The 72,089-nt window shown below is 41.5% G+C and overlaps 1 protein-coding gene across 1 annotated transcript; it reads right to left on the reverse strand.

Annotated features, from left to right (window-relative positions):
* Positions 1-6,553: 6,553 nt before the first annotated feature.
* Positions 6,554-56,842, reverse strand: znf462 (zinc finger protein 462). Its single transcript, XM_019361028.2, is given in 13 exon segments — positions 6,554-6,699; positions 7,227-7,584; positions 11,026-11,249; positions 12,406-12,545; positions 12,916-13,171; positions 16,341-16,538; positions 18,366-18,484; positions 20,538-20,688; positions 20,691-20,940; positions 22,693-22,827; positions 23,470-28,664; positions 28,921-29,171; positions 56,206-56,842. Coding segments are annotated over 12 exon segments (7,383 nt in total). The 5' UTR covers positions 29,132-29,171; positions 56,206-56,842.
* Between the last annotated feature and the right edge of the window lie 15,247 nt (positions 56,843-72,089).

Raw genomic sequence — 72,089 nt, forward strand, 5'->3', positions numbered from 1 at the left:
TCAACCCAACAGAGCAGCTTTTTAGTTTCTGGAGACAAAACCGATTGCAGGATGTCCCACATACAAGCAGCAACTTCAGGGATTTTGGTGTCCATAGGTTCTAGAATTCAGGCAGTCACTGACTGCAAAGGATTCTCAACCAAGTAATAAATATTCAGATTGTTTTTAGAGCTTTTAGTTTTTCCAATTACTTTTGAGCATCTGAAAATGGGGGACTGTATAAATGACAATAACAGTTAATGCAAAACCTTCGTAAAACTTTCCCATGAATTAAAGCTGAAGGTCTGCACTTCAGTCACTTTAACACCTTTAAATCAAAATAGTTGAAGGAGATTGAATTAGGGAAACAACATTTTCTATCTAGTTTCTTTGGATTCACTTAACCCTTATTGTCTATTTGCATACTTACTTAAAACTTTAATAAAGAAAGCACAATTCTCAGATTTAAATGGCTCCAAAAAACATTATCAAACATATTAAGTCAAATGTTCAAAACTAACAAAGTTGTTTTTGGTTCTTCAAGTTCCACAACTCTGTATTTTAACTAAACCTTTGTGCTAAGCAAGGAAACATTGGAAAAAAGAGAAAAAATCCCAACAATTAACTGTTATCTGATAACTTTATTATCAAGTTAAAAAAAGACAATGAATTACAATATTTACAGAATATCCAGAGATAAATGGAATAAAATTGTAAACAATCATTCTAGGCAACATCACAACCCACCATCAGGTAATCAGATTTATATGGGGAAAGGCAAGAAGGAGAGATTCTAGTGTCAAACTATGGAGACAACAGTCTGAAAGGAGAAATGCATTGGAAACAAACTAAACATATATACAAGTATCCAGTGTGTTGTCAGCAGGGGCGTAACTTTGGGTAAACTGGGAACATTACAGTCTAGAGACTGCACACAGTGAGGGATTCATAGTCCTTCTCTATTAAAATGATCACAGAACAACAAACAATTTTGGGTCGACAGCTTCATCACCCACATTGTCCCAGATTATCATCTGGTTTAACCCTGGGATTTCAAGCTGGGTAACAAGCTGCCTTACAAAGCTTATTTCTACAACAACTATTTTCAAAGAGTTTTGCTTTCAAGGAAAAAAAAAGATACAAGCTGGTTCAGTAAAACAGGAAAAAAAGGGCTTTGAGATTCAGCACCAACTCAACTGGTTTAAGGGGAATTAGAGGGACCGATGAGTCCGACTCTCAGAGTGCCACCTACTGTTGAGTGGGTAGACGATGGACAGGTACACTTGCGGAACATGAGCTGATGCCCCTACTTTCCATGGACAGAAGATAACGGTGTGTCAGATTTGGGCTTGGACAAGAATAAGCTAAATCTTAGAGCAGGTCAAGAGGCTCACTAGGAACTGGAATCCAGATGTTGATGATGGTCAAGCCCAGAAATAGACAGAACAGTTTAGTTAAATGCTCCCAAAATAAACTATTCTTTACTTGTCTCTTCTTCAACCATGGTTTTTTTTCTTCCTCAACAATAAAAGCCCTGGCCATTAATCAGTAGAGAACTGCATGAATTTCCTTTCTGTTTAATATTGTACAACCACACTGTGCTTCCCATCTGCTCATTCCCATTACGATACAAAAAAGGGATGCATTTCCATTGGAACCAGACATTGCACAACAGCATAATAATGTTGGATTGGGGACTCAAAGCCCCCCGAGGGTTAGCTATGATCTTTAGATTTATTTTTTTCCCTTTTTAAAAAAAAAAGTCAACACTTAAAGAAAAAAAAGGGTTAAGTTATCCTTTCTGAAACACCACAGTTCAAAACACTTAACGAGTAGTTTTGTTGTCTATACATGGCTGCAAACATGTACTTCGTCCAAGTTCAACCCACAGAACAAGTCTATGGTCCAAACCCAGATTTGCCATTTCCATCAACAGTTCAATGCTTATGAAAGACGATTCCAGCAGCAAACACATCAGGCGTGGTAAATATTTTGGTACCAAGAACACAATTGCTTTATTATGTGTTCCTCTTAATATTGGAGTTATTAGCCATTCTTTTTTTTCCTCTCCAGACTGTTTAATTGTTCTTGCTGGTCTTATTGGAGTTGGATGCGAATTTGACTTCATTGCTATTCACTTCTCATAAGGCTTAAGGGCATTCAAGCAGCAGCTTCCAACAAATACAATCTCTGCCTTTTGTCAATATTAACAATAATATAACAACTTTGTCTAACAAGAAGCACACAAATGCAGACTATGACAGGTGCGTCAAAACAGAAAAAAAAATCCAGAGGTCTTTAAGATCAGGGAATTTGAGACCTTTAAAAACAGTTGATCTTTAACATTGTCTCATATCTTTCCTATAGATTTTTCCTATACACGTGGAAACAAATGTTTTTAGAGCTTCCTGCTCAGGTTACACTTGTCTTTTCATTGTATTTTTTTAAAACTGGGCCGGAGACTATAGCGAAACAGGGCCATTCCCTTAGCCTCAGCCACGTGTTTCTGAAGAGACATTTCAAAGCCTATGTTTGAATGCTCAACGCAAGCACATACAAATACAGACACTGTAGAGCAACCTTTCCATAATGTAATCAACAGAAGTGACAGTGAAAGGTCCAGACATTTTTCAAAGAAACAAAGAAGGCTACAAACATACTCAGTTTAGCCCGAGATATCATTTGTGGTGCGAGAACATGAAACAAACACTCAAAAATAATCAAAAGCAGCTTTTCCTTCTATATACACACCATCCTCCTTATCAAACTCTCAATAATGTGAGCATAACTAATTAAATCCCATGTGCTTACAGTGGATCGGGGGGTCAAAAGAAATAAACTACACTATATAGTTGAGTGACTAAAACTATATCCGGCGGATTCGATTAGAATAGTTTTTTTTTTTGGTAATCTGGTTACGCTAAAAGTCTCAATATCTTTGCACTAGATGATAAATCACATTTTACTTTTCTGGTACTTGCTCTGTGCAATTACAATAAAGATAAATTTAACTCGATCTGATCTGATCTTAATTATTGCCAATAAGGCACACATTGGAATAGATTCATATAGAGCAAATTCTTGCGGAAAAACACACAACTTTAACTTGAATTTTTAGAGGGACGTTTGGTGTATTCCTTATTACTGTTAAAGCAATTAAAGCCATATAGCGGCCGTAAGGGGAGCTGCATTTTAAGGCACTTGTGCACTGGTTTTGAAACACAGCTGTGGTGGGTTGACACTTGGCGTGAACGTAGCGTGGTCCGATCCCCCGTGCACAGTGTAATCCAATGAACCAGACCACTCCAATACGGTTAGAACCTCCTGATCTCGGCGGAGGCGCGGACTCTTACACCTCCGCAGAGGACGAGGACAGAGCAGGATTTCAGGCACACCTGATTACACATTTTGCATTGAAAAGACAAGTGTAATCTTTGTCTCTCAGAAAAGTTGCCATTGGTCGTAAAACTGGTAGTTGCAATCCAGGCTAATCCTTAACGGACACAGGTAAGGTCATGACACATTAAACAAATCACTAGGTCAATCCATGACAAATTTAAAGTCACTTCCACCTCACAATCAGCCTTTTTTGGTTTAATAACTTTAGTATATTCAGCGAAGCAATGCAAAAACGTGGTAAATGACAAATTGAGTGGTACTTGTACACTGCTTTTCTTTTTTTACCTTCATGCTATGGAAATCAATTTAAGTAATAATGATAACTTTGTTCTTCTATAAAGATCCCCATAACCAGGCTAGAATATGAAATAGAAAGCGGCAATAGGAACCATCATGTACTTGGAGAGGCTGTAACTCAGAAGAATTTCATAGTATGAAGGTAAAATGTTGCATGGTTTCATTTAACATTCTAAAATTATTGGACCAAAAAACAATAAATCAGCTGGCTGTGAAGAGGCGATCTGCTGAGGGCAAAGGAAAACCCGGAGTACACTCAACATAATTTTCTTACGGGAGATTTAAGCCGATCCCATTATTTCTACGATTTTCACAGTGAAATTCTGGACAATAAAAAAAAACAAAAAAAAAAACACACACACACAAAAAAGAGTAGAAGTAAAATGCAAAGGGTGCCAGAGGCCAAAGATTTATACATAGTATAATACTAAAGGGACCAAAAATTATAGCAATTCCGATCAAACGTTGGGGCAATTTGCAGAGAGAGAGAACAAGATTTGTGATTTTACTCAAATACATAAGGTGCCACTCTTTCTCCAAAAATACTTCCACACACTTAACTAAGATGAAAAAAACCCCTCAAATTTTGATAAAATATAAGAAAAGCTTGGTCTACAGTGGGTCACGGCTGTAACTGTTTTCACGCCTTGTTTTTTTGTTTTAGGTAAAATTTCAGTACCACTGTGTTGAATGAGCAGGGGAGGAGTGTGAAAGGTGCTTCAAATAATAAAATGCTAAAATTTAGTTTCTCGTTTTGGGCAACATTCTTTATAAATAGTGGAGTTTATCTAGGTGGGAACTTTTACTGTGGATTTGACCAGAATGTCAGCAATAAAGAGTTCTGTTCACTATTGGTTACCAATATATTAAAATCTGTCCTAGGGGACTGCCCATTTAAAGAGCTTAGCCGTTTTATGCAGCACAACCTAATACTTATATATGTAACATCTAAAATCTAATAATGCACCAACTCATAAAAACTCTTTTTTTTTTTATGTTTCGACCTTTTGTTTCCTTTGACATCTTATTTTCTGATCCCACTACTCGGCGCTGATCCTACCCAATCTTATCACTTTCTAGCACAGCATCCCAAGAGGCCACAATCGCTTCAGCCGAACTGTTGATCCTTTTTGGTGTCAAGCTTTTCTTTGTCTTCCACATACTGGCTTTGACTTGCCAAAGATAGATCAGTGGGGTTCCCGTCCTCTTTTCTGTTGCTGGACAGGTCCAGTCTTGTGTCTGCAAACACAGAGGAGCCGGTGGAAGATGAAGCTGAGGCCTCTATTGCTGAAGTGGTGCTGGTGTCCAGTTGACTGTTGTTAACCATCCTAAACAATGCACAGAGGAACAATGCACAGAAAGACATCAATGAGTGTGTGAGATTGCAAAAAATAAAGCAATTAAACAAAGTGGCGTGCACCGACAATGAGACTAGCAGCAAAAGTGGTAACATATCTCAGTTACACTACAGTCATATTATGGAAAACAGTAGTTTGTGACTGTGGCACAACCAAAATTATTGCAATTGTTGTGTTTCCAAGGAACTTTAAAATGACTAATTCAAAAGACAAGGACCACGTTTGTGACCACTTGCAATCAGTTGTTGTCTTTATAACAATTTTAGTGCATCTAGGTGGTGGCAAACATTCAGACTCCAGCCAGAACATCGTAGATTTGACAGATTTGATAATAGAAAATTCAGAAATTCCTCTGCAAATGAGTCTTGATTCCAGTAAGGAAATCTTAGGAAGTTGATTTTGTTCATCTGGAGCCAGAGATTGGTTTTTGATCGGTTATTATGCAAATTGTCATGACCATTGAACAATGACCATGTGTCTGATTCACAGAGAGTTGGGGAAGGATCATGAAACTGATCTTGTGGCTCAGTGTTAAGCAGTGGTGCTAGTTTCAGTCGTTATGCAAAAGTACTGTTTGTAAGGTTGGAGAAACTTGCAGTCAACTGAGACTGAAGATGTCACTTGGATAAATAATGAAAATTTTCTCCCACTGAAAACACTCCATATGAACAGAATTGACTTCTTGCATTTAGTTACATTCAGACTTTAGCCAGATCCTCAGATTTAATTCAGAAATTGCTTCACAAATAGTGACATAGTTGCTGCAAGAAAGCAATTTAACTGCAAAATAGGTACTAAGCAACTTTTGTCATACAGTATATGAATATTGGCAAACAGTTCATAATCCCATATTCCAAAAAAAGTACTGTACATGAGTTGGATTGTGTGCAGACGAACTCAGATTGATTGCAATTTGTAGGCAATATTTCTGCATTTATAAGTTAGATGGCAATTATTTGCAAACAAGACAGTTTGCCTCCCATCCCATCAGTGCAACTGCCTTGAAATCGAAAGTCAGTCTCCACAAACGCATGCAACTGCTCTCCAAGAACAAAAACAATTCAATGCAATTGCTGGGCAGCTACAGATGTAAGATGAAGACCTCCAGCAGAACATAGGGAGGGGCAGCCATTTGCTGCGGCAGGTTTGGGTTGACCTTAAGTAACATTAACGCTTGAATGCAAACATCTTTGAAAAGGATGCACCTGGTGCTTTACCAAAGTCATGTTTCTCCACAGCTGCACATCAAAGAGAAAATCTGGAAAAACCTCATTTTCATCAATTCATGTCAACCATGTCAACAAACATCTGATTTATCAACTTTTTCCTTAGGTTTTTTATCAGCACAACCTTTCATCAGAATTTTTTTTGTACCTAAATGACAGCAGAGAAATGGCTAAAAAGGGCCACAGAGGGCATTTAAGAGTAGGCTGGAAGAGCTGACTGGGTAGGGAAAGTATGCAGGCTCACACACAAAGAGACAGTTACGAAGAAGAGAGAGAGGAAAAAAAAAAATAGACTTACATGCCATGTCGAAGGACATGTCGTTCCCATTCGAGGCTGTTTGTGAAGCAGCGGCCGCAGAACTCACAGGGAATACGCTTCTCTGCACTGCTTGGCCCAGAGCTGTTGCTGCTGCTGTTGCTAATGGGAGATGCAAGGACTTCTGGGAAATAGAGTTTCAGAATACAGCAAATTCACACATGTTGAAAAACAAGCCTCCACCTCCGCACAACTACATGATCAGATTGGATTATTTTCCATATTTGATGTACTTTTTGCAGACATACCAATATAGTTAGGTGCAGTGAAAGAGAAGCTAAAATGATAGAAAATCAGCTCAGAATGACAATCTGGTTTCTGAAAGCTGGACTACAAATAAAGAACATAAACATGAATAATTAACAAAGAGATAAATGTTATGGAATTGAGATAAATCTTACTTCCAGAATATTGTTGCATGTCCTACTTATGGGCATATTTACTGAGATCAAAGAGAGACACAGGGGATAATGTATAGCAGAAACATAGGTCAGCTTTACTTCACATAATGCTTTGCACTGTGGTCCCCAGTAATCTTTGTCAAAGAGTCTATTCTGCTTTTATAGTGCAGTTTAAAAAAAAAGAAGTAATAATATAGTTTTGGATTTGAGTCGTAGTCATAAAGTAACAGTTTTTTGGATATGATGTTACCTTGAGGGGCAGGCTTCCCTTCCCCCACTTCCTGGACTTCCTCTTCGTCCTCCTCGTCCTCCACTTCTTCTACTTCTTCCACCTCATCGTCTTCGTCTTTGACGTTTTCCTCCACCTCTTCATCGTCCATCTCTGTCTGGCCCCCCACCATGTTCTCAATGATTTCCATTCCCACATCATTATCGTCATCCTCCTCCGCTTCCTCCTCTTCCTCCTCCAGAGCCACTTTTCCATCTGACACCATCTCCATAGTTTCTCTCTCCTCCTCCTCCTCCTCCTCAGCACTGCTGCCTTGATCCTTTATCATGTCCAGCTGGTCCAGGTTGACCCGGCCCATCAGTTCAAAGTTGCGGATTACCTAATCGGAGACAGGAGATGTGTGTTTTCAGGTTAGTATGGTGTTCGTCAACCAGGGTTTATTTCAAGGAGCTCCTCGCTTGCTCCCCGAAATCAGAGTTGAAACTTTCCAGGCTTCAACAACATCAGAATGTGCATGTTTGGCCTTTTTTGTTTGAGTTTAAGCAGGAAAATAAAAACACAATGAAAACCTGTTAGAAATTCCAGATCTGGGTTGAGACCACAAAGCTAACTGTTTTTGCTTGGATTTGGTTTTTGTTGTAACTTTTCCTCCAGCAGCTATGTTTCTCTGACCTATATTCATTTACTGTAACACAAGTCCACATCCTGCCTGTATGGGATACAACAGTCATGGTGAAAGCGGTATATTTTTAGCACAAGCACAGAAATTCCTGGTATCAGTCAAAGTGAGTTTTGGTGGTTATTTATAGACCAAAGTGCTCAAACAACTGAAATGTCTGGTTTTTGTAAGACCTTAGCAGGTGAACGCCTGTCTTTTTTTAAACAGTCGCAGCTTTTGCTGAACGCTCTACTTCTCAGTCAAAGTTCCGTCTGATTCGCAAGAATTATGCAAGGAGATATTTGTATCCCTAGTTGATGAACTCAGATAATCTAAAATAGAACATTTAACAAAGGAAGGAAACTTGTTCCAATATCTCATGCATCTTGTCACCTATTATCTCACTCTTTCTGAGTAATTTCCTCCTCCCATACTCCCTGAAGACACGAAACTGCAACCCTCCAAACCTCAACTCACATCATCCTTTAGCATGAATAAGCTTTAGCCTGCTGCCTCACCCAGGAAGAAACCTGATCTGTCATGCTTCCTGACTGCCATGAAAGTTTTTCAGAACTACCATTAATCTGAAACAGGAAAAAACAAAACAAAGATGATCTGAAATAGCTCTGAATTCATATAAATTCATATAAAAACTAAAAACTGACTTTTTATATATAGGTTAAATACACAACAACCAGTGAAGAAACAGGAAAAAAAGGCTGTACTGACCTCTTCCATTGTAAAAAAGTATTTATAGACGTCTCATAAAAAGAGGACTGCACGGCTGAATCAAACAGATATGATTATAAATTATGTGTGAAAATGTGTGAAAATTATGGCTCTGAAGCAAGCAAATCTTTTTCCAACTAAAAGCTGGGTTTGACTTTATCCCAACAAGCATTGGGTGAAATCTCAGGTAAAGGTTGAAAAAGAACTTAAGAGGGTGCCCTTTTTAAGTTCTTTCCACCTACCATCGCACATCATCTCATCCTCTTATCCCTATTAAGAGAGAGTAATAGATAAACTCTTTCTCCTCTCCTGGATTGATTTGTAAGAATATACTGAAACTGTAACAATATGACACCTACTCATCTCACCCCAATGTATCAATGCACTGATCTCCCCCTTCTTTATCTATCAAGGTGTAACAAAACTAAAGGGAGACTTTGAACTGGAGCCTATTGATAATATGAGAGCATCTGCATATTTTTATTCTAATTGCAGACACTCCAACCCTCTAGTTTATGACTGACTAAGGTTTCATGTAAAAATAAATGAATAAAATCGCAGGCGTAACAAATGTCAGCAGAATCACTGATGCAGTTTTTTCTATCTTAAAATGAGCAGATTTTAATGTCAAACCCAGAGCAGCCTCTTTACAGATTTTACCCCATGCTGAGCTACTATTTGGAAAAATGTGGCTCTTTTTTTTTTGGTCATTTGATTAGTTATGTAAAAAAATGCTTAGCAGTGAGTTGCCTGCTCTTAATAAGGTTAACTTACAACACCCAAGTAAACAGTAAAGACTTTCCCATTTATTCCCGGTGCAACTTTTCAAATACCACAAATATATGCTAATGGGGACTGATTACTGTTGTTTCAGTTTTAATATGACTTATCATTACATAGTCAGAGGGGAAGAAAAAAAAGAGGTATACATCTAGTCTGACTGCCGCGCTCACTGACAGCCTTGAGGTTGTTACTTCTTACCTCGACAAGGAGGTTATATTTTGTTATTCGTTTGCATGCCTTCCTGACATTCTGCCTGTAAACATGATACAGTAGCTCCAACAGTTTTGAATGAATTCTGGTAAAACTGAATGTTAAATATCCATTAAAATCTGGGTTACACACACCAAGGTCAACCTCATTATTTATTGGTTGAAAACTCAGAAAAAACTTTACGACTCAAAAACTCTGATTCTTACAAATGTGCTGAGCTTTGTCAACATATAGAAAGTACTGTATAAAGATTTAAAACATTGTGTTACATTTGACCTCTGACCTCTCCTTCACGGTCAAAGGCTTGATCTGAAGGTCAACTTGCTAACAACGTGTCAACAATGCTATATAGAGCTATTTAAACCTGTGTGCAAATATTGGCATAAAGGTAAAGATCTATGGGGATTCTAAATATGACGTAACCCTGGACCTCTGACCTCTTCTCGAGGTCAAATAAGGTCAAACTTTCATAAAATGCATTTTTTGTATTGGCAATGATACTGGCATTTCATTTTTCATTTCCGCCTTTCTTTCAATATGACCCTAAAATATGGTACATCTTTAAATACCAGTTTAGAAAGAGAAAGATCTGCCTAGTTGGTTAGAAATATACTGTAGCATAATATTATGTAATAAGCTCAATTTATTCATGCCCAGTTATTTACAAATCAATACTTATTACCATTACCTACTCCTACACATGTGTGTGTAATCGAAGCAAACGTCTGTCAAGCTACCCTTTTCTGATTTTTACTGCACTACAAATGTCTTAACGTACATCACAACAGAAAGAGTATATAAAAAATACAACAGTAATACCTTAAAAGTAAATACTGCCTTGAGCAAGCTGCCTTGGTGGTAGTTTGTGCTCTCGAGAGTGCTTCTTGTTACTTAAAAGGAATGTTTTACAAATTACTTGTGCTTTGAAAAAAGAAAAAAAGACAAAGCAATGCATTATTTTGCTTATTTCCTCCCTTTAGTAGGTATAGTACTTTTGTGCAACACTGCCTGGGGTCCAGAACACTGCCAACTGTACAGTGTTCCCCTGATCTGTTGCTTTATTGTACTGTAAGTATCATTTCCACTGGACTTTGGTGACTTGCCAAATAACAATCTGTTTTTTAAATGCTTAAATTTTTAAAAACTTAATGCTAATATTTTAAAAAAATGAATGTGTGTTTGTGTGTAATGTTTTTAAAATACTAGATTTTCTGTCTTTACACATTGAATAGTCTTACTCACTCCCAGAGTTTAAGCAATGAACATCTCACGTTACACCAAGTGAGAAGACCAATAATTAAATACTGTCCAAAAATGTTTATTAAGACACTCTTACAGTGAAAAGCAAGACTCTCTCGTCTGCCAAACGACACCACGATTCAGAACTACTAGTTTGAATTTACTTGGACACCACACCATTATACGTGAACTCCAACCGACCTTGTGCTCAAGGCGTAGATGGTCCTCTAGCTGGATCCGTCTATTGGTGTCATAATAGCAGAGCTGGCACTGGTAGGGCTTGATCTCAGCGTGCTTTTGCAGGTGCAGCTGCAGGGCCTGGTCACTGGAGCATGTGAAGGTGCATTTGTGACAACGGAAAACCAGGCCCTGAAGGTGACGCGACAGCTTGGAGCGGCTGACCTCCAATGGAGCCACGCGCTCCTCTGGTGGAGTGAGAGGAGAGAGTGAAGGGGAGAAAGTAAGGCGATTTTGCCATTTTCTTTAGTTTCCCTACAGACACAGAAAGCGATGCTTTAACTATTGAAAAAACAAAAAAAGCTCCACACAACATGTAAAGACTGTTGGTATTGCTTGTGTTACCGTTACTTTTACTGGTGTGTTTTTATTCCTCGTGATAAAAATACATGAAAAACATTCTTGTCAGGAGAAATGTAAACATTTAACATATCCATCACTCAGAAACATCGAGCACAGCAGACCAGGCAAGGCGAGAAGCCGAGCTCAGCTGCGGTTCCGGCAGATCAGCTGATCACAGTGCTAGCCCACATCAGCTGACGGCTCAGATGAGAAACCTCTATGTATCAGATTGGCAAATCTCACATGGGGCGTGTTTATTTAAGCCGCTTTAGCCTGCCTACAATTCACTGTGGCTGCAACCCACCTCCACACCAGCTCCTTTCATGTTAGGTCTCTCATCAGTGTCATATCTACTGACGCTGACGCCTGCTCTCCCCTGCACGGGGGATCTGTGCTGTCCTACTCCACAGCCGAGGCATACCGCCAAGTATAAATTACAGCAGATGGAAATAACAATCTTCCTTTGACTGTAGTAGTCCTGACTCAAATATCATTTAACCGTCTCCTTCATGTTGAACACTGCAAATGCCAGCACAGGCAGTATGACGCCGACTTTGACTCTAATGGCGTTTGCTGTAAAAGGAATGTTTTGACATTTTAGAAAATGCACTGTTTTTCGGTCTTGCTGGCAGTTATATAAGATGATTGATATCACTGATGGCTCATGTCTGTTTACTACACAAAAAGAACAAGAGTTAAAGAACAACTCAAGAGCTGGCAAACATTCGCCAAACTGGCCACAGCGCTGACACCAAAGGTCTTCAGATCTCACCACAACATACGCCCTTCCTTTTGTAGCTGGTTTCACTCCTAAATTGTAAGTGCTAGAAAAAAAAAAACAATATTCACGCGGACCGACCCTTTGACCCTGAGATTAATTCAATCACCTGAGCCACAGCATTAAAAAGCAGTCTCCCACAGCATGACCCATCGATAAAGTTGACTTGTAAAAGAAACAGAAAAGCATACTATGTGGCCGGTTCCATTTTGAAGGCAGCGTACCTCTGTGCAGAACAATGTGGTCGATCATGTTGCTCTTGCGTTTGGTGTGGTAGAGGCAGAGAGGGCAGCGCAGGTCTTTAGCGAGGTCCTCTGGCATGTTGTTGTAGTGACCCGCCTCTACGTGCATGGTGAAGGTATTCCTGAGGCAGATTAAAAGACAGAAAGCCTCATCACCCTGTAAGTGTTTCATGTTTGATCCAAGAGTTTTTGTGAGTTTTAAAGATGTAAGTGAGATTTTTCTTTTACTGAAAAAGCTGAGTACATAAACTGCACAAAAATGCCAACCGCGGCAAAAATGATGGAAATTAAAACTCATATATGCAAATATTTAATTTCCTTTTTTTTAAAAAAAATTCCAGAAACTTCAGAAAACACTCCAGTTTCAAAAAAATTTAAATCTTCTGGCCATTATTTCACGGTCCAGACTTTATGAGGTTAAATGAGCGCCTGCAAATGTGCAATGTGTGGACATCTTTCTACATTTTTCTGTAAATTTTGTTTTTCACTTACTTGTAGCAGGTGAAAAAGGAACAATCTTTGCATTTGAAGAGCTTCTTGCCACCGTGACGGTCCCTGTAGTGACGCCGTAGACTCTGCATGTATCCGGAGCTGAACTCACAGAACTCGCACGTGAGGATATTCTCGGGGCGATTGTCGGCCACCGTTGAGCCACCAGGTGTTGAGCTGGAAGACATTTGACTGCGGGAGGCCAGCTGGTAATGACTGAGCTGCTGACGAACATCCACTGGCTCCAGGTATGACGGATCTGAGAGAGAGGCGGAGGCATTTAGACAACCTCGGGGTTTAATAAAAGGTGACACAGTGTATGCGGATATGGGGAAAATGTAATGTCTGGCAAGTAAGATCAGTTTTTACATTGATGCTTTATCTTTAGATGTTCTATGTTTTACCATAGGACAGGATTTGTATACAAGGTGGCAGGACTTGATTATTTTCTTCCCTCACCAAGCAACCACTCCAACCACAACTCATCGTCATCATCATCAGTTACTGACTGACTCCAGCGCACGGTGAAGTTGTCGAGCTGATGAATTTTTTTGCACAGCAGGGTGGAGTTTAACCTACTTTATCTACTTGGATCAATTGATCTCCCCGTTTTGTTCAGTTTATGTAAGAGGTCTGATTACATTTCATTAACATGTAATTTTTTTAAAGGAGTAAACATTTCACCAGGGAATTTATTATGAGCGCCATAACTAACACTGGGAAAAGCTTCGATTTGCTCTCAACAGACCCTCAGTTATTTGCAGCACAGATTCTACAAATGCTGGAAACTTTCCTTTGAGGTTCTCCTCCACGCCGACATGATTGTGTCGCATAATTTCCACAGATTTGTCAGCTGCATGCCATGAACCACACTTTACGCCACATCCCAAAGGTGTTAGACTCGGATCTGGTGACTGGGAGGGTGTCACCGAGGAGCACGGTTGTGTCATTTTAATGAAACCAGTCTGCAATATTTTTTACTTACTATGCTTAAATGTAGCTATTAGAGGGTTAACTGTATCATAAAGGGATGTGTGAGGTCAGCAACAGTCCTAAGATAGGCTGTAGCATTCAAACAATATCCGACTGCCATCGAGGTGCTCAGTAGTGAACTCTAGAGACTGTGTGAAAATCTCATGAGATCAGCAGCTTCGAAAACACTCAAACCACCAAATCAGCCCGTCTGGAACCGACAATTATGCCACAGAGGAACACTAACACAAGCTCCTAACATGTATCAGCAAGATTGTGCTATTACAATCCTGGCAAATAAGTGGCTGTTTAGATACACATACGAAAAGGCACGTGGTGCTAATAAAGTCTTCAGTAAGTCGATAGAAAGAATACATAACGTTAATTAAAAGGGCCATATATGATTCATGCCTCTGTAAAGAAGAGGTGTTCAGATGTGCTTACACCAAATGTCCCTCACACCCCCGCCGAAGTGTAACTGTGACTGTTGTCATTTTGTACCCTGCCTCTTTCCCTCCTCATTCCCTTTCTCGAGAGTCTATAATATCATCGAGCCGGCTCATATTCTCGTCCTAGTTTGAGCCTCCAACACATCAATAAATAAAGTACAGTGACACTAACAGAGTATCTCTCCGTGCGAAAAATACCTCATTCAGCACTAAGAGTAGGCGAAAGCAAGCAGGGAATGGGGAAAAAAACCCAACAACTTTTCTCTGAAACTTTGCTGTTACAAAATTCTTGAGCTCCATTTTTTGACTTGGACAGAGGAGCTCTATTAAATTAAACAGCGCCACGCTTGATTAATTCCCGTAATATCTTCTCCGCGATGTGGAGGAGGTATGGAGATGAGACGGAAGATGAAGAGCAGATTTTGCAGTTAGGTGGGGATGTGGCTTCTTAAATTGTTCATTAAGGGCTAAAACTATTTATTGTACTGCATTAGAGATGGAATACCTGTGTGGGAAAGTTAAAGGAAAGGAGGAGAACGCCTTACGACAGCGGCTGCCTACACTAAGTGCCAAGCTGTCGGCCTCAAATTGGAAAAGCTAACACGGAAGACATAAAGGAGTTACCTGCAAGCTAACACACATTGTAAGTACAGCTGAAACCTTTAGAAACTCACTCGCTTTGCAGGTATTTGGTCATAAACTAAAGCACTGGAAAAAAAATTAACCTAATCCTTTGCTTTATAGAGTTCCTAAAGCTATTAATTATTCATCCTGCAGGGATGATGAGCGTGTATAGCAGTCTAGTAGTCACCGAGATATGGTGTGGATCAAACTAATACGCCTGCACTGCCATTTTGCTAAAAGCGATGATGAGGCTGGATTTCAAAGACCTTTCGGTTTTATTTTCTTAATTCTGCCAGGTACAACTGTTAGGAGGAATTTTCCAAGAAATCCAAGTAAACATTGCTGCTAATAACGGGCAATCAAATGGAAATCTTTTTCAAGACACCGTGCCAACAACACAAACTCCCTCTGTTTGAATTTCAGACATTCAGCTGAAGGTAGCTAGTTTGGCTCAGTAAAGAGACATTCAATATGTCAGCCCCGCTCTTTCTCAATGCTTCATTTGTCTTGGTGGGGCACAGCTGACAGTGGTGGATGGTGCATTGAGGAATGCTGCCCCGCTTCAGCTCCAGGGAAGATTCCACAGCTCCAGCAGCAAGGTGACAGCTGCTGCCAAGAACAGTCTGCAAGCTAAAGCAGCCGCTGCAAAGCAACTATAACACCTCAAACATGGCATTACATCAAGGGGTTTACTTCTACACCAGCCTAGAGTCACGGCGCGTCCCCGTCTGAACATATTCTGTGGAAAAACAGTGTCTTACGTAGTCAAATCTAAACAGCCACAGTACTACATTAAAGCATTTCTCCAACATGAACGCATGACTCACGAATACCAGACTCACTTCTACAGATGGCTATGCTTGTTAGGCATCCCCGCTTAATTTTATTAACGCTCTCCACCCTCAATGTGACGGCACTTTCCTGCCTGCATATCCAAGCGTACATTGAGAATGTCTCATGTTTCGGGGAGGGGAAGATCCTGACATTCAAGTGACTGAAATGTGTGTTTCGACAGAAGTGATTGGTCATGAGAGGTTGTTTCCCAGTGATACCCCATATAGACACCTGAGATTACCCTGGCAACCAATTATACAGTTAAATGCATACACCCTCAGTGACAGCTACTTCATGCTGGCTCCTATTTCATTATAATAAACATTACACATGAGCTCTTGCAGTTTTCTATATAGCTTATATGCAGTAAATTTCATCAGATGTAAGATTCAAAGCTGGAAAATGCTATAGTCGACTGTGGTGAGCCAGGAGCCTGCTGCTTACCAGCACCTATAAAGCTCACTAGATAAAATATTATAATTTGTTCCTTTCACCCAGATACAAAGCGAAGAAAACAATACTTAATGAAGATTACGCATGATCTCATACCATCAGGTGCTATGGGAGTCTGTTCTGGATTACTGGCCGGTCGGGGGGGCCTGAGGGTGGCATGCGCAGCCTGGTTGGCTGCTCGGAGTTTGGGAAGGGTCAAGACTTCACCGTGGTCTCTCAGAGAGTGCTCCTTCAGCTGGCTGATGGTCATAGAAGTGAAGGGGCAGGACAAGCACTTGTATGTGTGCTGCTCACCTGGAAGAATATTGAGGATCATGAGGCGTTGGACTTGATTTTTACATCAACACAGAAGTATTATACATACCAGGCTTGCAAAGACCTGCACATGGTTCTAGATAGCTAATTAGGGAGCATTTGTTAAGGAAAGCAGTGATGATAAACACATCCCGACCACAAACAAAGCCCTTTGAGGAAATCTGGAGCAAATGTAATACCCTATTGGCAACAGGGCTCCCCCTGAGTTACAGCGTGTATTAAAGCTCCTTAAACTTCAAGCAAAAATTCTGAAGCTGGTCCCATATTTTAGACTTAGAAGAAATTTGATTTGATTGAAAGTTTGAATTTGCACCTGAAGGAAGATCTCATAAAAAAAGTAATCCTTGGTTCATTAAAAAGCTTTCAGCGCAGGTTAGCGAGCCAGACAAAAAGAAGAGTACTACATAAAATACAAAAGGTTACAATGAGGTTATCACAGCTTATCTCTCATTTACAAATTGAAGCCCAATACAGTGACCCATTTTATTACTTTATGCTCTATTATAGCATATAACTGCACACTGGTGCAAGCTTTACTTTATAATTTTTGGTTTTGATGTTCTGAATGTTCCCATGGGGATTTCCAGCCTTGTACTTCCTGCTTCTGTTAAATGTATTTGCTTAACATCTTAAAAGGAAGCAGCATCCTGATCCAAATCTAACTCTTAGATTGGCTTGCCACACACAGCACTGAACTATTTCTAGTAAGAATATCTTCAATATAAATTCCTGGCAGTGGTAACAGCTTCAATACAAAAGCACTGTGAAAGGAAAGATTCAATGCTGATTGTTTTCACAATTCCAATTATTGAATGTAACTAAACACTAGTTTGCCTCAAAGATCTAGAGCGGGGAAGTCAAACTTACATTGTGGGCCACATACATCCAACTTTGACCTTAACCAGTGAAACTGCTCTTTCTGTCAGTGTAAAGAGGCTTAACTACACTTGCAGCCATAACAAATTAAAGGAATCTTTATTTCTTACAGTTTAAGCCCAAATTGTAAACTATGGACCCACTGTACAATTTCTGACCTTTACAGATTGACTTCTTACAAACTGAAAAAATGTTGAAAGTTAAATCAGTATACATTTTTTGATTATTTTGGTGTGAATGGACGTGGTGGAGGTCTTTATTATTAGGAAAACCTATAAAAGTCATGAAAATACATTTCACATTTCCCAGAGCCTTACAGTGGGCCGGATTGGAGTCTTTGCTGGATTGATTCTGGCCCCCAAGCCTTATATTTGACATCCCGGATCTAGCGCGTCTTACCGATCTTTCTTCATAGTATTATTCAAATCCTCCTTAGGACTAGCTTATCTGCCTCACCAGTTTCAAGGTTGCTTCATTTTGCTTGTGTTTTGATAGCTCAGGTGGAGATTTTCCGCATTTGCATTAACATGAATTCAAATCGCTGTCTGCTGTCTGGCTCCTTCGACAACAAAAACAATCTCATTATGCCACAACGGCCAGTAAACCTTCACTTTTGTAGCATGCTAGGTTCCCAAATAAAGAAAATGTTAATAATAGAATTAAATTAATACATAATATTAAAAATACAAACGCTCACTTGGGCCTTAAGTGTTAAAATAGGAATTCAAACTAAATCCCTGGATTTAGTGAATGGTTAAAATGCTTCTAAGGCTAACCCACTAGTTGAGCTGTGCTCGATAATCACACAGAACATCTTTTTGCAGAAGATAAACAGGAAGTTGGTAGGTATATGGGTCTAGGAATAGCTTGTTAGTCAGAGATACAGCTGTATGTGACAATGTTCTGTGTCTGCTTGTGTTTTTTATTTACCTGTGTGTGCCTTATGCAGGTGGCTCTTCAAGCGGCTCACGTAGGCAGATTTAAAGGGGCAGAGCTTACACCTGAAGGGCTTGTGGTGCCCGTGGTGAGACTGCACATGTCGGTCCAGACTGGCAATGAAACAAAATAAAAAAGAAGTTAAAAACAACAACAACAACAACGGCAAAACACAGAAGGGAGGATATGAGATAAGAGGATAAAATGAGAAAAATGGATGAAATGAGGACAAAAGAGAGACAGTGACAAGACGGGAGTATGAGAAAGAAAGAGAGAGCGCTCTGCTCTACAGCATCCACTTTGATGATTTCAGCAGCGGGGGTTTTTTCCCCTTCTTCTTTTCAGCGGCGTCTAAAGCGCTCGATTCTGTTTACCTCGCAAACAACAGCCGCACATTTCCAATGACTACAGAACAAGGAGCCGTGGGGTGAACTCATCTACCCACAATCCCCTGGTGGGAATGAGTGTGTGAGTGCCTGTGGGGACGGTAGCTGTGTTTTTAATGCCAGCCTCCTAGGTGGCATGGGAATGCGGCTTCTTTCTGGGTCAGGGCACATACAGTACAGAGGGATTACACCTGGGAGCTCAGAGGAGATGAGGACTCTCTCTTTCCCCTCTCGCTCTGTGTCTCTGTGATGGATAAAACAAATCACGCTACCAAAATAAAAAGAAATATCTGCCTCGCTTGTAATGCTTGTCTTTCTCTCCTAGGAGGCAGGAAATCTTGGAGAAGATTGAAGATTCAAAGGGATTGTGATAGGGTAAACAGAATAAGGTGTAAAACTGTGCACTGTACAAAATGACTTTAACATCTAGTTGATCTAAAGAGCAGCTGGTGTAAAGGCTGGTGAGGTGTTTAGCTTAAATATACCGCTTACTGGGGCTGCAAAGGGTTCAAACCACTCATCCGTTTTTAACTGTAATTTTTAATAGATTAATGTCTGACTCACTGCCTCCTGCCAAGTGACTGCTAACGCAAACTAAACATTTCCAAGTAATGCTGCTTCACAGTCGGAGCATTCAAATACCACAGGGTGCACAATGTGTATCGCTGAGGTTAACACTGATCGCACTTCCTCAAGGCTGCATCTGCTAATCCAGCCACTTAGCCAAACAGCACTAGCAATAGCCAAATAACAGGAAGAAGCTTCTCAGCAAGAAGTGCTGCATGTAAGAGCTCCCCATAAAGTAGGACTGACATCTTAAAGAAGATGGTCTTTGCATTCATCCTGCTTGCATGGCGATCGCTATGAAACTTCCCCGGCTTAAGGGCTAACATTAAGACAATTTTTCTAACGACAAGTGGCCATTATCTGTCTAAATATGTGACAATTTGCTTTTCCAGAACCTAATTCTGAACATTGGACGAATACAACACAGCCTTCTTTTTGGTGGCATGCAAGAGACTGTATTTCTTCTTTTACAGAGGGATTGTGGTTTTTAAAATCGCTTCACAAATGTGAAAAACTGATCAAAAGCCAGAAAATTTAAATTTTACACATATTTTGAGATTTAAAATGTTTGATAGTCACAAACCCCTCTACGAAAAAAAAGAAAACACTAAAATTGGAAAGTTTGGTGTATCTAAGTCATACTGAAGTACTGATTCCTGGAGGGGGGAAAAAAAGCCTTTAAATACATATATTGTAAGATACATATATTAGGCTTTATGGACACATATGCAATTTTAAGTATTTTACTGTATATAGAAGCCTTTTGTACACAGTAGTGTATTTTGACTCATTATTTTTATTTATCTAATATCACTCTAATTCACTTTTTCTTCCTGTCCCTTGTGTTGCTGTAACAAGTAAATTTCCCCTCTTAAATAAAGTCTATGTCTTAAAAAATCTACACCTATGTGTATATAAATGTGCATTTGGATTATTTTCTTTGCACTATTCTAAAAGGAGACGGAAGCAAAACGGCCACTAAATCTTAAAACTTCATCTTAATGAAAAGCAAAAAATCAAAAGAACTGGACAGTGAGGAAAGGAGAGTCAACAGATAACACAGTAATATGGTGAATATGTGCTTACCTCGGCCAAAGTGTCTTAATTTACTGTGCTCTACTCTTTAAAAACAGTACCACAGTACACATGAGGGACAGCACTGTGGAAGCGGTGTTAAAGGTGTCAGTCATAAACCCCGACCCTCCCCACTTACTTGTGTCTGAAGGGCGAGACAAACTGGCAGTACTGGCAGCTGTATTTGTCTTCTTTGCTGAACAGTGCCATGGCTGAGTGGCTCCTCTCGTGGGACCTCAGGCCCTGCATGGACATGAAGACTCGGTCGCACTGGGCACACGGGTGACCCCTGCTGCCAGCCGCTGCTTCAGCTGGCCCTCTGACACTGCGGCCCTGGCTGCGGCCACCAAGGCCGCCGCCCTTCCTTCACCAGCGTCCGTCTCAGGATCCAGGTTCTCCACGGTAACAGCGACATCATCAGAATCTTTGGGCGTGGCTCCGGGTCTCTCCAGGCCGTCGACTTCGGCGCCTTCATCCCCCTCCATGTTCCCATTAGTTAGGCTCTCTGAAGGCAGGATCAGGGGGACCTCGCTGACTTCCTGCTGCAAAGAAAAAAGAGGAAAGGTCTCAGATGTTCAGCAACCTCTCAGATCATGCTGATTTTTATCTGCCAACACCTTTTTTCATGTGGTTGCAGAATGCTGAAATGAAGAGATCACTTTAATATAAATATCGCTTCAAGTCTAGCACCTACAGTTATTTTTTACTACATTAGCTGCATACAGGCGACAGTTAAGCAGCTGCCTAACACTTCTGCTTCCATCCATGCAGTCATTGTCAGTTAGGCCTCAGTTATAGTTTCTCACACTCTGCCTTTGACCCCCCCTGTTTTTCTTTCCATCTCTCTGTGTTATCTGAAGATCAGCACTTTGGTTAACTTTAACTCTGACCTAAAACTCTTCAGTGTGTTGGTTGAGAGGAACCACACTTGGCTTATATTTAGCAGAATATGACAGAAAAATTCCAGCCTATCCCCTCGTCTCATGCATCAAGTGTGATAATTGTAACCAACCATAAGCATTTATTCGGGATGACTAATCGAGACGATTTTTTCTAAAAACAGAAGATCTTGCAACCGTGCAGTTCTACCAACAATTACTGAAAGGAACTGGAAAAACATCTCCATCTCTTTCCCCCCCCCTCCCTTCATCTGCCAGAGTGCAGGCTGCTTGCAGCAGTCATCGCGAGCAGAGAGACGATCACCATGACTTTTTTATTGCCTCAAGGAAACTCATTCTTTCTGTGGAAGGACCTGACCCTGCACTTTGTGAATCCATAAATAAGATGTGGCATCCACAGCCCCAGCCTTACCATCCAGTCCCTGAATGCACCGTCAGTCTGCTCTTCACGCTCCCCTCTGAGAAACCAGCGCTGTTCTTGAATTTAATTCCCATCTTTGAACACTATGACCTCGTTACCAAAGTGAATACAGTGCTTTTTCACATGATCACTCTCGTTGGTGGAAAACATGGCGTCTTAGACACATAAAGAGAGACTGAGTGTCTGATGGAAGATCCAGGCCTCCATTTGGGTGAGGCATTGGGTCCTTAGGCCTGTTCCCCTCACTGGCAGCCTCACTGGAATACTAATGTTCAAATGGTTACCCGCCACTGCCCTAAAAGTTATGGCTCACCACTCCAACCCCCCTGCTCCTCTACAGCAATGGGACAGCACTGCTTGTTTTCTCTCGGGGTAGCTGACAGACTGTCTACCCAGAAGCCTCTGTCAGTAATAAACAAAATGGGAAACAGAACCCCAGTCCAGTAAAACAGATCACTGCAGTGCTAGGAGGATGAGAGATGGAAAATAATCCAGAAGCACAGGGGACAGGAAAAAAAATGTGCCTTTGAAATATAGTTAGGAGGGTATTACACTGATATCACATTAGCACAGTGGAATAAATAACATGTACTATATATGTGGTCACGATTTATAAAAGGAAAGGTTTAAAAGAGTCATAACACCACAATAAATATGATGCTACAGATATTTGATGTTTGGCTCATCATCTCTAACCCCTAAAGCACACTAATGCCCCGCTGCATAAACTAAGCCTAAGGCCAATATGAGAACAATAAGAAGGATGCAAGATAAATGTATATTCTTAATAGTAAAATAACTCGTTTAATACATTTGACAAACGACTTACTTCTATTGTTGCCACACATTTTTAATAATGACTTATTTTATATAGGATATGGATAGTGAATATACACTATATTATTTATTTGACACAAGAAATATAACTATATATTATAAGCACTTTAAGAAGCTTTAAAAGCAGCTTCTCTTACCTTGACATGCCCCTCTTTGACCTCACCATACTGGACATGCTTCCTAAGGTGGTTGCAGATGGCTCGGAGGGTTGGGTGTATCTCTACACAGAAGTTACACCTGAATCCGATGGGAGTTTTATTTACAGGACTCTCCTGTGCACAGAAAAGGAAAGATTTTCTTTTTTAAATGTCCTATTTTAAAATATATGACAAAAAACACACACCATTAAAGCACCATAGCTACCTAATTTAACATGAGTGAATGGTGTGCACAAGCCAACATATCTGCCACAGTCAGAAGACGGCATTATTTTAGTCTTGGTTTACAGTTTTCACAAGAAAAACTACAGAATATTACCGTTCTATAATTTAACATGAAGTTAATATGAAACTAATTCGCAGATCATGAAACCACCCCATCATGCTCAGTTAGCGGTTTGCAAATTGGCTCAATGAGCAAAAGATCTCTGGTTCAATCCTGGAAGGAGACACAAAATAGCATCTTCTAAAGGTAGCTTCTTCTACCATTACTTTTACCGTTTACTGCCAATGAAGTGCAGGGGCAAAGCCACCCTTTAGCTTTAGCACAATGCCACAAATGGTTGTTTTAAAAAAAAGAAAAAAAAAGAAGGAAGCTTCCATCTTACAGGAAGATGAAGAACACATGTAGAGCATTGGTATGTGACTCTCAGGTAAATCACAGTATGCCATCACACACATTAATGGTAGGTAGAGAATTCTATTATGCCTTAATTCTTTCTTTAATGAGATTTCGGGACGACTATGTTTGCTCACCTTCTCCTGTTTGCTCTCAGGCAGCTCTGTGGCTTTCTGCTTGCTGAGGAGCTGCCTCCTTCTCTCGTGCCTCATCGCCTTTTTCTGAAACTCCTCATTGTGCTTCAGGAGATGTTTAGCAAGAGCGGGGAGATCTAGGAACTTCAGCTCACAGTGAGAACACAGATATAAATCGGGATCCTCGTCCCAGAGACCAGGAGATACCACAAAGTCCCGCTTCAAGTCGTTGCAGTGGTGGTTGTTGTAGTGCATAGAGAGCAGCTCGCCGGTGCTAAAAGACAACCTGAAGCACTTCAGACACTTGAATGGCAGCCAGTCCACATCTCCATCCTGCTCAGGTTCGAGCGGGACCTCTATCACTTCCTTATCGTCCTCTGCTGATGCACTCGCGGCAGTCTTTTCGGGTTCTTTGGCATAAATGACAGTGAAGTAGCGGCCGAGTTTGCTCGAATGCTGCTTCTTGGGGAAGACACCCGGGTGGCGTTTAATGTAGTGTGAGACAATGCTCTTCCTGCTGAAGGCCTGGAAGGGGCAAAGAGAGCACCTCCGTCTCTCCACAGCTAATCGCAAATCTTCGCTCATTTCTGAATTGTCCCCTTCTGTCGGCGGGGGTGCCATCACTTTGTTCACCTTTTCGTTCATAGTCTTCGAAGCAGCCAGACAGTGGGTGTAATAGGCATCGATATCATGCCGCTTCTGGTAGTGTGCTGCCAGGCCTTTGCGTATGGGGTTTGTGTATGAGCACAGAGCACATTTGAAGACGTTATTTTTACCCTCTGGCTGAGCACGGACGTTGTTGTGCTTGATACGGTAGTGGCGAGCGATGCCCTTCCTGGTCGAGCAGAAGTATTTGCAGAGCTGACACTTGAACACAGCGTGTTTTTCTGTCTTATTGATGGGTAACTGAGAGAGGGCAAGGTCCAACTCACTGACCTCCTGGACTTTTGCTGCACTTGATATATGACTAGCGCTGCACTCACCTGCTGGCTCTGTTTCTTTGCCAGAAGAAAAATTAGTCAGAGAAGGAGAGAACATGTCGGAAGCAGACTGATTGTGATATTTCTCATAATGGATTTTGAGTTTCTCCAGAGTCCCATGCGTGTACGGGCACATTTTGCATCTGTACGCGCCGTAGCCCTGCCTTTGAGTTTTGAACTTGTCGTCCCCTTCGTGCAACTCTGTGATTTGCTCTATGTCGTCTGCAAAGTCTTCCGCTGTGACCTTGACCAACGGGTGTCTCTTCTGATAGTGGGTGAGGACTCCGTGGATCCGGGAGTTCACATACGGACAGTGGCGACATTTATACACAGAACTGGGGTTGAGGTCTGCCTCCTGTGCAAAATCTGCAGCTTTCACTTTCATGCCTGGGTGCTTCTTTCCATAGTGGGTGAGGAGGCCGTGGAGACTGTTGTACTCTGACAGACATACAGTACACTGATAAGGATTGTTAGAGATGGAAAGGCGTGGGTGGTGAGGCTGGGGATTGCTTTCTTGAGGTGGGGTGGCAATAACCAACGGGCCGTCATCTTCAACAGTCTGGCAATTCAGAGGCGTCTGCTCTTTGGAAACCTGCTGCTGGGCTTTTTCAGTTGAGCCGTTTCCTTTGATTATATCCAAAAGCACGGATTCATCCCCTTTGATAGCCCAGGGGTGGACTGCCTGATAGTGATTGGTGATGTCCCATATTGTGCAAGCCTCAAAGGCACAGTCCCTACACTTGTAATGTTTCGTCTCTGCATTGCCCCCCTGTTGGGTTGTTTCAGGCCCAGCCCACAGCTTGCTGGCCATGTATGTGTAATCAACATTATGCTCAGGGTGGCGTCTTTGGTAATGGAGCAACAGACCCTGGGGTTCAGCATGGGAGTAAATACACCACTCACAGTGGTAGCCAGCCTCCAAGATACCATCTTGATACGCCCAGTGTAAAATTGTCATGGCTGTGGCTTTCACAGCGGGGTGCTCTTTCTTTAGGTGCTTCTTCAGAGCATAGACGTAGGGAGACGTGTAGGAACAGTGCCTGCACTTCAGGGAACGCAGAGGAGTAGTGTTTTCAGGGTCTGGAGGAGCTGGGAGAGCAGCAGACGAGGCGCCGCTGGACTGAACCATCTGCGCTCGCTCACGTTGACTCCGGACGACTGCAGTGTGGCGGCGCACAAGGTCAGCGTTGGCCTTGGTCTCCCTGTGCTTTTTCTGATAGTGAATAAGCACGCCTTTTACAGTGCGGTTGCCATAATCACAGTGCTGGCAAAAGAACAGCTCATCCTCGCCTTTCTCACCACTTCCTGGTTTGGGGCTTGAGTTATTAGATCCGTCGTGACCGTTATTTTGAAACTGCTTCATGAACTGCTTGGGTGCTGCAATCTGCAGCTCATCCATGAGCTTCATCAATCCAGGGGTAGGAGCGCCATGTTTGATGTATTTCGCTGTCACTTTCACCTCCGGGTGTCTTTTCTGATAATGGACCAAAACACCAACAACAGATCTGTTGCTGTACACGCAGTGCTTGCAGTAGTACATTTCTTCATCTGATCCATAAACTGCTGCACTTGATTGTTTTGGAGTCGAAGACATGCTGGTGTTAAACGAAGAGTTGGCTACAGGCTGTGACTGATCCACTGAGATGACCTTCATGGTTTTCTGTATACGGAAATAAGACGCCTTTTGCTCTGGGTGTTTTTTCTGGTAGTGGACAAGAACAGAGTGCATATTGGGGCTTGCAAAGGAGCACACGTCACAATCGTAGACGACAACATTGCTGCCTTCTTTGAGAGGTTCTGGGTCAGCGCTAGCTTCAGGGGATTTGGAAACCGCTTTCTGCACCGGGCTTGAGGTGGACCTGGGCATCGAAGTGGGAGAGTTAAAATTTTTCGGTCCTGAATTGAGTATTTCCCTCAGAGTCTGTGATTCGCTGCTTTTGTGGGACTGCTCTACAATATAGCTGGAAAAGATCATGGCGTTGTTGATTTTCACGGTGGGGTGCATTCTTTGGTAATGGGGCATTAGGCTCCTCACGTTAGGGCTTGTGTACGAACAAAACCGGCACATGTATAAGAGATGCGGCTGGTTGAAGTTGAGCACATTGCTTGCTTCAGGGTGGTGGTCCATGTAGTGTTGGTGCAGATCGTTGTAATTTGTGTATTCGATGTAGCACTCTAAGCAGCGGAAGACTGCACTCTGGTCTTCGGGGTCCAGGATGTACTTAAAGCTGAACTTGATGTAAGGGTGCATCCTCTGGTAATGGGTGCTGACGCTACGAGCCGACTTATTGTGGTAATCACAGTGTTTGCAGTAGAAGCGTGTAATTCCAGGATCCTCTGAATATTCCATGTTCTCTTGGACAGCACTGTCACTGGCATCAGCGGAGATATTTTCACTATCGTCCGAGAGAGTCAGCGATATGGGGATGTTTCTAGGCTTGGACCTAGGGTTGCTTTTTCTTTTCCCTATTCTGCTGCCCTCATTAGAGCTGGCAGAGTCTCTTGCATAAAGCTGCTGTGTGTTGTAAGCAAAGACAGGGTTGTTGTTTTCATTGTTTCTCCCCTCATCAGCGCTGGCATGATTTTCTCCCGCGTCTTCATCATCCATGTCATCCAGATTAATGACGGTGTCCTGCTGGCTTTGGCTTATCTTGCTTTGAAGGTTACTGGCAATTTCATCAATTCTGGTTCTCTTTTTGACTGAGGACAAATCCAAAGGCAAGTCATTAATGGACTTCCTGGCTCTTTTCCCTGTTACTAAGGGCTTTTTGGTGGCAAGCCCTAAAATGGGGGTCTGGGTTTTTTGTAGGAAGATTGGAGAAGCATCCACTTCAGAGTCTGGCTGGTCAGACAGCTGGGCTTCAAAGACAGTGGAATCGAGGTCATCACAGTAGGAATGCTTATGCTGCTGGTGGACCCTCAGACCTTTCAGAGTGGTGGTGGAGAAGCTGCAGAGGGTGCAGCGGTGAGGGTTCTGCTGGTCGTTTGGTGTGCTGGTTGTCTTTTTCCCATTGACTTTAGAACTCACGTTACCCTCATTAACTGGCTCTGCTGCGCTGTCATTCTGAGGTTCTGGGCTGTCACCTGTCAGGTCCAAGGTTTCTAAATCTGAAAAATTGTGGCTCTGTTTGTGCGTGCCTAGTTTCAGAGGGCTGGTGCAAATAAATGGGCACTCATCGCATTTGTACACTGTGGCTTTGCCAGAGAGGTGAATATTTTCAATGTGGCGGGAGATGCTCCGCCTGTGCATGGTGAGGAAGGAGCAGAAGGGGCACTGAAATCGGTTCATGTACTTTCTGAAGGGAATTCCTTTAGTTTCCAATAATTTATTATCCTCATCTGTTAATAGCTGCTTTGCATCTGCGGACAGGGTTCCAGTGTAGCTGGGATCGTCCATATCACCCAGCTCTTCGTCATCGTCCTCTAAGCTGCTCCTCGAGTCTTCCTCATTGAGTAGGTTGGTGTCCATATCTATCGCACTGTTGGGAACATCGGATGATGCAAACCTCTTGGATAGGATAGAAGAACCTGTGCTGTTGGGTGTAACTGCACTTATCTGTGCATATTGAAAGGATGAGATCTCTGCGATGGACTTCTCCAAGGTGTTTTCTGGTGTTTTTGCTACAGACTCCTCCTTTCCGCTAACATTAGCGCGGGAAGAGGAGGGAGAATCCGGTTTGGGGGAGCTTGCACTTGCCTGCTCTTCCACCTCCGCAGTGCAGGAAACTATCTTGACCTTGTCACTGTGCTCCTTCACCACATGATTGGTCCAGCTGTCCTTCTGGTTGGTTTGATAGTCACACCACTCGCAGGCAAACGTTCCCTTCATGAGCCCACTAGCCGAGTCCGACTTCTCACCGCTTTCATTGCACTCCGGGGGATCTCCAGCACTATCCGAAGGAACTTTGTTGTGATACATTAGTTGGTGTTTCATTATCCGTGCTTTCCGTGGGGACTTATATGTGCAATACTGACAGGAATACACTTTAGAATGGTCACTGTGCATTATGACAGTGTAGCTGGGCTGCTTTGCAGTCTTTGAGGAGACACTTGCATCCGAATCGGGCTCTATGACATTATGCACCTTTTTGGTGTGGTTTCTTAAGAACGACTTTGATCTGAAGTAACGGACACAGAACTTGCACTGATAAAACTGCAGATGAGTTTCAGCTGTTGGCTTTTGCGATGTTTGGTTGGGACTGTCAGTAGAGTTGGGGCCTAAAAAGAAAGAAAAAGAAAGAAAGAGAAGAGAAAGATTATTAGACACATGCTGGAAGATAGTAAATTATTTTGCTGTAATTTCTTTCCCTTTCTGTCGTTTCTGCTGATAAAGTCCATCCACAATGCTTTACATTACCCAACTTTGTAAGATGTATGATCACCTTACTCTGTAGACTTTTTTATAACAGACACAGACATGATCCTAATCCTCAACAAAACAACAGCAACATCTGAATGAATGTGGTAGGCATACTCATTCCAGATTTAGGAGGCGTATAATCCTTGTCATCTTTATCATCATAGTCCTCTTCTTCCTCCTCGTCTTCATCTTCATCTTTCAGGGAATCAGACTCATCTGCATCTGCAGGCTGCAGGAAAACAGTGTGCACTTCCTGTATGTGAGTCTTCAAGTCGTCGTATGACTCGGCACGAAAGTCACAGCCGTCACATTGCAACACCTCCATTATTAAAACTGGGGAAAACTCCCTGGAAAATCAGGGAAACCTGCAAAACACAAAGAAAGAAAATCATGAGGACACAGAACCTTTTTCAAGAAAAGCCAAAGTAATATAAAACAATCGAGCTGACACTTTCACACGTGAGGTCAGGGCCCGAGTTTTGTCAGACTCAGAGAAAGTATATACAGAGATAGTCCAGTCCTAGACTTCAGGGCTGTCATCACCCTGTTCAGTGTATTAAACATGCTGTTCCATAAAAATGAGCTCAGTGATGATCTGACATGATTATCAGTGATGATTACTGCTCTGTGAGCAAAGAATAATCAGGTGCAGGATTGTACACACACCTTCACCAAATAACAACACTATGAAAGAAAAAAAAGAGAACAGATGCTTATGTGTATCAGCTCAAAAGATATGCTCCAAATGCAAACCCTAATTTCATAGCTTATAGAACCTCCTAACTTTACATTTTCAGCTGTTGTACTGTGAGGAGAAATTTATTGCATAAAGTGCCGCCCTTTGAATACACCTTTCAGGACGGCTTTGAATAGACACAATTAAAGCACCAAAATCAAATGTGCCACCGAATTATTATTTTAAAAAAACAAAATTAAAAAAATGATAGAAAACAAGTAGAGATAACAAAAACAAACTGCAAAAAAACAAAACAAAACAGAACAAAAAGCCCAAAACAAAACCCCCCAAAGAAACAAAGAAATAAAAAAGAATTCATCTGTTCTCCTTTTGATAAAAAACCCGCACGGATCAAGCGCCATAAATTCACATACAAATATTATCTATCTCTAAAATGACAGGAGTTGACACGAAGCCAACAAAACATGACACAGAGACAAATCAGCAGTTGCCGATTTTATTCTGAATACTAACAAGGTTCCTTTTTTTTTTTTTTTTTTGCATAGCATCATTCCAAGAACAATGGAGGGACTGAGGAGGGATTATGGGCTGATTTGTCCCATTTTTATTACCTTGGGATAAGCAACAGCTGGAGAGCAGCTCCACAGCTCAGTATTTAGAGCAGACTATTCCATCAGATTGTATCAACTGCTCTGAAATAAGATTGAATGAATCAACTAAGAAATGATGGCTTTATGTCTTTGGGCTTCTCTGTAGTTCGGACATAGCCAGTCAAATGAGAGCTGACAGCGTGGCCGTTATTTCAAATCTCTGTCATTGTGGCTCTCTGATCACCAGCAGTGATTTTTTTTCCCCTCAAAACTACATAAAACATGTAGCCGGCATTGGTTATTGAAAAGATGGTTAGAAGGGCAAAGTTTACAGCCTTGAGTCTAAAATTAAAATGCATTCAATCTGATTTTCTTCTTCCGAAAGCGGCAAATTGAATGACAGCAAAGTTTTTCTTTAACATGTTACATTTTTTAGGATGAACTTCATAGTGGCTTCATCTTTTCAGTAAATGTAACTCTAATATGTGAGCTATAGGGTGTTATGGTCCACATAGCCCCAGAAAATCTGAGATTCTTTTTTAACATACAAGTATGGTTCATTCCATAAATGCCTGTCCGAGTACTGTGGGCAGATAAGGTTAAAACTGAGGTTTACTACCAGAATAAGTATGCTTGATGTTTAAAAAGGCAGCAATTGATTTAACAGAAAAAGGGCTGTGTGTCAACACACGTAGAAGGGAAAAACGGAAGAATTCGTCCATGAACTACTTCTGCTTTCATAAAACACAAGCTGAAGCTTTTGTCCTTTAACATGATTGCAAAATCTGTGGAGCAGATCTTAACATGAAACATCTCAGAACCTGAAATAAAAGAGAAAGGATTTCTAAAATCAAAAGACAGAAAGCTTGTGACAAAACTGAGAAAAAATAAGCAGAGACCTAACTTTTACGCAGCTATTTTATTTCATTAATAAGTAAAAGTGCATTCACCTGTAAAGAAATGCTTGTTTTTTTAAATGCCTCTTTGGAGTCGTCCACAGCGCCTGATTAGAACCCACTGAGATAAACCTGCAGGTGCATCAAAACGGTCTGTTTGACTCAATGAGCAAATAAAAGCAAACCATGCCACAAATCGACGGTTAAGAGATTACATTACTTTGGTACTAAATCAGCACCTCTGTGGCCCGATTTCAACAGGAACTGTATAATTTGAATTTACCTAAGCTGACATCTTTGGCAAGTTTCCCAACCAAACTGCTTGTGTCCAAGGACAGGGCACAAAAAACACACAACTATCAAATGTCTAACAAGTAAGGATGAGTAAGGCTGTGGTGTGGGAGTCTTTAGGTTTGTTCAACACAACCGGCGTGCAGCCGTTTCACAGAACAAGACACACCCTGCTGTGCAAACAGCAGCTCCTCATGCTGTTTCTGTATTTCAGGATGATTACACCTTCAAACCAGAAAGAGTTTCATGAAAACTACCTGGAACATTTCAGGATGGATTAAAGCACCTCTGAAAGCACAGGTGGCCCTTCCTCACTGCCTGCTTGATGAAGTGCGATGAGTTTCCTTTGTTTTTCTACAGCACTGCATGGCAATGTCCGCAGGAGGGATTAAAAAAAAAAAAAAAAAGAGTAAAACAACAATGAAAAAAAAGCAAAAACAAAAAAACCGCACACACTTTGTGTACACAAGTGGTATGTACACAAATGAACACCAAACACAAACGCACTTTACGTACAATGCATGCCACTACTGCTCAAATCTGTTAAAAATGGAAGAGGTAAGAAGCCCCAGACTGTAACAACAGTGCTCTTTTGCACAATTTAGCTTTTTTTTTTTTCTGTGTCTTTATTGTACAACTCTGCAGTTTAATAATGAGGAATGACAAGTGACATTCCCCACACTACTCCCTGGCTCGATTCACGAATGGACGTCAGGGTTACAATGGACTGTAAGTCCGTGTCTGACATCCCAGGAAGACGACTTTGGTATGCATTAAACACATTTTCAAGCTGAAAATCAAGCCTCTTTTCCAAGACCCACTTCTTTACAATGACTATTCATTTGTTTTCTATTAGGCGACGGCCAAAATGTTTTGAATATATTCAAAGAAGACTAATGATTCACACTTCCAGTGTGACCCTTGTTGATCCCTTGTTGTTTTAATAAAAAAAATAAAAGAAAAAAGTCTACACTGCACTGTTCTTGGATGGCTGGAATATGACTAAATCCTATCTTACTGCTGTACTTTTTGTCATTGAAAGAATTAAAAATATATGACTGGCACAAAATAAATAGTATCCCATAAACCCAAAGCCTTGAATCTAAAAAAAATTTTTAAAGCAAAAAAACAATATAAAAACAAATAGACAAATAATCTGCTTAGGCCTGTTCATTTGAATGCTGCAGTGCATTAAATGTCTACAACACGACTAAATTAGACCAAGAACATCACAGTTGAAATTTGTGGGCGTGGGTCTGGAAAAGATGACTAAACACCGAAATCAGGTCATGTCAACTAGCGATGTACTTTGTGGGGAAAAAAACAAGACAAGAAAAGCGCTGTTAACCAAGTATTTAGAACCATGTGAAGCATTAGCTTTTAGCATGTTAGCCAAAAGCTAAACCATGGTTTGGTTTCCTCCTATCAAAGTTAACATTTAAAAAATAAAGCACGGTCGAATCATGCCTTCATGGCCAGTTCATCTGAAAGTAGATATCGGCAGCCAGAGACGAGACATCTGCAGCAACACTTGTACAGCAAATGTACAACAAGCATTTTATCACTAAAAGCTCCACAATGTGAAACCAAAGAAAATCAAAAAACAGACCTGTCTTTCAGGTCTTAAATGTCATGGCAAAGCAGAAAAGCCTTAAACCTGCTTTTGTAATGGCCACTAGGGGGCGATACACATGGTTACAAAAAGACATCCAGTTCTATGTCTGACTGTAAACCTGCTCCTACAGACTTTATAGATTCAGTCTCTCATTTCAAGTCATATTGATTTTTTTTTCTTACAAAAAGTTCATATTATATTAAGATTTATCAAAGCCTTCATTGCACAGGCATCATTGCATGCAACTACCTGACAACTACCAGTTGCAAGAAAAAGTAGCACTCACGCAGGCCTACAGACTGGTCAGTGACCCCCTGGTAACCTGTGGTTACTAGGGACCAGTGGGCACAATTAGTGGTCAGTGGTTGCTGGCAGTGGTAATATTAAGTTGGTTCACAAAGAGGTATACGAAGCCACACCACAAACCTCTACACAATTGCTTTGGTAGCAGGTTGCACCAGTTGCCTCTGTGGAAGATGCGGATTTTCTCGCCAGCAGTTGTAAAGGTCGCGCCAAGCGGAAATGTGAAGAGCACAACGCAAATCAGAAATGGAAGCTGTACGCCATCAAAGTAAAAGTTGCGCCTTTTGAAATGTTTTAGCAGTCAGGTACAGCTTTTACCTTGAAGGCGAATTTTCTGTGAAACTTATAAGCAAGTGTTTGCAGACACGTCTGCATCTTCCATACAAACTACGAGCAATCACAGCACTGGTTACCATCACTGTGGTTATAAGACGTTAGCCAACAAGCGAGCAGTTTTACATTCAGGCCTGCCCGCTACATCCATCTTGTATACAGTGTGTGTCTGGAACTGAGAGAGAAATAAAAAGCTATACACAATCACCCTTTATCAACGTGTGTTAAGTGGAGAATTACACTTATTTTAGGAAAGTTCCCAAAAACCATTTGTTGCTATTGGTTTTTTCACCTCCCATTCAATTTGTTCAATTCTGAATCAACAACAATTGAAAAAAAAAAACTAATTCAAAGTATTTTAAGTGAAGAAAAAAATACTTTGTGTAACTGAACTACTAGAAGAAAAAATTAATTATACTTATTCTACTTATATTTATTATGTCAGGTTCAAGTTGGATAGCTATCTGTGAAATGTAGTTTCAGTAACACTATCATTTTCAGTCCCCCCCACTCTCACTCCCACTGCAATTCAAATGAGATCCAGCCAGAGACAGTTGGGAATCCTACCGTGCTTCCCACACCCAACTGACCAGCCAGTGGAGCGCTCCACAGGAGCCAGCCAAACTGCCAGTATGTCCCTGAGCAACCAGGGGAGCCATTGTTGTTCGGGGTCAGGTTACAACTTCACCACGTGGCCCCACCCTGCTCTCTTGGCAGTTCACTGCTGTTTTGAACAAAGTTGTCTCCTAATGAAGGGTTCCTTGACATGGATATCAAGAGAATCCCGTTGGAGAAGGAGGGGAGAGAGATGGCCAGGGAGGAGAGGGGGAGAGAAATAAAAACAACCCTTGTACACAACCAGCATTTGCCTCAGAGTTCGCTGTGTCTTTTCAGGCAGTCAGTCCCTGCACCACACCAAGTTAATGGGTGAGATTGTGTAACTGCTTTCATCTAGTCAGCTGGGGCTCTAACAGACAGCGACTGAGCTGCTCAGATCCTCCTCTGAGCCGAGCTTCAAGGGCAGCCATTTTAGGAGCTGACTATGTGCGCTTAGGTGTTCAGCCAGCACACAACATGGACCCACAGATCTGATCCTCTTCCTCAAAGGCAGGCAGCCTGTCGCTGGAGAGCTGCTGACAGAAATCTATCTGCCAGATGTACAGTACTGTACCCGAGCTCTCTGCCCACACAGCTCAGCAGAAAACATCTCACGCTCTTGCCAGCCTGACTTTGCGCAGTCTTTTCATTTCTCGGCGACATTATCTCTCACATCAAGAGATTCTCGGAGAAATGCTGGATGTCCCTCTAAAGGGAAGAAAGAGTAGGTCAGAGCAAGCGGCATCCACCGGCAGTTTGCGGAGCGAAATACAGCAAAAGCATTTTGCGGAAGCCGCCAGCAACGTTCCACAAGGGGGTCTAAAAATGTGAGGCGTGTCTGAACTTCTTTATCTCAGAGCGCTCTGCAACCCTGAGCCCTGAGGAGACAGGGGCACACAGAAGCAAAAGGGGAAGAGCAGATCTGAGAGGGAAAGGACGGGAAGGGAAGGGAAGGGTGGGAGGCGGTGAAAGTGCATGACGGAGCCACCTGGAAGACCTTCAGTGCAAGCAAAAGAGGACAAAGCCATCAGACTGGGCTCCCCAGATTCCAAAGTCTACTGACATTTGTTAATCACCAACCGGTCTCACTGCATTGGCAAGCTCTGCCAGCAGTCACACCCTCTACTCAAACTGGCTGACAGCAGCTGCTCTGTCTGAAAGAGGGCCTTTGAATAAGCCAGCATTAAGCTGATTAGGAGTACAGAGGTTTTTGTCCTTAACTGTTGGTTAGCGCAACCATCTCATGCTGTCTGGGAGAGAAAAGTCCACAGATGTGTTAAATTATTATATGGCATGCATCCTGGCGACAGATAAGTCATCTGGCAAACAAGGCAGGATGTGCATCTCGTCAACCTGCACAGCCTCAATAATTAATGACCCAGTGAATGAAAATGACAGCCTGATTTTTTTAAAGGGGGAAAAAATGATAGTGGCAATAACAGCAGGTAGCCAGAATCATGGAAATGTATTTATTCCTGTTTTCTGTAGAGTTTAGATGACCACAACAGAGAAGAAATCACTATGTTTAGTTTCTAGAAAGTTTTAAAGGCAGAGAGACAGAAATGTGTAGGTAGGTAACCACACAATACTCCAAATCCTGATCTCTTTAGCCCGCAGTGCTTCACCAGGGTTTACCCAGAAGAAAAAGGAAAAGCCAGGGAAAGATCTCATTGTGTCTTGCAGAGGAGAAAACGTTGCGTCACGATACCAGTGAGAATTTGGCCTCTTGCACAAACAAGAGAAAGAGAGATCTGGAGATCAAGATGTCTACTCCCATCCTCTGATGTCAGCGGACCCGGAGAACTCAAGACACCGGATCAGAGTGTGTGCTTTAAGAGTTTCTCAAACACAAATAGCACGCAACATCTAACGCAGCTATGAGTAACTCATAAAATAAACAAGTTACTCCCTGTCACAGGTTTGAGCGAAAACAAAGCAAGACGCTGAAATATAAACAATAAAATAAACATGGATTCAACTGTCGAACTTCTCTATACAGATGTTTGTTGTGCTACATGGGGCAAAGATTACAGAGATTATCGAGGCGTATTATGTCATGTAAATCTAATTTACCATTAAAATAAAGTCGGATTTTTCAAAGCATTAGAGCGAATGTAAACTGAGCTTTTCCTGGTATTTATTATGAGAAACAGTAAATGTAAAGTTAGATTTTCCCATTTGCACTCCAGTTGTGGAGGTAATGGACCATGATGCTGCTTACAAACCACCAGAAAAATCAAGAAGAAGAGCAAAATGTTAGCAAAGGTAATATTCACCAGAGCACACTCAGCAAATGAGTGAAAAACAATGAACTTATCAAACTCAAGCAAGTTAATAGTAGTTAAGTAATGGCCAAACACAGCAGCAGCAGCAGGAGGAGACCATTCACAGCCATGTCTTAGTTTTCAGGATTACAATAGTTGCTTTGAATGTTTGGAACTAGCTTAAGCACCTGCCATAAATCTTCTTCACAGCAGTGATACTTCAGTTCGTCTCATTATTGCCACCTTAGTGACTCTGTCACAACACCCAGCCAGTTTTAACAGCCTTTAGTAACTTTTTCTAAAAAAAAAAAAGCACCTAGCGTCAAATGTAATGTTTCCATCGTGTAATGGTTAGCACATTTGCCTCCTTGCCAGGAACCACACGCAGCCTAAGGGTTCACAAGGTACACCTAGCCACAAGTCTAGTCCAGATAAATGGGACGGTAGAGGAAAAGGAAAAAAAATTCAATAAAATCTGTGCCTTTCCATCCCTGCTTCACGAGCAGTGGTCTTTCTACCCTGCAAGAAGTCACCTATGAGAAGTAGATCTTTTTCTTACTCATTCAGCGAACTGCAGCACCCAACATCAGGACAACATCATCACCAGTGGAGCTTTAAATATTCACAGTTCGCCACCACTTTAGCAAGCAGTAGTATATAGAAAATAATGGAAGAGACAGTGTACAAAATGTACCTGCAGTTGCAAGATTATATGCAGTGAGCAGAAAACCATGCTGAGCTGTCACTGCTTAACAGCAACTTGCCAAGACTGTAAACCGTCTAAGTTTACACCTAAAACATCAAAAACCTGGCATCAACTTCGACATATCGGACGTACATCAGACTTCAGTGACTCTCACTGGAAGAAGATTAGTGCACCCAACTGAAAATTTTATTTTATGTTATTTTTTCTTTCTTTTTTTTTACAAGGAGTCAAATTTTGCAGCTCTTTGCTATGATTGTTTTATCATAAAGCCACAGAGCCACAAGAGAAAAGACATCTGCTGCACACCACTACAAAACAAGCAGGTTCATAACCAGCAGCGTCTGCATGCTGGCACGCTGGCTCTGTGAAAATAACTCATATTTATATCCAATGATAGGTTTTCACAAGGATGACAAAAACAGTGCCTTTACAAAAAAAAAAGGAAAAAAAAATCAGTAATCTCCTCTTCAACATTTTCCTCTCAGTAGTCTATATGCACCTGTCTTTTGAACATTATTCATGAAATATGGCAGGTTGCAGCAGAGTGCTGCTGCAATAGAAAGATTTAATCAAGAGTATTAAACAATACGATATTCAGCCAAAAAGAATGAATCTCAATGAGAACTTAAATTCTAACGTTTATCTCAAAAGTTGGCCGACAATCTTAATACACTCTTGCTTTTTTTTCCAACACCTATCTCAGTTTGGGACAACCAGAGGTGTTCAGGATGACCACTGGTCAAAATTGGTGGAATTATGAACTGAGGAAAATACTGACAGATTTTGATTCACCATGCAATACAATCTGGAAAGCATCTGATTGGCAACGGCTTCATTTTTCAGCACGACAATGACTCCAAACACACTGCCAATGCAGTAAAAGCATACCTGGTTAGAAAAACAACACAGTGGAACACCATCAGTCATGGAATGGTAAACCTCAACATTATAGAGGCAGCTTGCGATCGTCTTGACAGAAGACGGAACAAAAGGTAGCAAATATTCAAAGAAGAGCTTTGAATGTCCTTCAAGAAGTCTAGAGAACTACTCCTGAAAACACTTAAATGATGAGAAAGCTTGCCTAAGAGAGTTCAGGCTGTGTTAGAAGAATAACTTTGGTCATACCAAACTTTGACTTTTAAGTTTGTTAGAATTACACAACTTGGTTTTTTTTTAAATACTTACTTCGGAAATTTTCATTTATATGTGCACATTTCAATAAGTCACTGGCAGAAGATAAAGAAATGAGGGGAGGCTCCAGGGTTCTGCACAGTACTATATAAATCACTGTAAATAGAAACTGAGTTGAATTGAAACAAAGTGAAGCTGCAAGCACATCATGCACACCGACATACACAAACCTTTTTATTAATTTATCTGTTTACTGATTGTTTGAACTGTGAAATCCAAGGAGAGCGTGACCATCAAAATCTCTCTATGAATTTTAACCCACTTTTCCCTGCATATCATGTCAGGTTCTGTGATATTTTTATGCCTTCCTTGCACACACAGCATGTTTAAGATGTCTACCCAGAGACTTTGAATGTTCTTCAAGTCAGGGGACTATGAGGGCCACTCCAAAGCTTCAGCCTGAGTTTCTTTAAGTAGGTCATACTAGATTTTAAAGGTATGCTTTGGAAACTCGTCTTGATGTGGGAACCTGTCTCTTTTCAGTTTCACATTTATTTATTTTTTGAATGACTGCATGACTGATGCATCCAGACTGTTCTATATTTAAGTGCAATCCAATCGTCCTCATATCTGTGCAGTGTTGTCTGTTGCAATGGGTTACACACAATGCTAAAGCAGAATATTTCTTCTCCCAAGCTAAACAATTGGCAAGCTATACGCAATATAACCTCCATGCGTCCACCGTTTTCCAAAATAACGTGCTTTTGCAGATGTTTTGCATGCTTCCTATGTTGATTTTTGTGAGGTTTCCTGATGACTCTTCCATGTAGACCCTGTTTTCGCAAGCAGCTCTATACAGAGGATTGGAGCGCCAGAACTCATATGTGGTAAGGTTTAGCTGACACATTCAATACAAATTTTGCTTTTTGCAGTTTTCCAAGTCCCGACTTCCTCTGTTAAGAGAAACTGTGGAACAGTGAAAATTGAAAGCTAGAAATGCCATGACATTTTTTTATAGCCTTCCACTACTCACCGGGCTTCATTTTCAGATCCTCAATTAGACTTACAGGTTATTCAGTGATACCAAAAATTTAATTTACTATTAGCTGACAATTTCAAATGACGATTCTTGAGCCATCTTACAAGTCTTAACAAGTCAATGACGGTCTATTTAATCCCTAAAGCCTTTGGTAGTTGTGTTTGGGTTTTTTCCACATGAAGAAAGTTTAGAAATTTAGTCAAATTTAGTCAACCACAACTGCAGCACCATGAAGCCAAATGAACAAATGGATCAGACACTTGGGAGAATTACAGAATTCTCCCAAGTGTAATTTGGCATGTAATATATAAGCAAATTTTAGCTGCAGCTGTAACTTTTCATCTTGGTTTTAACTCAGGCAATATTTTTTAAATGATACCACCATTGTGTCCTCAGGCTTTCAAGCTTGTCTGATGAATTTAACTGCTAATCCTATCACATCTAAAAGATGTTGCTGACAGGCACCGTTTAAATAACAATAATGGGCTACAAATAACAGGATTTGATATTTAACAGAATTCTAAGTAGTGGATGAATATGGGTCAGTTCATCATTTATTATCAAATTATGCCTTAAGCATTTTTTTCACTTGATCCTTTGCATGCCTTCCCACTCATCTTTAATGGAACAAATTTTAAGTTTAGTAAACATTGAACTACAACATGTGTTTCTGAATGGGGCACTTCTGCTTACATGTCTAAATCTACACAGATAAAATATAAAAATCAAGCATGTATGTATACAGACTGCTTCTACAAACAAAGAATGGGTCGCTCTCAGGAGTGAATTCCAGCTTGGCACCATGATAGGATGCCACCTGTGTAACAAGCCCAGTCGTGAAAGTGAAAGCGACTGGGAAATGACAGCAAGTCAGACATGAAGTGATAGGCCGTGTGAAAGCACAGAGAGGGATCAACGGATGTTGAGTGCGCAGAGGTTGCTGACTTCCTGCAGAGTCGGTTGCCACAGACCTCCAAACTTCATGTGGCCTTGAGATCAGCTCCATGTGTAGAGAGCTTCATGGAATGAATTTCCATGGCGGAGCAGCTGCATCCAAGCCTTACGTCACCAAGTACAATGCAAAGCGTTGGATGCAGTGGTGTAAAGCACACTGCCACTGGACTCTAGAGCAGCGGAGATGTGCTCTCTGGAGTGACGAATCACTCTTCTCCATCTGGCAACCAAATGGAAGAGTCTCGGTTTGGCAGTTGCCATGAGAACACGACTTGTCTGACTGCACTTTGCCAAGTGTAGAGTTTGGTGGAGGGGAGCAGGGGCGTTAACGGTGTGGGGTTGTTTTTCAGAAGTTGGGCTCGGCCCTTTAGTTCCAGTGAAAGGAACTCTTCATGCTTCAGCATACCAAGACATTTTAGACAATGTCATCCCTCCAACATTCTAGGAAGAGCCCCCTTCCTGTTCCAAAATGACTGCACACCAGTGCACAAAGCAGCGTCCATAAAATCATGGATGAGTTTGGTGTAGAAGAACTTGACTGGCCTGCACAGAGTGCTGATCTCAACCCAATGGAACACCTCTAGGATGACTCAAGTTCATACAGGAATGAGGGCATTATGAATGAATGTATGGTTCATGATTTTACTTGGAAAAAGAAAAAGGATTTTGTCTCCATTTTCAATCTCAGTGCATACACGTTAAACAATTTAGAAGACCTCTTTCCTGCCTAGCAGTTCCTTAACATTGCAAGTCACTCTTTATAGGTGAAGGCTCAAATTATCTTCTTGAAATCAACGGATGCAAGTATGGGCCAAGTCAAGCAGCAGCAGGAAATATTTATTTTGGCACCAAACTGTTAAACTTTTTCTTTACCTGATACTGTGAGACTTTGAAACCAGAAAACTAACAATGTAAGGCCTCAGATTCATTTTTGTGTGTGGTCATATTACACCTGTTCACGCACTGTAATCATTAGACGGAGTATTAGATCCCGTTGGTCTTTTATTGTTAAATTATTTACCAGCTGTTTTGACACAAACAGGAAAAATAGCTTGGCTGATGTAAAGGAGTAGTGACTTAATGAAGCTTGGCAGTTTGATGATGATGAACCATATTTAAATGGACAAACTTGATTTGGTGCCTAATGTGGTGGAGAAAAGTTAAATTTAAAAAAAACATCTGAAGCTCTTATTTAAATTAGACTGAAACTTCCTGAAAGAAAATATTTGATGCTTAATTAAAATAATTCAAGCAAAAATGCCAGTGTATATACTGTGACAATTTGCTGACTTGCTCCATCATATTTGAGATTATATTGCCTGAAAACAATGCAACCAATCTACAAAATGTCACAGTTTGCTTTTAAGAAACTGAAAAAGGTCCTTCTCACTTTTTTCTAATAACCTTGTAGACTAGAGATTGTCTAAAATTGAAACAAATAAAGGTTATTATCGTTCAGCAATGTGCACACCAAGGTACAGGATATATTAATATGCTAAGAGCTCATGTTACCTGGCATATGTATGTTGAAAAGAGCAAAACTTAAATGGACAGCTTTAATGACCCGAACATCCAAGAACATTTTTTATCTCTACAGACTTGTCAGGAGCACCTTTAAACAAACAGGCTCGTTGCTTACCAATCGGACATGGTACATACAGATGGACAATGGGATAAATCATGAATCAGTACCATGGTGTTGGGAGACTTGTTACAGCAAGTCTGATTTGCTTCAGCTGCTCCTTACAACTTAAAGGATTTAAAGGATCTCCTGCTAATTTCTCACTGTCAGACACAACAGGGCACCTTCAATGCCTTATAGAGTCCATGTTTTGGTGGGTTTGATTATATTGTGGCAGCACTTAATAGACCAACATCATACTAGGCAGAGGTGATTAGAATGGGAAGCACTTTACAGACAGCATTTGAGCTTTTTAAATCATGACAGTTCCACTTAAACGTGCATGCTTTTGAATGTAAAGGCAAAATAACACAGAGCCAACTACAATTCAGTTTTTGGAAAAACACAAAGCTCCCACTAGCACTGAGACTGCTCTGAGTTGCATATAGAGCCACCACAGACACTGACTAGATGGTCAGGACAACTGACTCACTCCTTCCACATCTGTGGGAAATCTTAACATACTATTTTTGTATTTTTGTTAGGGCTTTAGCAAATCCCATTAAAACGTATCCGTTAAAAAGGTCTGTTCTGTGATGACTACCTTTTCCGCCTTAACACAGCTCCCTACTCAACTATTAACAACCACTGCTGCTTTTACCATGTGTGCCCTCATGGCGTCAGAGTGAAAAAATGGTCCTTGAGCTACCTATTGTAGCAAGAGCCAACACAAGAGCTGCACATCATTTTTGAAGCCCTCACTGATATTTATAAATTGCTCTTGCTTTTAGCAGCAGCATGTAGCAGTTTTCAATGAAAAACAAAAACAGCGTTGTGTAACATTTATCAGTGAAGAGACCAAAAACAGAGCTAAAAGAGAGCGATCATTGGACTTCAGAATTTCCAGGTGGCTCAAAGTAAATTGATTTGCTGTGTAACGGATGAAGTTAGAAAAAAATAACTCTTTAAGATAAGATACTTTATTGTGGAGCCCAATCAATATGGAGCTGACATATCGTATGATATTAGTTTTTAGATGATATATCGATCTTGGCTTTTATAACGGGAGATAAATGAACATTTTAGAAGTACATAAAAGACGAGAGAAACACCCTTCAACCATGCTATAAGTGTTGATATTACATACTTTGTCCACAAGAAGGCACTCTGCAATTTCCCTGTTAGCAAAGTGTTTGGAACACCACAAACATCAACCAGCTGATCCAGTCCTGCAGCGTGTAAATAAGTTCTCTAATACTTGTGACAATAAAACAAGATTTTTTTTTTAAATTTTATTCTCATTAATTTAGCAAGCACTCATAAATAACTACACATAACAAATGTTAGGGAAATCTGTTTATGTTTCGGCTAGCATACTGGATTTTCTTAATACTCAAATATTGTTATCAGTTTTAAAAATCCTACATTTTGGGGGGTTTAGTTTATTTTTTCCAAATTTTGGAAATTAATGCATTACCGTAGTGAAAACTGATTTGCTAAACTTTCATCAACTTAAAAGGTGATATGTCAGTGATCTGTTTACAGCGTGTCATCATAGCAGGTAAAAATGTTATTTTAAAGGAAGGTTAACAGTGTTAACAGTGTGATAAAGCCGCACATTTATCAGTTAATTTAATTTGTTAGGGTCAGCAAACACAGGATGCTACAGGCCCTGAGACAGCAGCCAAAGGGCAGCCAGGAAGCATAATTAACATTTGTACTGTCAGCTTACATGCACCCATATGCGTCTAAATTTACTGCACTGCACTGCACACACACACAACAATCAGAAAGATTACACAGCATCACATCCTAAAATACAATGTACAGAGTTCCAGCAGCAACTTGTCTCAGACTTTTCGTGGTGTAACTTCACCTGAAGGTCTCAGCAAACAATAAAACCATGGGGTGTGAATATGTCACAGCGCGTTATTCCCCTGAAAAGGATCAAGAATTACTTTGTATGAGCGTTGAAAGTTGCCTTGGTAAATTTTGGAAGGATGCCCTCAAATGCAACCTAGAAATATAAGAGTCGGGTTTGAAGAACAAAAAAAATTTGCATGCAGCTTAGAGTTTTGTTGCCGCACAGTTGAAGTTTTATCTGTTGGCAGTGTAGCAGATAACAACACTGGCTCAAAACAGAAAGGCTGGTCCAACCTGACTGACCTTCACAGTCCAATCACAGAAGACTTAACATACTGAAAGACAGAAAAACACTGTATAGTAGTTTCTTTTTGCATAGTAAAAGTCTAATGTAGAGATCCTGCATGTAGGGGCTGTGCATTGCTAATGTGGGATTGATTACTGATTGCTTGCACCTAAAGTTGTGATGTGCCTGTTGGTTCAACACTTAATCTAATGTATTTCAACAACCACATGATTGTTTCTATTAAATCTGTTGCCAACATTGATGGTGCACATTGGAGGACTCTTGGCAACTTATCATGCAGAGTGATTGCATTTGTTTTTAGTCAAATGTCTCACCTACTGGTTTGGTATTTGATGCAATTTCTATTTCTCACTTCAGTAATCACTTCAAACCTGGCACGATTGTTAACATGAAACAGGCCTTATTTTAGCACGGGGCACTGTCATTGAAAGCAACAACTTTATTTCTATTATTAGTATTTAGCTAAACGTAACTGTGTTAAAGTGCAGCCTCAGAGCTACCTCTTTTCCACCAATGCAGTCAGTGTTCAAACAATGTGATTTCCACTAAAAAACAAACTGGTGCACAAAATCTGTCACCAGTATGGCACCACAAAAAAGTGTTTGGTCCAAAGGTGGAATAATTGCATCATTAGCTATGGAAAGGTTTTTTCCTACATTCAGTACCAGCTAAATGACTGGATAGACCCAATAAGTGGGTGTGTTCAAATGCTTTACAGGTACCAACAAGCATATAACTGGTTTTAAAAACTGATAAAATGAAGGTTGGTTCTGAAAGACACCAAACTTGCACAGCTCCACCAATCCAATGTTGGAAGAGATGTGATAGATGAAGTAATGAAGTAACATATTTGTTACAAAAATGCACTAATAAGTAACACAAAAGTGATTCCAAATAATATTACCACCAAGTCATTATGGTGGGTGACCACTGTTTGCCTTTGAAACAGCACCAGTGCTTAAGCATACTTTCTTTGGTTTGTAGATTGCTCTGAGCAACTTGGAGAACTTCAGCAGTCCTCCTGTGAATTTAGACTGCTTCAACTGCTTCTGCCTCTTTACGTAATCCCAGGCTTACTCAACGTTGTTGAGGTCTGGACTCTGGAGTGAGGTGGGGGTGGGGTGGAATGAGGTAAGCGTGCACTACCATCTGTTGCAGAACTCCTTGTTCTTCTTGTTGCAGGAGATAGCTCGTTTTGTCTCTGGCTGTATATTTGGGGAGCTTCAGGATATATTTGGGACTTGCTCAGATGTTTTGTAAAGGTATTAATGATGGATGCGAACTGAAAAAAAAAACAAGCCAGCTGAAGTACTTCCACAGTCTAGAGTTCTTGAATAGAAATACCAAATCAGAAAGTAGCAACCCCATATATTATATTCAAATTGGTGTTCCTTCTACTTTGGCAGTGTTGATAATTAAAACAAAGAAATTGATAGGTTTAATTTAGCAACCTGAATCTGACAGATGTTTATCTTGCTACTATATTACTGATGAGCATATCTATCTCGTTACAACAGCTTGTGTGATAAGAGCAGTTAGTTGGACACTGACCTCATTCTTCTGTGCCTGTGATCAGAGCACAGAGCTTCCTTAAATGACGTGATCACATGATCCTGCTCATTTGAGGAAGTCTGAATGTGCCGAGATGAAACATCGATCCCACCTGGCCGATCAATGAACCAGGCCTTTTCAGGGAAGATGTGAGGAATCAATAATGTTCAGTATGAACATTTTGTCATAACATTCATCAGACATCTGCTGGAATTGAATGAAAGGGATGGGGAATGGCATAAAAGGCAACAGAAAAAGGGCTGAAAATACATCAGCAATGCCACCACGCAATGCTCTCCCTGTCGAGCATTAGCATATATTTGAACTTAAATATTCTCTTTTTACCTTTCTGTTCAGTTTTTAGTTTTCGAGAGGACAGTGTGTTTTAAATAACAGTGCAGTTTGACCAGCATTATTACTCAGTTTAGGAAAAACCAAAAAAAGAAAAAAAAAAAAAACACCAGAATAGTCATGTTTCTATCGTGTTTCAAATGAATCAGCCAACTCTGGAGAGTCTAAAAGTCACAAACATCTTCCAGAACACCAGAAATCCTCCACATTGTCATAAGATATAATCAGCTATCTGACTAATAACTAAAGGAGAAGTCACAAAGTCAATGTGTTTTCAGACCACACCCATCTTTAAACACGGCCATAATACTGACCTCAGCTACCCACCTGTACACGGTGCCATCATGCTGACAAAATCTGTCGTCAGGCACACAGACCTATAAACACATGCCAAAGTACCTAGGAGTGGCTTTTCTACTAGTTCTGGCTCTTTTGGGCTACATTTTGCAACAGAGTCCTAAAAACCAAAGCCTGAAAACAATACCATAGTCACCAATGTGGCTGATAAAAATGCTGGGCGTAAAATCTGAGAAGAGATCTGTTTCAGGAGGCATATGGCATTCAAAAAAAGTAGGTCAACCATAACCAGCTAAACAGCATCTCTCTGACCAAAGACATTCTTCAGCCTTACTTGGTTTGATTTGACCGGCAGCTGATAATGACTAATGTCAAGTAATGTCCACCAACATAAGACTGAGATTCTCCTGCCTTCCTAAAGTCAGTTTTTTCCAAAGATCCCGGGAATATTTTCAGTCAGAGTCATGATAAATATTTCTATTTACATTTTCTCTCAAAACCTTCTGAATTTATTATCTCTTCCATCTACACAACAGCTGTATAAAGGTTTTGACCTGCACTCTGAAACGTACCACTCCTCCATATTTGGCAAGTAAGATCAAAACATTCAACCTTGATTTCATCGGACCACAAGTTCCATTTCCTGTCATGGGAATTAACCACATGCTTGCAACATTAAAATGTGCCTTTTGGAGAAGAGAAATCTTCATGCCGCTGCCCCGCAGAGAGTTCAGAAGTGTGCAGAACACATGAATCTCTTGCTAACTGCATGTTGTGGACAGACTCTGCTATATAGTCCTTCAGATATTTTTAGCTTGCTGCTGGCCTCTTGGTAGTTTTTCCTTTTGAGCTTCCTCTTTATAAGAGTGTCCATCACAGGAAGATGACCTGATCTACATGTGGTCCTCATGGTTCTATAATTCCTTCCATGACATCTATCTACGCTGTGTTTGAGAGAAACCTTTCAAGAGCCGTGAATCTAATTTTATACCCTTTTTTCCCATCTGAAACTTTACTTTTTTAGCATGCAGGCTCTTTATGATTATTAATTGCACTATTTTGACGTTGGAAAATCAGCTTTTGCTTTTTTCTAATCAGAATGAACATAAGCAACACTGGACCATACATAAGCACAGGTCTCAAAAACTGAGCAGTGGACACTTACAAAGCAGAAGTAGCCCATTTTTGCATAGACAAACAGCAGTCATTTGTGTCTAACCTTTAACTGCAATCGAGCAGAATGAATGAAAAGCAGTGAAGATTTTTGTGAACATCCAGCTCAGTAATCCTGGTTTGTCTCAGAGAGACTGCTAAATGCAGGTGCAGAGCCTTTCAGACGCTGCAATCCAGCAAGCTTTGCTGATCTGCCGCAGCCTGACCTTCACGAGTGTCACATTCAAAGGGCGTAAAAGAGAAACAACTCATCGCAGCAGGATCAGGCAACCCTTAAGGATTCTGGGTAACTGAGAAGATCATGTAGGCTAACTGCCAGTCCGTTAAGATGACTAAAGGGAAACCAAATGAAGCACAAAGATATGTTTTTATAGTGTCAGTTGATAAAGGTTCACAAAATCATTACTGCTCTTCAAACTGATTTAAATGGCAACATCATGCTTGGGATCGCAGGCGTGGAGCAACTCACAATGCAATGCTATTGCAATACACTGCATGCAGTTACAATAATATCACAATACAGCACGATATCTGTGTAACTAGAGAAGAGCAAACAACGTTAAAAAACTGCAAAAGCCCGATTTGTGATGTTATTCAGTGGCTTCTTCACATTTTTCCTCTGTGAGTTTTACTTCTAAACTGCAACTTTTTTGCAAGCAGCACCACAGGAGTTACAATACACCAACTCTTTGCCAACAAGTTTTTTTAATACAATTATTAATACTGGCCTACACATTTATATTGAAATCGTGTTGAAAGAGGAAACTCAAGAATACATTGCTGTGACAACATCTGGTCCCAACTCGCCACACGGTCAAGACATTCAACCAAAAGAAGACACGCCACCTTTGTAATAAAAGTCAACACCCCCCCCCCGGCCCAGAGATTTTGATCTCTGGACCTCAAAGTATTTGAGTGACTGAAGCCTTCAAGCAAATCCTCACATCAAAAAGAGGAAAGTTGGAATTCTTTTAACACAGCACCTAGTTGGAATGCTATGATGAGCCCAGAAAAATGTGACAACTTTCTCTTTCAAAAAAGCTAGAAGGAAAAGAAAAAAAAAAGACATGCACATCTATAGCAAAAAGCTTGACCAAGAACAAGTAAACATAAACTGAACCACAAAAACGTTCAATGAAATGCAGACCTCAATAATAAGAATAAAAAAATATCAAGCTTTTTCTTCTTCCTGTTTTTTACTTTCCAGTTTATGTCATAGTCATGTATGGTACAAGGTCAGACAGCGCCTGGATCAGCCTGTCTCTCTGACACGCTACCTGACATCACCCATCACCAGTCACTTGGCCTTTTCTATTTAACATCAGTGTACTTGCTGACCTCTATATAGACTTACTTTGCAAAGCAAGACATTCCCTTTGTCAATCAAAAGACATCCAACTTGCCAAATCCATGTCTCTCTAAAGCAGCATTGGAACAAAAAAAAGGAAAAAAAGAAGAAGAAGCTGGCCATCATGGTACAAGTAACCTTGCTCCAAGGGTAGCCTTTGTGCTTAGCAAAGGGCTCAGATTGTTCCTTCTGAAAAGGAGGACGACTGCAGAGCACTCAGTAGTAACATTTGGCCCTTTTTTTGCACAGATGATAATGACCAAGCAGATTAGGAAGGGACAAGCATTAATGGTTATCTGCTGTGTGGCTGCCGTCTTCAGGTTGTCATGGTGAAAACTCACCAATAAGAAAAAAAAAATACAAGTCCACTTAATATGCAGCGCTGACACTCTTTTAAATCTTGTGAATTTGCGTTTTAATCACGAGCCTGAGAGATATTTATGTGACCTTCAAGACTGAGAGCAGCAAAACAAGGGTCTGGTAAATCCCTCAGCTTGAGCCTGCTGGGTGTGAAGGTTAGATACCGAGATACCGAACACTCTCACACAGCCACTTTCTTCATTCCTACAAACAAAGCCAAAACATAAATCCCAACTGATTCCTTCCTAACCTGTTACAGGTCTGTTTAAAGCTAAAAAGCACCAAAATATATATATATTTTGAAATAGCTATTAATAGAAATCAGAACCCAGGAGATCAAGTAGGACAGCAGATTAGAAGATAAGAAACAGAAGCAAGCAGACACAAACATGGCTCGAGTCCTCTGCCTTCTTTTAGTATAGTCACCTCACTTGGCTGCTCTCTCGTCTCTCTCTCTCGAGGCTGACAGAATTATCTTCTGCATCAGAGCTGAGGCTGGGCCAACGCTCAGCACAGAGGACTCCATTTCACACAGCCAGCCCCACAGTGGCCAAGGAGACACGCAGCCAATCACGCTGGAGAATCAGTGGTATGGCCATCCACCATTTTGTGCTCCTCAAGGTCTTTGACTGTCCTGCTCAGCTGAGTGGAGCTGCCTCTGCTCGCTCTGCTATCTTGTTACACAGATGGAAGTGTTTAACTTTAAGAGCGCAGACCTGAGCAAGCTGCTTCCCCTCCTGTCGGTTCCTCTGCACACTGTCATGGCAGTCAGCGAGAAAAGCAGAAGTGAAAAGTGTGGTTTTGTGAACTGCAAAGATGGCCTCCTGCGAACGTGCCTTTTGCTGTTCTTCGGAGGGTGAAGACAAGATCCCAGATCTGACTGTCGTGCATCTAAAACGTGTCTCCTTCGACCGCCCGGTCGGGTAAACTTTAGAGGCGACGTCGCGTCCTGAACCTTCTGCGAGCGACATCATACTTATATAGGTGACCTAACGTGCTCTAATCAAGATTTCCATGAAAGAGGTTAGAGCTTCTTTTCTACACTGAAAAGCATAAGAGAGGAAAACTTGGGGCAACCCTCAGCAACACGATTAAATATTCCATCCAAAAATGATTAAGTGCACAATTTAATTAATAGCCTCGGGCGTGATTATTTTTACAATTTTATATGGGAATAGGTAGATATTTTTGGTTTTCTCAAGAGGTTTCTTCCCTTGAGCTTAAAAGAGAAAAAAAATCCTGACAAAAGATGTGGTGTACACAAGTAGGCTACAGCAAAAAAAAAAAAAAGTTGTTCTGCACACAACACATAAGTCAGACACATGAGCCTGAAGATATGCTTGAGTCAGATCTCTCCAAAGTGAAACATAAGGGTTCATGGGCTAAACAAACAAGAGTGGGGCAAGTGAAGGACAGATCTTGGAGAGAAACCAGGAAGTGTTTTTCCACAAGGACAATTAGGTCCAGGAAACCTTGCATTCCGTGCAGCCTTGAAGCCCATCTCTCCTAGGAAACCATTTCCTGACGTAAATCAATCCGCTGCTGTCTCAGATAAATTCGGCATCATCTCACAAAGACTGTCCATAAATGACCCCGAAGTTTTGCTCTTGAGGTACCAAACTTTACAATCAAGGCAAATGTTTAGTATAACTGAAATGCCTCCTTGCTGTCAGGAAAATTACCCTCAGCTGGAGGCTGGAGGAATTTTACTCCTGTTTTTCCATTTTACACATCAAAATGCCTTTTGGGTGTATTCTATTCCTTCAATTCACAAAAAAAGTAAGGAAAGGGGGAAAAAAGGATTACATGAAAAGACTGCAAGATGCACTGAAGGGTTTCTTGTAAGTAGTGCTCAGTGGACAACTGCCAGAAAAGCTTGCAATGCTGACTTCCTTGTAAGCCTGACATGGCAGTTACTACAGTTACAAGGACTGGGTGAGGTTACAAGCTAGCCAGGATGGAGTGTTCCACAGTCACCATGAGAGGACACAGGAAGAAGCTGGAAAAAAAGGGGGGGGACGGTCAAAAAATTCAGAAGTCAGCTACAGGAAAGACTGCAAACAAACTTGGTGAAGGTTCAAAGTTTTTTAAGAAGAAAAGAAGGTAGGTTCCTCTCCAGACCTGCTAAACCAACCTCTTAAGTCAACTCAACAAGTTTGAGAAGGGAAAGATGAGACCCATCAATATTAACTTACCACTGAGACCTCCTTTCCAAGCTCTTAAATATTTAATCGTCCTTGGACAGTTCTGTTGCTTCGGAGGCTGAGCCACTGTGGATCCCATCTACAAGACCACTCCTGTTTCTGCTCAATGAAGGCCTTGTCCGGTGGCACCACACTGCCCAAGGAACGGGCGTCTCCAAAGAATTTTTTTCTCCTTCTTTTTTTTTTTTTTTTTTTTTTCTTCCTCCCCACCACAGGCAGCTCGAGACTGACAGAGTTGGTTCACTGTGTCTTAGCAGAGAATAGCACAAATCCTGAATTTAGGCTGGAAACCTGAGGACGCCGTGTAGACTGCTTAATTTATCCCACCAGACGAGCTGTCTCTTCAGCCCGGCTACTTTAGACCTTGAATTTCAACAAAATGAGTCCCTTGCACGCCTAAAATATGCACGCTGAAAAGATCAGCAGATCTAGATAAAGGTAGGGCACAACTGCAAGCTTCACTGAGCTACACAAGCATTTTTTTTCTCTTCCTCGGGACACAGTTGAACTGTTGATGTTCTGATGGAAAGCAGAGAGGAGGAACCAGTTTTGCAGCAGTATAACGTCGCAACTGACAACAGAAACTGGAATGACACCTCTAAGAAGCTACTTCCTTGTTCCACTTAAACCCTGACATGATATTGCCTTTTAGTTCTTCAAATATAACCCGCTACAGTTAAACAGCATTAAATTATTCACATGGGCAGAGCAGGTTTGGGCATACGGTAACAGAATGCATGTGTGTGGTGGCTACTTATGAAGGCAGGAAGGTCAGGAGAAAATAGTGTTTTTTTCCCCCCCTTGCTGCTGTGCTGTGATGACTGTAGTGTTTTGGATCTACACTTGCAGCCTGGCCCTGCTGCTACACTTGCATCTTGTGAGCCATGCATCACGTCAAGAAAGCACTCACTGGAGCATTTCAATTTGCTTTTGTGCGTCTCCCTAGCCTTCTTCAGTGCCCCAGGTAGAGAAGAATGGAGACGTGCATCACCCAGTGTGAGTGAGTGAGTGAGAGATGGAGGGAGGGGAGGGGAGGACAGAGAGAGCAGCTGTATGCATGTATGTGTATGTGTGTTTGTGTGTGTGTGTAGAGGGGGGTGATGAGCTTCATGACCACTTCCTCCGAGCATTCAAACCATCACAGAAGTCTCTCTTGTTTGATCCTCTGTCCTCTCTGTCAAGCTTTTCTAACATAATCCTGAAATACCTTGCAAACAAATCCAGTTATGTAATTCCTCCCCCCGCCACCTTAAAGCTGAGCTATGGTAACACTATTAAAATTTTCTTTCTATGCCGCACTAAAATTCAAACAGTTTGATATGAGTGTGCGCTATATGCAAATATTCAGTCAGACAGAAAGTGGACCATCAAAAAAAAAAAAAAAAAAAAAATTAAAAAACAAAACACTACTGTCTGCTGTACCACATCAGAAGTGAGAGGGGGACCCGATCAGAGATGTTCTTGATCTGCTTTTCAGACCATTTATTACTAAACAAACAACAGCACTGCCCAACTGCCAGTCTCCACTTCAAACTTAATGCAAATTAAGGCAGCATTCGCTGGAATTACTACAGTACCTGGAGGTGTAATCTCTTTAGAACAAACAGTAATCGAGCAGTGGAGGTCACAGTGTCACGGCCTTTGGTCGGGACTTTCAGAATAAAACAGGAAGAGTGAGATAACAGGAAGAAGGGAATGCGCATTGGGACATTCAGCGATAGCCTTTCAGTCCGACACGATGGTGCACATCTGCACGTGTCATCACATGATTTCAGTTAAATCTTAGAAGATCATTCAGAAACATGCAGCCCAAAGACCCACCACATGTGCACCCACACAGCCCTGCCCCAAGGTTTTCTGTACGTCACTGGTGATGATTACACCAACAGAGAAATGCGTTTGAAGACACGCAGCGAGCAGAAGAGTGAAACACTAAACAGAGCAGCCGAAAAGTCCAGGATCAAATTTGAGTACAGCATTCTGGCTCTGTGAAATTCTTAGTTTAGTCTCAGAAATACAAGCAGGAAAGGGGCACAAGATGTTTCCTCTTATTTACAGTCTAAATTCCAAGCCTATTTTGTTTACCAGCACACTAGTTTCCACTTACAAAATACATATTTCCCAAGGAAAGATTGATTTTCTTATCAGCCCAACAGATTATGGGCCCCCAGGCTACGTAAAAATACAGGAGCCACTTTAAGGACCCTGCGTTGTTCAGTTTTTAAGTCATGTTTGTGGCACATATATATGTTACTGCCACACATGAGTGTCATTTGCCAAATTATAACAAAGACATTCCTACAGGGAACTTCAGGGGCCCTCACAGAGTCCTGGGGGCTTTGGTATATGACTATAGGTCACCCGCCAGCGCAGTACGAATAGGCCATGAATGTGCTGGAGACTTGTGAAAGTTATTACAGGAACTGCAAGTGCAAGGAGAAGCACACGCAGAGTGGGAACAAAACTGCGATCACGGGGGCTTGTTTCTGCAGAACATCCAACATCCACCTGACTGCATCCATTGCATTGCAGCGAGGCAAATGTGTCGCCGCAGCAGATTCCTGCCCGTCTCTGTCCTCTATTGGCTCCTCCTCGAGAACCTGTTTGCCCTGCCACGCCGGGGAGAAGGAGCCTCGCCACCATTTTGATTGCTCCTCTCAGCCACGGCATTGTCGCAGCACAGTGTGTCAAGCTCACAGTCTCCTTGTCAGCAAGATTTCACACAGTGGCCAGGGGAACTGCAGAGCGTAGCACAACCTCACACACTCCCTCTCCCTCTGTCACACATACACACACACAGAACGTCTACCCACACACAGACAAACACGCTACAGCTTTCAAGCCCCCCACCCCCACCCCCCACACTCTCCTGACAGGCTGGTCAACAGACACCTTTTGGATATAATGTGTGAAAAGTCACCCAAGGCTTGCAGAGCGAACGCAGAGCGCATTGCAACCGAGAGGCTGTTAATAAATGATCAACAACCTCAATTGCAAGTCTAAAATAAGTTTTCCAAAAGGACCCAAAATCTCAAATAAGTCCCAAATAAGTCTGTAGAGCCTTGCAATAACGTGCACACAGTGGAGTCTCCTGCTTCCTTTGCAAATTATGGGGAAGCCAGAAGGGAGCAAAATTTAAAGCACATACATGACAGTATCTGAGCCCTCATCTGACCAGAGCACGAAGTAAAAAAGAAAGAAAGAAAGAAAAAGGAAAAAAAAAAAGAGAATCATCTTGAGAACTTCCTTTAAGAAACTGTTTGCGACAGTCATTACTTCACCCTCACACACTCAACCAGAAGAGAGAAGAGAGCGAGAGAGCATGTGTGTGTGTGTGTGTGTGTGTTGACACCACTTTTTGTTGAACATTAACTACTTGCATGGTCAAAACACTGCATTATTGAGCCTTAGGATTCCTGTCTCATCCATGTGTCCCCCCAGCCAATCACAAGCGCACACTTTCCAGAAGCCTCAGCAGTACATCTCTAGCAAAATTAAAGAAATATTTGAAAAGCAAGTTTCTCGAATCAAGATGAATCAAACAAGCAAGCCAGGGGTTAAAAATAAAGAAGTTAACCTCGAAAGCCCCCCCACACACACACACAAACACACACTGGAGGATCTAACCTCACTTTTTAGAGTTCTTCTGCTTCCTCTTAGACTAAAACTTCCGAGCTGAAAACGAAGCAGAAGAGGAGGAAGAAGAGGATGTGGCCGAGCTTTTCTTTTTTTACCCCCCTTCTCTCTCTTTCTTTCTTTTTCTAAACACAACCTTTGTTCTGGCGTGAGGGGGGTGGGGGGGGGAGAGATCCTGCCTATCTGACTCCAGGGCTCTCCTTGGATACTCATCTGCCTTCCTCCATTTTATGGTGAAGCCCTCACTAGTGTGACATACCTGACTTGAGACCAGTGACAGCAAATAGACATCCAAAACAGTGCAAGGGCACATGCGGGTTAACAGTGTAGCAAGAAGCACCCAAGAAGAAAAGCAAAAGAAGGACCAAAAAACCCCGTTTGAATTAAAAAAAAAACATCTAAAAAGAAAGAGCAGAAGAAGAAGCCACACTGCGCTTTTAAATTGATTTCACGACCAGCAAGACGTGTAGTAGCTCCAGCTCTGTGGACTCAAAAATCGCCACCACGTTAAGGTTTCCTTTTTAAAAATTGAGAGAAGCAAGGGGAGGTGGAGAGCGCGTATAGCCTCCTCACAGTGGACATGGCTTTTCATGGTGTGTGTGTGCGTGTGTGTGTGTGTGTGTGTGTGTGTGTGTGTGTGTGAGACTGGACCAGCGGCTATGCCAGCTCCACTGTGTCGCTAATGGAGGCTGGTTGGTAAAGGAGAGCAATCCGTGCAATGGCTTCTCCATGAAGCTAACGCGCAACAACACGCACGGCCGAAGAGAGAGAGGGGGGGGACGCACAGCCGGGGCCAATAATTCCCCTGACCAGACATGTCAGAATAACAAAACACTGGCGCTCCGGTGCTGCCGAAACACGCAGGCGAGCCTCTTTACACCGCCGCGTCCATTTCCTTGTGTCACTTTGACAACAAACCGAAAGGCGACATAGCGAGGAAGCGCTAGGCTGGTTAGGATATTAACTGGGAAGCGAGAAGACCCACTTGACTTTGGCTGCACGGGTGCCAGCAAGAGCGACCACCCGATTAAAAAAGAGAGAGAGAGAGGAGAAAATCTCGCCCCGACTTCCTTCTCAGTGGTAGCATGGACCTCGACTACAAAAAAAGGGGGAGAAACGAGGGGAGATCAGCTCTTTCCAGGTCATTCACGAGGCGCTCTCCAAATTATATCCCATGATCTACCATACCGACGTTCTCGCAGACCTTGAAAGCTCAGCCGAAATGTTGACGAAACTGGAAATATAGAGCAAGAGCACACACAAAAAACTCACTGGTACAATCTTCTCCTCAAGCGATCCTCCCAAAAGTTGTCCTCCGTATTTCATGCGTGCGCTCGGTCGGTCTAGTGGATGATCGCCATCTTTCCTGCTTCTCCTTTGCTGCAGCTGCAGATGACCTGAGATCCGTCTGTCTCTGAATAATGAGCAACCACACAGACAAGGAAGACAATCTGCAAAGCAGGCTACACAAAGAAGTTTGGGAGACTAGCAAGCACCAGAGGGTGCACAAGAGTTTACGATGAGACGAGGGAGCATCAGCAGGATGGACAACGTCTGTGCCTGAGAAGCTCATCCTTCATCTAGACTGAAGTCAGATAGTCTGCAAAGCCTTATCAAGCGGCGCAGACCACCACCAGATACATGCGGCCACCGTCAATTTTATATAGACTTGCATACCATGTCTGCAACGTCATGAGGTTATCTGCAGTTCACTTTGGTGGTGATGCTGCTTCCCAAGTCAACCAAACACACAGATAGACACATAGATACACAGATTCAGTATACACACCCCAATATTAAAAGATAAATGTAATTTTAACTATATATGTTTACACATCCCAATATATATAAAATATAGAATATAAAAACAATCTCCCAGTCACTGACAAACAAAAGGTTTATTGTTGTCATCTAAATAATAAAAAAATCAAGATTCAAAGTATTCTATTTAAGTTAAATTAAATTAAATTAAATGGTCAATTATATATGATTCTATATATGTATATTATATTTAATATTTTTTAATATATATTTTGTGCTTACTTGATTGATAGAAAAAAAAAATAGGTGAATGGCTGATGAGATGCAGCTTTCTGTCACTTCCCTGTTACTGTAGACATGCGGCATGCAGCCTGCTGCTGCTGTGTCCACCAGCCGCTAACAAAGGAGGGAGCCCAAGACAAAAGGTGCAGGGTCCTGCTCAGATGTATGTCAGTGTAAACGGTGGGTGGGTGGGGGTTTGAGCGGCAGGAAGGGCACGCATGGGTGGGTGGGTAGTGAGAAGAAGAGTCTACCTTGAGTGGTTGAGTAACTACAATGTGAGCGGGGAAATGTGTCTCCCTCGATGGCTTTTGTTGGGAAGAAATGTATATTTTTACCTGTTATATATGGGCTTTTCTTTTAAATCGATGTTGTTTACATTATATCTCTGCACAATATTTCTTATATGGCAACAGCTTATTGTCACACACACTGCGTGTCTGAATATTTAAAAGCTTTGTATGATGTCAGGCACATTGATTTTTCTCATAAATGCAGTTACAGCTGCAGAATTGGGCTGAAGTTGCAAGTATTTGTTTTAAAGCAAGCGTCTTTTGTCAGTGGTAGTTTTTACTTATCAGTTAACCTAAAATGAAATGAAATCATTAAAAAAAGTTTATTAAAAATGGAGATCTGTGTTTGGTTCGACAGCAGTTAGGTGGCTCTGTGGATCTCGGAGACCTTGTCGCGGTTCTTCAGTGGATTTAGGCTGTCTCGTTTGCTTCTGTTTTTTCATGTAATCCCAGTCTGATTCCATGTTGTTGATATCAGGGCCCTGGCGGGGGGGCGGTTGGGGCAGGGTAGGGGGTAACACCATCTGTTTCAGGACTCATTGTTCTTCTTGTTGTTGAAGATCTTTGGTGCAAGCACTGTGTGTAAGCCATGCATTATACAAACCACCCAATAAAACTCAATTTCCTTTCATTGCATCTACTTGACGACACTTGTGTAAATAATGGTAAAACATGCTTATTAATACTGTATAGTATATGTAATAGTTGCACAGTGTTCATCTAAAGGCCGATGTGATTACTCTTTAATACTCATGCAGAGTAATTACTACTGCATGATGTGCACAAGGAGATTGGTTGTTTGTTGTTTTGTCTTTTGCAGACAGAAGACAGAAAACCCCATCTGCCCTGATTGTTCAAACAAAGATCTGAGATGTTTCGTGTGCTTTAAGGTTTTATTCATTAAGCAAAAAGAGGAAAAAAAAGTAGTTTGGATCCCAGAAACTTTTCCTTTCCTGTGACATTCAAACCCACGAAAAACCTCAGCCACAAATCTTGCGAGCAGGCTCACTGGTGATTGTTGCCTGATTTACAGGCAGAGACACAGAGAGGAATTAAATTTGTGTAAGATACAGACGTAGTTAATCATGTTTGACAAGTGTTGATGTTGCCTCTTGCGAGGTTCGGTTATGAATTATGGATTGTGGAATCCATATTTTTTTTCTTGAATTTAATAGAAAGCTTGGGTTAGGAAATTATATTCAGTCACTCTTTCTATCACCATCGCCGCTGCTCGTGTCAGCAGAGCTAATGCTCGAGTAGATTCTCCACAACGCTGCTAAGGAGTGTGATACAAGTGGTGTCTAAAATGTGACACCTTGTGAGCTGAGTCATGTGCAAATATGAAATGTATACAGTGCTGTTAAGCATAAGGTGACAGATGGAAACAGGACTCGGCCTTTGTTAATGCACTTCCATTGTGCCAGTTCTTCTGTCGCCGTGACGTACATAGCCCCATGTATTTCCCAAACACTGTGGCAAATGATCACTTGGCCCAAAAGTGACTTCCCCCTCCTTCAGGGTTATTGCTCATAACCTGTGTTATATATTTTCTTTTTAAGTCGGAGCATCTCAAAGAAAAAGAAACACACACACAAACAGAAAAAGCCTAAGCTATTCATGCCAAGCATTTTTGATGTCTCAACAGATCTTTGAAGGAATGTCTCTGGAGTAAAAGACTTGTGAAATATACACACCTGCGCAGACGTGCACACACTCTGTTGACAGTGAGTCCTTTGGGTGCCAGGTAGCAGCCGGGGTTTATCACGCTGCTTGGACATATGGCTGCTGCGGCAAATCTGATTAATATGGGATGGCCAGGAGACCAGCGTGCAGCGTGGGACAGACTGCGCCAGGACATCCCCACTGGTCCGGCCTCCCCCTCACACCGTGCCAGGCCTCCACCCGGCGTAGCTAAAAACAGACCCGTTGTCAGGGATTCAGATGGTCTGAGCAGTGGGAGAGCGGGAGCAGAGGAGGTGTTGTACAGATTTAGAAGGTGACCGATGACTTTTTGGATACGTTTACATCAGCGTGCCACCATTTCAGTGTAAATATTTATTGATAATTAAATACGAGGGTCTTCAGTTAATTCAGTCAATTATTTCTTAACAGTTTTGCAAATAAAAAGAATCAGTTTAACAGATATTTTGTTATGTATATGTTCTTAAATGCTTTTAGGAACTCAGAAACACTTAAATTGAGTCCTACAGTATTTGGGTCAGCAAAAATTGCTCGATAGGTGACCACACATAGACAGAGGTGATACAAGCAGATAAAATGATTGCTGCTGTTATGGGACTTTTCATGGACAACTACCTTCAGCTACAGGTCTAAACATGCTGCCTGTGTCCTCTTAAATTCTCAGGGTTTTTTTCCCTTTCACAGCGCAAAAGCACGCGTGCATTTACAACGAGCACAACAAAGTGCACAAGAACTGTTTGTGCCGGTTCTGTCGTGACGTAATTTTTTTGTAATCAAGCAATCAGGCAATGAAATAATTATTTCAGTAGTCGGACAGATTTTGACATATCTGCTCCGTCTAAATGTACGGGATTATGATGAAAGAAAAAGAAATTTGGACCGTTTCTTTCTATATGTATCCGTGCCAATTTCCCAGAATAACTTCTTTTAAACTGTCATTGCATATTTGATAGATCTCTTAAATTACAAAACACACCATTACAATGTGTATAAAGTGGAAATAAACCCACTGACTGCTGCCTGCAAGGACAGAGATGTTACATTCAGCAAATTACCACGGCTTAGGCCTAAATGGATAAATGATCCTGAATTATTAATGCTTGAACTACTATTTTTTATAGTTAAACCCTTTAACTGTCTTTATATGTCTTTTAAGGATTACCAGAAACTGTTGCGCTCCTCGAATTTTTTGTGAATGTTTAACTTTCTTCCAGAAGTCTGAACATCTTTCTGGAGGTGTTTATTTTAAATGGATAGTATTATATTTTGTATATAATCTTTATGTAGGAGTAATGAATAATAGGTATTGATTTTTCAAATAACTGACCATGAACAACTTGGACTTATTACATAACATTATACTACGGTATATTTTTTACTATCTAGGCAGCTCAGTCTCTTTCTGTTGATGTGACACATGAAAGTAAGATAGACGTGAAATGTAAAAGTGAGGTCAGAGGTCAAATGTGACACAATACTTGGGTGCAAAGTATAATGTAATTTCTAGAATCCCCATATAAGAATATCATTTTCTAAATTTTGCCAATACAAACAGAAAGTAGAATTTTAAGCATAGTTTTAAAAATGAAAGAGACTTTTTTTTTTATGAAAGTTTGACCCTATTTGACCTTGAAGAGGTCAGAGGTCCAAAGTAATGCCATATTTAGAATCCCCATATATCATTCCCTATTTTATTTGTCTATATGTTGTTAATGCAAGTAATGGCAGTAAGAAACAGTTTTAAATATCGCTGTATAGCCTTATTATCACTTTAGAGCAATCTATTGAGAGGTCAGAGGTCAAATGTGCCATGATATTTTTAATCTTTATGTGAAACTTTTTATATGTTGACAATACACGCGTGTAGAAATTGTAATTTCTATGTTATAAGGCTTTTTTTTCACATTTTTAACCAATAACTTATCAGGTTGACCTTGAAGACCTTGGTGGATGTAAGCCAAGTTTTAACGGATTATTAACACGACCAAACTCTACACCCCTACAACGTTTTATCCGAATTCTCCAAAACCTTTTGCCTTATCGTATTTTCAGACAGAATGATACTCACGAAAGCACGCACGTAAACACTATCAAAAACATATCATCCGTGGCAGCAGTAATCAGGAAGGGGGCAAATACTTTTTCACAGCACTGTCTCTTGGTTAGTATTTGCATTAGTGTCCCCAGTTTTCCCCTCCTTGTCTTTGTGGTTCTGTCTCATTCTTGTGTTAGCATTTACGCTCATGGTATACTGAGGAGTTCATGGTCAGTTGCTTAACTGCGAGGTGATCCCTCTACCACCATGGCCGTGAATTTTGGCCAAACATCTCCACGTCGGTCTGTCCAAAGGACATTTTTCCAGAAGTTTTGTGGTTTAATTACTTCCACCACCGTCTCATTCCCCATCTGTGTGTCATGGGGCTCGTCCTGTCTTCTCCTTTGTTTTTGAGTATCAATTATACTCCCCAGCTGTGACCCATGCATCCGCTCCTCGTTTCTGTGAGAATTTGGTTTTTGCATTTAATATCTGGTGTATCTTGATCAGCCTCAGTAAATGACTGACTTTTTGTTAAGTTTGCATCCCGTATTTGGATCAAAAATCTGGATGTCATGTCTTTGTGACAAAGAGCATATTAAATTTTGTGCTTCCAAGCAATTTCTGACAGCAGACAAAATAATGGACTGATGCAAACATTTCATTAAAGATATGAAAGGCATGACATGCTAAAGGTAAGAGGAACTAGACAAATAATATGCAATTTGTTTACTTCAATTAGCATTTAATACATATAAAGCAATTTATTTTGGTACACATCTAAGTAGATTGAAGTTTTTTCATGTTGACCTACATACATTGTTTGAAGAAGACATTTATTTGTCATCTGAACATGACAGAACCACCTTGGCCTAAGCTCCAAGATGGCGCCGCGTATGGATGCCCTGGTGCTTCAGTGCGTTACTTCTGTTTTGTTTTTGTGCATAACTTGTGTGTCTGGGCACTCCTCTGGATATTCTTACACCAGAGAAGAGCTTCTTAACTACAGGACTACAACACCTGTGGATTTACTTCCAATATTTGTCGCATCTGCGGCAGATTTACTGCAGACTTTGACCAGGAAAGTGAGACGCCGAAGGAGAGGAAAGCGAGCCGGCGCACTCGTGCGTCCGAGGAGACGCGGACTGCGAACTGCTCTTCCTGGGATCTTCCTTTCCAACGTACGCTCACTCAGGAATAAGATGGACGAGCTGGCCCTGATGAGAAGCATGAACAGAGACTTTGCCTCCTCCTGTGTCTTATGTTTTACGGAGTTGTGGCTCTGTGAGGACATCCCGCCCTAATGTGGACTTCTACATTAATAGTGGCTGGTGCACAGATGTAACAGTGATTGCTCAGCACTGCTCTTCCTCTCTGGAATACCTTTTTATTCACTGCAAACCATTTTATTCTCCCCGGGAGTTTGCTTCATTCATCTTGGCCGCTGTTTACATCCCACCAGATGCGGATGTGCAGGCAGCTCAGTGCGCACTCGCGGAGCAGATACTGCACATGGAGCGGACATTCCCGGACTCTCTCATTATTGCTCTTGGGGACTTTAACAAAGCCAATCTGAGCCAAGAGCTTCCCAAATACAAGCAGTATATTAAATGCCCGACCATAGAGGAGAGGACATTGGACCATTGTTACAGCACGATCAGCGGGGCCTATCGTGCGGTGCCCCGCGCTTCACTCGGACTTTCTGACCACGTCATGGTCCACCTGATCCCCGCGTACAGACAGAGGCTGAAGCTCCAAACCTGTCGTGAGGACTAAAAAACTGTGGAGCAACGAGGCTGTGGAGGAGCTTCGCACGTGTTTGGAGTCTACAGACTGGGACACAATGAAGGCTGCTTCTAACAGCTTGGACGAGTTTACGGACATTGTCACCTCCTATATCCACTTCTGTGAGGACAGCATTGTGCCATCACGCACCAGGGTGAGTTATAACAATGACAAACCCTGGTTTACTCCTAAACTCAAAAAGCTGTGGCTGGAAAAAAGAAAGGCGTTCAGAAGCGGCGACAGGGACTGCCACAGAGAGGCCAAGTACAGGTTCACTAAAGAAGTGGACATTGCTAAACATCAGCACTCTGAGAAGATGCAGCAGCAGATCTCAGAGAATGACTCGGCCTCTGTGTGGAAAAGTTTTTAGGAATATCACCAACTACAAGCCTAAAACCCCCCACTCCACTGATGACTTGCTCTTAGCCAACACCCTTAACGACTTTTACTGCCGTTTTGACGAGCCATCAAGCAGCCTTCACACCTTCAACGGCCCCAACAATAGAGACACTTTGGACACTCATTCCCCCACCTCTCCCCCCTCCATAGAGCCATCACCACCATCAAAAACTTCACCTACAACACCCCCCTCCTCACCCCACACCAAGGAGGATTTCACACCACATTCTCCCACCACAACTCTTCATATTCATGAAGCAGATGTGAGGAAGCAGTTTAAGAGTCTGAATGCTCGAAAAGCTCCTGGCCCAGACGGTGTGTCTCCTGCCACCCTCAGACACTGTGCAAATGAGCTGGCCCCAGTGTTTTCTGGCATTTTCAACTCCTCACTGCAGGCATGTCATGTGCCTGACTGCTTCAAGTCCTCTACCATAATCCCTGTCCCCAAGAAACCAAGGATCACTGCAATAAATGACTACAGACCTGTGGCTCTGACATCTGTGGTCATGAAGTCATTTGAGTGCCTGGTTCTCTCCTACCTCAAGACCCTCACGGCCCCCCTCCTGGACCCCCTGCAGTTTGCATACAGAGCCAACAGGTCTGTAGACGACGCTATCAACATGGCTCTACACTTCATCCTGCAGCATCTGGATTCTCCAGGAACCAACGCCAGGATCCTGTTTGTGGACTTCAGCTCTGCCTTCAACACCATCTAACTTCCTGACGGACAGGAAGCAGCATGTGAGGCTGGGAAAGAATGTCTCGGACTCCCGGACCATCAGCACCGGCTCCCCTCAGGGCTGTGTTCTTTCTCCTCTGCTCTTCTCCCTGTACACTAACTGCTGCACCTCCACCCACCAGTCTGTCAAGCTAATCAAGTTTGCAGATGACACCACCGTTATTGGACTCATCTCGGACGGGGATGAGTCTGCCTACAGGACGGAGGTTGAACGTCTGGTGTCCTGGTGCAGCCACAACAACCTGGTGCTGAATGCCCAGAAGACAGTGGAGATTATTGTGGACTTCAGGAAGCACACAGCCCCACTCCCCCCCATCATCCTGACTGACACCCTCATCACCTCTGTGGACTCATTCCGCTTCCTGGGTACCACCATCACCCAGGACCTGAAGTGGGAGCCCACCATCACCTCCGTCATTAAGAAAGCCCAGCAGAGGATGTACTTCCTGAGGCAGCTGAAGAAATTCAACCTGCCAACACGGACGATGATGCAATTCTACACCGCAATCATCGAGTCCATCCTCACCTCCTCCATCACCGTGTGGTACGCTGGAGCCACTATCAGGGACAAACAGAGACTGCAGCGTGTTGTGCGCTCTGCTGAGAAGGTGATTGGCTGCAGACTCCCATCTCTGCAGGACCTGTACACCTCCAGGACACTGGGGCGTGCAGCTCGGATCACAGCTGACCCTTCTCACCCTGGACACAGTCTGTTTGACCTGCTCCCCTCAGGCAGGAGGCTCCGGTCCATTCGCACCAGAACCTCTCGCCACAAGAACAGTTTCTTCCCCTCTGCTGTTGGACTCATGAACAATAACCATATGACTGTTCCCACCACTAACACATGACCCTACACTGTGTTCACTGCATCATTCCATGTTTGGCACTGATCACCACCTGCACTCATGTATATATCTATCTACTTAGCACTTTTAATTCTTATTTTTATGTCTATTTAAGCGTTATATGACAGTATGTTTGCACTAAGTACCGCAGCAATTTCCTAATGTTGTAAACCTGCTCAACATTTGGCAATAAAAGCCTTTCTGATTCTGATTGGCATTAGACTGTCAGAGAACTGCTGCCCAGTGATTTTCATAACCTTTCCACAACTCATTTGGCTATGATCTTCTAATCTGTTGATGTTATCAGTGAATATATTACCTTTCCAAGGGCTGAAGGATTGCTCTGCCATTCTTGCTTATGCTTCACATCCCTCATGGTTGACTGACTGACCCGCTGATGGCACTGGAGTAAGAACAATCTGTGTATTAGGACTGGATGCAGTACACATGGGTAGATCCTGTGCGATTTCTCAAATGATTAGCAAGTAGGCAAGTCATCGAAAAACATCCCAAATACATGCTCAGAAATGGTATTTCAAAAACACGATTCAGTCTCTATCAACCAGCTGACTCAGCTGGTCAGCTAATAGTAGCACTTGCCAATTTTAATCTAATGTCTTTTCTTTTTTGTGTCCACTTTTGCACAAATGAAAATGTTTTGTTTGATATTGTTTAAAACCTGATTAGATGGGTTGCTATATATTTTTGAACAATAGAAATATCATTATGGGTGTGTGCGTGAGTGGGTGATGGTGGTTAATTTCTCTTTGTGAGGAATTTTATTGCTTTCAAGATCTCATTCTCTGACCTCACTGAAGTGATTGTATCTGATAATGCCATTAACCACTGCCCTGCAATTCTCCAGAGAACAATCAGGCCACTGAGAATAGAAAATACTTTTATTTCTGAAAGAGGTGTGGATTTTTCTCAGTCCTGATTTATCAAAGGAGAAAATTGACTACACTATATTTGCCTCTAAGTAACTAAATCATGCATTGATCTGTCCACACCTGCTAAGCCTTTCATTAGTATGCCAATGGCTGATGGAAAGAACGAGAGTAAAATTAATTGGTAATAATAAAAGACTCACTGATGTTTCATAAGCCCTTTTGTCATACGCCATTTGTTGTTGTAAACAGCAATAGAGCAGGGCATAAAACTATTCCTTTGATATTTAGCCATTATACAACACTGTGAAATCGTCTTTAGCCACCCCTTATCTCTTTAGATTTTGATGGGAAGTGGGTTATCTACTGAAACATACAAACATGAATGGAAATAGACTATATAGGATGACTGCAGTGTTCTAAAAAGTACAGTTCTACAATTCTAAAAAGCCTGAAAGTCAATTTGTCACTTTTACTGTTCAATGCAGCCCAAACTCTAAGAGCCATGCTTTCTTTTCATTGTTTAAGTAGTCTTCAGGAATCATTCTCCCGGGTTCTTGTAGGACATTTAAAGCTCATCTTTGGATGTTTGCTGCTTTTTTTTCTTTTCTTTTCCACAGTGATCCCACTCTTGCGTCAACAGTGCTAAGGTCTGGGCTGTGGGAAGGCCCATCCATGACTGCTCATGTTCCACTGTTTTTCTATCCAGGTGTGCTTTTAGTCTACTGGCAGCGTGTTTGGGATCACTGTCACGATGAAAAAATGAAACTGAAGAATATTGCATGTTGGATAAAAATCAGAATCTGCTTTTCTGCATTTACAAGCACAGCCACAACACCACTGGCTGAAATGCAGCCCCAAAGCTGAGGGACCTTACAGATGGTCATAAACACTATTGTACCTCACTGTACTCCCGACCTTCTACTATGCACTGGGAACATGGATCAACAGAAGGGCCAGATGTATCTCTTAGGCTCTGTGTCAGGTCTCTGTATTTTTTTCCTATGTCTTAAGGACATGACTTTCACATACTGTTTGACATGCCATGCAGATATATGCAAAGTTTGCTAAGCAAAGTAATATTCTGAACATAGTAATGTAGCAAATATTATACCTGCTAAACATCGGTACGTTCATCACATGTTGCTATGCTGATGTTTAAGCTAGCATTTTTACTCAAAGCGTTCTTCAGTCTGTTACGTAGTCTGACTCTTTGTAGCTTCATTTAAATCATTTTGAGGTACATCTTAAGCGCGAGAGGTTTTACACAAATACTTTCCATTGTTGTTAGTATTATATTATTATGTTGTCCTTGTCTCATAGGCCATCTCAATTTCACATACAACTATTGGCAGGAATATTGACAGTAGATAGATGATGCAAATGCAGAAAGTAAAGACATTCTGTGCAGCCAATACAAAATCTACGCATACTACTTCACCCAAATCTGCTTGCATCTTCTTTCTCTGTCGCTCCCTCGTGCTTTTATCTATGTTTCTGTCTGCTGGCACAGTCCAAGGTGCCCAGTCTTTATCCCCATCTATGCAACAATAAATCTGCTCTGCCACAGGAACTTTAAAGTCCCCAGGTGAGAGCTGTGCAAGGAAGGCCCTCCTATCAGAGAACAGCCAAGCATATAGTGGACAGTGTCATCTCTGGGATTAAAAACTGCTGCATCCACTGTTCCCCTGGCCCATTGACTGATGGATAAAGCCTTGGACTTCACCTTATTGAAAGAAGGAGAGAGCGCCCGGGGAGCCATGAAATCCATAGACCCTTCTTTAAATGGGTTTGTAAGAGGCTTCCGCCTAGCAAACCACGGCTGAAAGAGCCCATTAAATAAAGCCCAGCTCCTCGGCAAGGAGCTGGGGCAGATTCATCAGAGAGAAGAAGGCAAAGATAATGATTGCTCATGGCCAGATGTGAGACGGTGGCTCCACTCACACGCCACGTGGGACAAAGTCAATAACAGCAACAGACACACAAACAGTCTTTTCGAACTCATCTCTAGTTGAGAATTGTGTTTGCAGGAGCAGCTACATGCAGACAGACATATGGACACACAATATACCCACAGATCTGAGATATGCAGAGGAAAATGGGGTTGGACATTATTTTTCTTAAGCAGTCTGAAAGTCTTTTATTAACCACCTTCAGCAGATTTAATCAATGACCTTAGGTTAGTAACATGGAAATGAGTCTGCAAAGCACAAACCATAACATAAGTCAATTTCATATGTCCAACTGTTGAGTCAAAGTGGGGAACTTTTTTCCTCTCTCCTTGGTTTGGTGAGACCTTCACGATGAGAGGAGATGGAACGCAGCCGGGGCAGATTTGAATATCAATGTGGTCAGATAGGATGGAAAGGTGCTGGAAGGAGGGAGGAAACAGCCAAAGAGGGCCTCTGGCAGGACAGTGGGAGAGATGGCGAGAGAGAGATTTGTCATTTGCTCTCCGTTCCACCTGCTCCCTTGTCATGCATCCTGCCGGGGGGGAAATACACCCTGATGTCTGAGGGAGACATGAGGGGAAAAGGGTGAGTGAGGTGGGGGGATGGGGTGGAGAAGAAAAGAAGCAAATAGATGAGGAGAAAAGATGGACAGGGCTGAGAAGGAGACAAAGGAGGGTGAAATAGAAGAAGAAATAGACAGAGCTGTTGAAAAAAGGAAGAAAATCCATGCATACCTAAGCGTATCTAAGGTGCCAAGTCCTGAAATGTAGGAGCTAACTATAAGGGCTGGCAGGTATGCAAATAGGAGGATGTACCAGTGCGCCACCAGATTACTTTTCCTGCATTTGCTATTCATATATTTGCAAGGTGACTCACTTCAGACAAAGCAGGTGATCAAGAGCTCTTTCCTTTTCCCTCCAGCTCTCCTCTTTCTCTCTTCCTCCACATCTGAATAGTAAGGAGAAGAGGAGAGCAGGCAAGTAGTGATGGATCCACACCCTCAGCAGGAGTCATAAGCCTTGCAAAACCCGCAGCCAACAATTGCATGCCCTCAGATTTGATATGTATTCCGTCAGCAAACCCCATTTAATCCATTTTCCTGTCAGCCCTCCTTAAAAGCATCTCAGCTACTACAAGGAGAGTTCAGAGTGTAGGAGAGAGACAAACAAGGCACCAACATCCACGGCTAACAATCAAACCCCAATCACTGAGAAATGTTTTATGTTTTCAACTTCACACTCGTCACTTTTGCTTTTGATGAATGATTCTTTTCATATTTTTATCTTTATCTTTTGGAGAGTCAAGAGTGTACATAAAGGGATGGCCTTCCTTAGAGCACCAAAGCATCCAACATATCTATTTTCTAATAAAAGAGGGTTCAAATTGACTGAAATTCTTTTGGCACAAAGAAGTAAGCTCAGTCTGAACTGTTTTCTGTTGTTCATTTAGCGAACATGTAGTGCCTCTGCATAAAAATATATCAATATATTAACAATACAATATTCATAGTGTAAATTACATATTCACTGCCATCAGTGGGAGCTTTCATCATCCTCTCATCTTAGCTCTTTTTCTTCCTTTTGCCTCTCATTTTCTTTCTCTTTGGTGTTACTAGGTGGTTCCCTTACATGTGCTTCTCCCTCGTCCATTACTGCGCTCGCCGCTTGGCCACTGCTTATTTATCTTGCCAGATACAAAAATCTCATGGGATCCAAGCTACGCTACTTTCAACAATTTGTGGTCTGCAAGGGTTATGCTGGGTTATATAAGTATGAGTCAGATGCGTGTCACACAAGGTGTTGCACACCACTAAAGAAGGTTCACTGGCTGTGTTTGACTCACAGACTGGCTGGTCTACTGAATTTCATTTTTTAAGTTAAACGTGACTATGAGATATTAATAAAAGCATTTCCATGTAAAGAGGACCTCAAAGAAATTCAGTTTCGAACCAAGGAAGAGCTCCTACTCAAATGCTGCTGCCACAGACATTTATATTTTACTGCAGCACACTTGCAAGACGAGATACGTAATAGTTTTCCACCTTTTTGAAGCTGCAAGCGGTGAAGTTGGCTGCGTAACTGGGTGTGAAATAAGACATGAAGTCTCTTTGTATGGATTATCAGATGCCAAAACACTGCATAGCACTTTATAATCCTCAACATTTTTATCTTTAGTCTCTAAATAATTCAAAAAAACAATGTCGCATTATGGTGAGTAGCCTATATATTAAAGTATTTGACCATGGACAATGTTGCACCTTGGCAGATGGCATAGAAGTCGAGCAAATATTTGTGAAGTTTGGTGGAGTTCATTTCGTTTTAAACTTATTATATTAACTGACATTCTCTATTCCAGTGAATCAGAAGACTTTGTTTGAATGGCTTCTTGGTAATTTGTTAGCAGGAGTAATCAAAAGGATTTACATTTAAAAAAACTTATGAGATTTTGCTGCTTAAGCTGTCGGACAGATGGCTTCATATCTGACAAGAATACGCTGGTATACATAGGAGTTTGTGGACAACGCAACGATTGCAACGTGCCTGGGTCCTGTAGTTGTCATGAACCTTTAACATTTAACATGCTAACTGAGGCCTGCAGAGTCTAAGATGCAGCTCTCGAGTGTTTCCCTGAGCTTTGCATGATTTGACCTTGGGGTGAATTTTTAGTGATGTCCACTCCTGGGAAAACCGAAACTGTCTTGAATGTTTTCCACTTGTGAATAATCTTTCTCGCTGTAGAATGATGGACTTTAAATTGCTTGGAAATGGCTTTTTATAACCCTTTACAGACTGATGGGGAGCAACAACTGTTTCTCTAAGACATAATCGCTGCTGTATTTCCTGCTTGCCTTTGTGTTAACACATGCCTGAATACTCCAGAACAGCAAACTCCTTCTGCTTTTATAGAGGTTCTCACACTTGGTGGTGATCATTTAATCCAGTGCTTTTGATTAGCAGCAGCTGACTGCTTCCTAGCCTCTTGATTCTCTAAGACTGCACATATAAGACTGCATTTTTCCTTAATCTTTACTAAGTAACAATAACAATAACAATAATAAATGATAACATGATTTAATAGGTCATGTGTACTGTTCATCTGAGGCTCCATTTACCTATATTTAAGACCTAGTAAAGATTTAAAAAAAAAATGATTTCATGAAAGGTAAATACTTAGCACTAAAAGCTGTGTACTTGTACCTGAAATGGCTTTTTCTCATGGGACTTTTGGCCACATTGCAGTAATGACCCCACACACATTACATGGCACTCAGTTGTAATGGAAAACAACCAGAATTAAAATGAGTAGAGCTGAGTCGTGTTAAACCGAGCTAAGTAGGTACTAGTGAAAAAGAGGCTTTTGTTTTTCACATTTATTTGTTCCATCCTACTTACCATCTATTTTCTAATTGGTTCTAAACACAAAGTGAAGGGCTACAGGGAATGTTTTTTAAGCTTTTGCAGCCGATTGTATCAAAAAAGGTTAAACCAGTACATTATCATTTACTATGTGTCACATATTGCCTTTTTGTCAAAGCTACCAGCATCTCAGAGACACCCAATGATAAGTATCTGCAGAAATTTCTGCCAACCAATAAATTTGTACACGACAGCAGGACTTAAATGTTACAGGAACATTTAAGTCATTATTACCTCTGAATAATTAAGGTTGATGACTGTAAAAAAACAACAACATTACAGTGGAAAATAAAAACTGGAAAATAAAAACTTCGATCTTCTGGTGGCACTCTGAAGAATCAGAGGATTATTGAAGTCATTTAGATTCATGCATAGCAGTACCAGATGTTTCAATATGCTAACACTGTCATCCATGGAGACACAATTGTAGTGTGACTAAACAGCGCAAATGTTGCTATAAGGACGTGTGCAAAGAAGATGCATCCCTACAGCCTGACCAGAGAAACACATGAATCAAGCATACTGAGCAGACTGACTGAATAACTGTGCCTATACCCCACCTCAAGCCTCTGAGGGCCTCTGCCTGCTAAGATTCAAGATTTCGTTCCAACAATTCTATATTATTACATTCTTGTAAGCTGTCAGTAAACAAAGAGGAAAGCGCGGGGAGAATAACGTTGTACATTAAAGCCATGAATTTGTAAGTGCCATCATATGAGGGGATACAGCACATAAAGAGCAAATCTGTGATGCACTCACGGTGCTTACAAGACACCACTGTCTCTCCAAGGTCACATCTTTCCACCAAGGATGTCATCCAATCAAGAGAAATAAATGGAAATCTCGCACCATCCTGAGGGGGAAAAAACCACAACAAACACTGGGCTTAGGAGGAGCTAAATGCTGCATATGTGAATTGGTTGAAAAAGCAAAAATCAACATACATACATACATTTTATATAAACAAACACTTTTACATATTTTTCAATCATTGCTATTTTTGTGTTTTAATTTCAGGACAGAAACCTGCCAGTGATGTTTGAAAATGTCCATGTCACTTTGAG

The sequence above is a fragment of the Oreochromis niloticus genome, linkage group LG7 (genome assembly GCF_001858045.2).
Source record: "Oreochromis niloticus isolate F11D_XX linkage group LG7, O_niloticus_UMD_NMBU, whole genome shotgun sequence".
Lineage (NCBI taxonomy): Eukaryota > Metazoa > Chordata > Actinopteri > Cichliformes > Cichlidae > Oreochromis > Oreochromis niloticus.